Raw genomic sequence first — 68869 nt, forward strand, 5'->3', positions numbered from 1 at the left:
CTAGTACTTGCCAGTGCCCATAAGTCAGGAGCTGGAGTCCTTCCCAGAGACCTAGCAGCACCAGACGGTGCCTGGCGGACAGACGGCCCTTCTTGGTGGCCTGGTGCATGGATGCGGGTGCTGGCCTCACTGTGGAGTGCGGTCCGGAATGGCCTTTGTGTCTCACCTGCCGCAGGGGTCTGACTCTGACCTTCCTCAGGGACCCTACCATTCCAGGGTTCTGTACCCCATGCGGCGACTGTCCAGCCTTGCTTGAGGCCCACCTCTCCCCATATGCTGATGACACCGTCGTCCTGACAATAGCCTGAGAGGCAGGTCCTGTGTGGGTTGTACTCTGTGGATGGGGAGACTGAGGCACAGAGAGGTGAAGAGATTTGCCCGGAGTTGCAGAGCTCACGAGTGGCAGAGCTAGGAATCGGACCGGCTGCCTGGCTCGCATGCTCCTGAGAACTGCTGAGCGACTGTCCCCTCTGATAGCCAAAACCCTGGCTCTAGTCTTGGCTGTTCAGCCTCCTGGTTGCAGCTTCAGTGTCTCCAACTGTACCATGAGTGAATGGGACCCTCTGATGGCTAAGTTCCATCCAGCTCTGAGAGCCTCTGCATTGCCTGTTACTTTTTATTTTTAAAGTGATTTTGTTTTGGCGAGGAGGCTGAGGGAGGGTGAGGCCAGGTGGGTGGGAAAAAACATGAAATCGCTCAGCCCCAGGCCCTCCTAGCAGCTTAGTCCCTACAGATTGACGGAGGCCTTGCACACATTTCCCAGAGGCCGTGCTGGGAAGCCCGCCCAGCCGGATCCCGGCGCTTGGAAAAGCCCACTCTGTGTCTTGGCACTCGGGCCTTACAGCTGCCGGGGACTGGCTGCGTGAGGTCCTGGGGCTGGCGTGGCTGCGGCCGGGTGGGTGGGTGGGGGGGGGGTGTGCCGAGGGGCATGCATCCATCACTGCCAGCAGCTTGCGTGGGCCCTGCCAAGTCGTGGGGGAACCGAGCCCAGGTGCCAACGTGCTTGGTAACTGGCTTGCTATTTGAAAAATTAAAGCGGTGTCAAGAATATCTAACCTTTGCATTCATATCAGGAGTCTGGAGCCGGGCGGGTGGCAGCCAGAGTGGGGCTGTTTGTGCAGGGCGGCCAGTGGGAAGGCACCCTCGGAAGGAGCAGATTACAGCAAAGAACATTATCCACCCAGCACCCAGGAGGAGGCACAGGTGATAACTGGGGAGGGGGAGCAGAAAGCACAGGCGAGCTGACCTCTCTCTAGCTGCTGGGACCCCTGCAGGAAGGCAGCCTGGTGCGCACCTACTGTGTGCCGGGAGAATGTGCCAGGTGCTGGGGTGGATGGAGATGGGGTGGCACCTCCAGGACACACTGCGCCTGGGCCCATGATACTTGCAGGGACCCACAGTGATGTTTTAATGTCTTTTAAAATCAAAAGAAAGAAATGAACTTTTAGGTTGAAGAAATGATGGTTAATAATGTCCCCACATATGACCTAAAGTGATCTACAGATTCAGTGCAATCCCTATCAAAATAGCAATGACATTCTTCACAGAAATAGAAAAAAAACAATCCTGAAAGTCATATGGAACCACAAAACACCCCAATAGCCAAAGCAATCTGGTGCTAAAAGAACAAAACTGGAGGCATCACACTACCTGACTTCAAAATATACTACAAAGCTATAGTAACCAAAACAGCATGGTACTGGCTAAAAACAGACACATAGACACATGGACCACAATAGAGGGTCCAGATGCAAATCCATGCATTAATAGCCACTTGATTTTCAACAAAGGCACCAAGAACATGTGTTGGGGAAAGGACAGTTTCTAATAAATGGTGCTGGAAAAACTGGATATTCACATGCAAAAGAATGAAGTTGGACCCATACCTTACACGATACACACAAAAAGCTCAAAATGGATTAAAGACTTATTATGAAACTACTAGAAGAAAGCATAGGGGAAACACTTCAGGCTATTGGTCTGGGCAAAGATTTTATGGCTGAGATTTCAAAAGCCCTGGCAACAAAAGCATATAAAGAACTTGAACAACTCAACAGCAAAAAATCCAAATAAGATTTAAAAATGGGCAAGTATTCTAAATAGACATTTCTCAAAAGAAGACATACAAAGGGCCAACAAGTATATGAAAAAAATGCTCAACATCACTGATCATCAGAGAAATGTAAATTAAAACCACAATGAGGGCTGGGCGTGGTGGCTTACACCTGTAATCCCAGTACTTTGGGAGGCCGAGGCGAGTGGATCACTTGAGGTCAGGAGTTTGAGACCAGCCTGGCCAACATGGTGAAACCTGTCTCTACTAAAAATACACAAAATAGCTGGGCATTGTCATGCATGCCTGTAATTCCAGCTGAGGTGGAAGGATTGCTTGAACCCAGGAGGTGGAGGTTGCAGTGAGTGGAGATCGTGGCAGTGCACTCCAGCCTGGGTGACAGAGCGAGACTTCATCACAAAAACAAAAACAAAAACAAAAAACAGAAAACAAAACCACAGTGAGATATCTCATCCCACTTAAAATAGAAATAAAATTATCAAAAAGACAAAAACAACCAAACAACAAATGCTGGTGAGGATACAGGGAAAAGTAACTCTTATACACTCTTAGTGGGAATTTAGAATAGTGCAGCCATTATGGACAACAGTATGGAAATTCCTCCAAAAATTAAAAGCAGAACTACCATATGACCCAGCAATTCTGCTAGTGGGTATGTATACAAAGACTAGGAGATCAGCATGTGAAAGAGACATCTGCACCCACATTCTCACTGTAGTGGTAGTCACAATAGCTAAGAGATGGAATCAACCTATGTGCCCATCAATGGATGAATGCATAAAGAAAATGAAGTGCAAATACATAATGGAATACTATACGGCCATAAAAAAGAATGCAATTCTGTCATTTGAGGAAAAGTGGATGAGCCTGGGGACCAGGGAATGGGAAGGGTGACGGGGAGAGGGGAATAGGGAGAGATTGGTAAATGGGTACAAAATTACAGTTGGGCAGAAGGAATGAGCTCTAGTGTTCTATGGCACAGTAGGGGGACTACAGTTAATAATTTATTATATATTTCAAAATAGCTAGAAGAGAAGAATCAGAATGTTCCCAACGTAAAGAAGAGATACATGTTTGCGGCGATGGACATACCAGTCACCTGCTGTGATCGTTACTTGTTGAAATGGGATCATATACATGTATTGAAATATCACATGTGCCCTATGAATATGTACGTTATTATGTGTTAACTAAAAAAAAAATCCCCACAAAATTCACATCCACTTGGAGCCTCAGAATATGACCTTCTTTGGAGATAGGGTCTTTGCAGATGTAGTCAAGTGAAGAGGGGGTAGTTCTGGAGCAGGGTGGGCCCTGACCCCATGGCTGGTATCCTCATAAGAAGAAGAGATCCAGAGACACAGGCCGGGAAGACCATGTGCCGATGGAAGCAGAGGTTGGGGGGATGCGGCCATAAGCCAGGGAACGCCAGGAACCAGCAGAAGCTGGCAGGGGCAAGGAAGGACCCTCCCTGAGAGCCTTCAGCGGACCCAGCCCAGCCGACACCTTGAGTTTGGATTTCTGCCTCCAGAGCTGTGAGAGAATAATTCCCACAATTCTGAGCCACCTGTGGTAATTGGTTATGGCGGGCCCAGGAAATAATACAATGTATAATATTGATCTGTCTCTACTCCGGCATAGTTAGATCAATAGAATTCTTTGCAGGGTGCAGTGGCTTATACCTGCAGTCTCAGCACTTTGGGAGGGCTAGGCAGGTGGATCACATGTGGCCAGGAGTTTGAGACCAGCCTGGGCAGCATAGTGAGACCATCTCTCTACAAAAAATACAAAAATTAGCCAGGTGTGGTGGTGTATGCCTGTGGTCCTGGCTACTAGGGAGGCTGAGATGGGAGAATTGCTTGAACCCTGGGAGGTTCAAGGCCGCAGTGAGCTGAGATTGTGCTGCTGCACTCCAGCCTGGATGACAGAGTAAGACCCTGTCTCAATAATAATAATAATAATAATAAAATAATTTTTTTAAATGGAAGAAGGAATCTAAGTGTTCCTTCAAGGTGATGAACCTTGCCATTCCTGGGTGGGGGCCTTGATGGCGTGATGAGAGTGGGTGTGGGGGTTTGCTAGGTAGGTGGAATCTGCATGTGCAGGGAGGCGGGCCAGGGAAAGAGATGGAGCACTGGAATCAGAATCTTACGTTCCAGTCCTGGCTCTGCCATGTCTGGCTGTGTGGCCTTGAGAGGGAACATGACTTCCATAAGCCTCAGCGGCCGCCTCTGTTAACTCAGGCTCCCCACTGTAGAGGATGCTCCCAGGGAGTCGGGGAGGAAGTGCTATCCGATCCCAGGAAATGCAGCTTGCAGAAGCCCAGGAAATGCAGCTTGCAGAAGCTCAGGAAATGCAGCTTGCAGAAGCCCAGGAAATGCAGCTTGCAGAAGCCCAGGAAATGCAGCTTGCAGAAGCCCAGGAAATGCAGCTTGCAGAAGCTCAGTGGGGGGCCTCGAGGGCTGGCCGGTTCTACTGCCTGCTCAGGGATCGGGGCACCTCATAAATAAGGATATCTGTCTTCTGGAGTTTTCCATCCATGTTTCAAAAGAGCCGAGCCCTCCTTCCTTCAGAGGGTGTCCTCCCCAGCATTGTGTTCCCCTGTGACCGTGTTTCGATGTATTTTATCTATTCCTGACTTTGGAGGCCTGGTGATGTCAGAGGCCTGTTGGCTTGTGGTCCCTGCCGGCTCTTGTCCTGGAGGTCCTCTTAGCATCGTGCTGGTCCTAAACAGAGGCTCAGAAGGCTGTCCCCAACCTCTGCTGTCCCGGAGCCCCTTCCCTCTGGGTGTCTGTGCATCTAGGCCAGGCCTTGCTCGAGGAGGGTGCAGGCAGCCTGGCAGGGGAGCCTCTAGGCATGAGCTGGCCAAGGTCCCTGGCACTGTCCGAGCTGCCCAGGGGTGGCCCGGAAAGGTTCCCAGACTGCGATATCTCGATGGGCCACCGTGTCTTAGCATGGGCCGCCTGGTTTTCCACAGAAGATGTCTGGCCAATCCTAGAGCCACCAAATTTCCAGGCAGTGGGCTGTCCCATGTTCCCAAGAACAACCCTGGGCTGGCTGCCACACGGCTACTAGCTGTGTGTCAGGCCTACGTAGATGTACTTTGCATACACTATCTCCATTAGAGACTGGGGTGTAGATAGGATTGCAATCCACAATTCCCAGATGAGGAAACTGAGGCACAGAGAAGCTGGTAGGTGGCCCAGCCATGATGGGAAGCTAGGGTGGGAAGCGCTGAGGGAGCAGCTCTCCTCCTCAGGTATTCAGACCTGCCTAATGGTGCAAATGCCTCAGCCACATTCCTGCCTCTAGGTGGGGCATCTTGCACGTGTGTTCCCGAGGGCTTTGCCTGCTGGCTGGGAATTCCTGGGCTAAAGAGCTGAGCACTTGCATTTTCTGACTCCCATAACTGTTGGTCAGAACCGAGGTGGGGTGTAGAGGTCCTGAAGCCAGCCCAGAAAGGTCTGGTTTCTGACCCACCCACCAGCTGTTGCCTTTCCCTGCAGACCGGGAAACGCGGTGTGGACTCTCACTGCTTCTCCGGCTTGGAAACGGCGTTCCTGTCTTTGCCTTCTCCCTGGGGCTGGAATCCCTCCTGGACAGGCCTAAGGCATGTCATGGGTCCCCCTCCCTCCCTGCTGTAACCCCAGAGCCCCCATGGGGAACCCGCAGCTTCCATCATCCTCAGGGGCCCAGTGTCCCAGGAGGGGACTGTGGAGAGGTGTTTGTACTCCTGGGTGTGTCTGGGCTGCCACTTGCCCAGGGTCTGGGAGGTGACCTTGTGCCAGATGGGGCTGGAAGCTCCCTGAGGGTAGGGGCGGGGCTTACCCTGGTGCACCTGTGTTGCACGTGGCCTCGGATCTCGTTCCTGTCATGTCTTGGGGTCTTTTCTATTCCCAAGGTTGTCGTAGGAAGGCGTTTGCTGACAAATGAGACCTGGCTCCCTCCAGATTCTGATTCTGTCCCTCTCTTCGTGAGCCTGGATGGGTCGGGCCCCCTGAAGCCTCATGCTTTCCTCCGGAAAACGGGAGGAGGAGGCTGGCTTGCTGATCCCCAAGGTCTCTCTCAGGACAGCCTTAGTGGTTTGGGGGGTGATGCTGCAGTCAGGCCTGGGTGGAAGTCCCAACTCCATTCCAGCCTCCCTGGGTGGCACTGGGTGACCTGGCACCTCCAGACCTCCGTTTACTCATCTGTAAAATGGAGAGAACCCAGGGCCCCCTGGGTACCTGACCACAGGGAATGCAGCTCCTTGGTTGTTCAGCACCATTTCTGCCACGTAAAGAGTGTTGCTCCTCTTCCTTCAATGTCATTACTTTCAATGATGAGGAGAGTGAAGTGATTTTTTTTTTTTTTGGGTGGAGTGTTATTGAGCCATAATTAGCACACAGCAAAAGTGGCTCTTTTTACAGTTTGGTGACTTCTGACAAAGACACAATCGTGCAACGACCACTGTAGTCCAGGCATAGTACAGCGCTGTCTCCCAGAAGTCCCTCAATGCTGCCCCTTGGCCGTCAACGCCTGCCCCCACCCCAGCCCCTAGAAACCAATGACCTGGTTTTTATTCCTGTGGTTTTCCAGCATGTCATAGAAATGGAAGTGTGCATTGTGCAGCTCTCTGCCTGTGACTCTATCACTTGCCATATGCATTTGAGATTCACCCATGTTGTTGTGTGTATCTGTAGATAGTTCCTTTTTACTGTTGAATATTGTGTGACCATTGCACGAAGGCTGGGTTGTATGAATATGCCACAGCTTGCTTTCCCACATACCAGTTAATGGACATTTGAGTTGTTTCCACTTGTGGCTGCTATGAATAAAGCTGCTGCAAACATTTGTATCCGGGTCTTTGGGTGCACATATGTTTTCTTCTGGGCACATGCCAGAAGTGGGATTATCACTGGATTGTATGTTAAGTGTACATTTAACTGTATAAGAAACTGCCAAACTCTTTCCTGACATGGCTGCATCGTGTTACGTTCCCAACAGCAAGGTATGAGAGTTCCAGTTGCTCCACATCTTTGTCAACACTTGGTATTGTCAGTTTTAAATTTTAGCCACTTTAGTAAGTGTATGGTGGTTTTAATTTGCCTTTCCTGACTCTCTAATGTTGTTGAACATCTTTTCAGTTTGCCATCCAGTTGCTTATTTGCTGTCTGTTTTCATCTTTGGTGAAGTGTCAGTTCAAATTTTGTGTATTTAAAAAATAGGCGTTGTTTTTCTTATGACTGAGTTGTAAGAGTTCTTCTATGTTCTAGATGAGAGATATTTATAATGTACACAATTTGGAAATATTGTCTCGTAGCCTGTGGCTTGTCTTTTCATTTTATTAGCAGTGTCTTTTGAGGAGAAATTTCTGTTTTGATGAGGTCTAATTTATGATTTTGTTCTTTTATACTTTGTGCTTTTTGAGTCCTACCTAAGAATTCATGCCTGTCTCAAAGTTGCAGAACTTCTGCTCTGTTTTCTTCCAGGCTTGTAGTTGTAGGTTTTACATTTAGGTCTGTGACCCTTTGGTGTGAATTCACTTTTGTCTACAGTGCCCTGCAGTGCCCACGTCCTGTGGCCACCAGCAGCTGGCCAGGCTTTCCCTGTCACAGTTGCCTTTGTCCACCTGGGCAGCTGGCTTGGCCAAGTCTTCTTTGCCACCTGTGAACAACAGATGTGAAGCTGTTGGGCCACCCTGCGGGTTTTGGTGCTGGTGTCAGCCTTTGCCCAACTGTTTGTCCTCAGAACTGCAGGGTGACTGTATTAGTTCATTTGCACATTGCTATAAGGAAATACCTGAGATTGGGTAATTTATAAAGAAAAGAGGTTTAACTTGCTCACCATTCCACAGGCTGTACAGGAAGCATGGCTGGGGAGGCCTCAGGAAACTTACAATCATGGCAGAAGGCGAAGGGGAAGCAGACATGTCTTACATGGCTGGAGAAAGGGGAAGAGAAAACAGAGGGAAGAGCCACACACTTTTAAACAACTGGATCTCACTCATAGTGAGAACTCACTCACTATGACCAGAAAAGCAAGGAGGAAATCCACCCCCATGACCCAGTCACCTCCCACCAGGCCTTTCTTTTTCTTTTTCTTTCTTTTTTTTTTTTTTTTTTTTTTTTTGAGACAGAGTTTCGCTCTGTTGCCCAGGCTGGAGTGCAGTGGTGCAATCTTGGCTCACTGCAACCTCCGCCTCCTGGGTTCAAGTGATTCTCCTGCCTTAGCCTCTTGAGTAGCTGTGACTACAGGCACGTGCCACCACACCTGGCTAATTTTTTGTACTTTTAGTAGGGATGGGGTTTTGCTGTGTTAGCCAGGATGGCCTCGATCTTCTGACCTCCTGATCTGCCCACCTCAGCCTCCCAAAGTGCTGGGGTTACAGGTGTGAGCCACCACGCCTGGCCTCACCAGGCCTTTCTTTCAGCACTGGGAATTATAATTCAACATGAGATTTGGATGGGAATACAGAGCCAAACCATATCAGTGACCTTGTCTAGGGGACCCCAAGGCTGGATCCTGCCCACTGCTTAGAAAATGCAGTTGCTGGATGAGCCACCACTGCTGTCCTTTCCAGCCCCGGGCAGCTGCTGCTTGCCTGTGACCCAGGAGTTCTCCTCCTCCTCTCTGTCCAGCCTGGAGGCACCTTCCCTATCTGTGTGTGGGCTGAGCCACCCAGCCCAAACACAAACATTTTTATCAGACTCTACCCACTCTCCTCACCCGCCAGCAGGTTCCTGGCCCCATTTCTCAGGGTGGGGGGAGTGAGTTATTTGTCTAAGGTGGAACAGTGTGAGTGGCAGAACTGGGAATCGATCCCTCGATGCCATGTAACTTTCCCAGGTCAGGTCTCACCACGTCAGGCCGCCTAAATCTGCATCCACGCGGGAACCTGGGTGTGATTTAACCAATGTCATTGGCAGGAGCTTATTTCAGGGTGAGGGTGCTGCCGGTCCCCCTCCTGGACAGTGGGTCTCCTCCGGGTTGCAAATTTCTTGTGTTTTGTGTCTCTTCCCTCAGTGACCCAGGAGGCTCTCACGTGGAGTCCCCAGAACAGCATCAACTCCTCACGATGCTCCTGACGGTGGTGGACAGACTCTCCATGCCCCGATGAAGTTGTGAGTCACATACATCCCCGTCCACAGCACCCGGTACTCAGTAGGTGGTCCCATAAATGTTTGTGGCACAAGTGAATGAACTTGGAACCATCCATCTAGTGGAAATTGTAAATTATAACAAAACCCAATGGACCGTGAAAGCCAGGGTCAAGGCTGGGGCCTGCTGAGGCCCTGTCATCGAGGGAGTTTTTGTGCTGGTAAAGATGATGACTGCCCTGGTGCAGGGCCCGTGTAGCCCAACATGTCTAGTCCGTGGCGGGCTCTTACTGGGGATGAGGGGCCTCCAGGAGGAGCAGGCCTGGGCACAGACTTCTGACCTGGGCACAGTTGGGAAGGGTGACAAGGGGTCAGAGCAGGCTCTTGGCCTCAGGTCAAAGGACAGGAGTCCTCCTGACTCTGCTGTGTCTGAAGCCCACAGTGAATGCAATGCAGAAAAAGCAGTGCTTGACCCTTTGTTTTCTCCGGGGTTAGGATCCCTGATATGATTGGGCTGTGTCCCCACCCAAATCTTGCCTTGAATTGTAATGATCCCCACATGTCAGGAGTGGGGCCAGGTGGAGATCATTGAATCACGGGGGTGGTTTCCCCTGTACTGTTCTTGTGGTAGTGAATAAGTCTCATGAGATCTGATGGTTTTATAAAGGGGAGTTCCCCGGCACATGCTCTCTCTTGCCTGCCCCCATGGAAGATGTGTCTTGCTTCTCCTTTGCCTTCTGCCATGATTGTGAGGCCTCCCTGGCCATGTGCAACTGTGAGTCAATTAAACTTCTTTCCTTTAAAAATTACCCAGTCCCAGGTATGTCTTTATTAGCAGCATGAGAACAAACTAATGTGATCTCACAGAGAGCAGCGCTGGTGGTCAGAAGGAAGCTTCTGTGTTTGAGGAGGGACACTCAGGTCCCACCCCAAGCCCATGCCGTGACCTGGGGCTGCAGTTATTTTGATTCCCATTATGTGGGGAACCAAGACCCAGAGAGGGAGGACACTTGCCTGGGACTGCCCAACTTTGGAAGGAAGATCCTGCCCCTCAGTTGGGGAGGCCTGGATGGCACTGGCGGCCGGGGAGGTGCGGCAGGAGCGAGGACTGATGGGTGAGTGCAGGCTGCATGCAGCCTTGCTGGGACCTTGTGGGAGGGGAGACCCTGAGTCCTGATGGGAGTTCGAGAAACCCAGGACCAGCAGAGGTGAGGAACAGGCCTGGCCTGCTTTCCTCCTGTCCGTGAGCTGGCCGTGGGTTCCACCGACACGGCCCTGCCCTGGGACCTTGGTGGACAGGCAGAGAGGCTGTGTATACATCAATGGCCTGGGTTCCTGCAGGGCTCAGGGTCCCCTGGTCTCAGCAAGGGCCTCAAGAATGGCTGGAGAAGGGAACACACCTTTGTCAGGGACTGTCCAGCTGCCAGGCTTGGTGCTGCAGCCTCTCCACCTGCAGCCTCACCAATCCCTCCAAGCTGGGGTTTCTCCACTGTGGTGGCACTATCCACATTTTGGACAGGGTAATTCTTTGTGGAGGCTGTCCTGTATGTTGTAGGATGTTCAGCAGCATCCCTGGCTTCTATCCACCAGATGCCAGTAGCACCCCCCGCAAGCCCTGCCCAGCATGACAGCCAAATATGTCTCCAGACATTGCCAAATGTCCCTCTGTGGGTCCCCTGGGTGAGAGCCACTGCTTGCCATCACTCCGCATTTCGAGAAGGCAAACTGAGGCTCTAGAGAGGCCGAAGACTCACTCACAGGCACCTGACATGTCCAGGGAGAGCTGGGGCTTGGTTAGCTCACAGTCTCTCTCCCAGCAGGGCTGGAAGCCCAGGAGAGCTTGTTGCATTCCCTGCTGCATTTTCAGGGCTTGGCACTGTGCCTGGCACACAGTAGGTGCTCAGGGACTTTGCATGTGAACGGTGAGTGAGTGAATGAGCTGATACAGGAATAGGTTCTGGGTTGGTCTCAGGTTCCCAACTCTGCCCTGCTTCCTCCTTGCGTGGCCTTCCAAGTGGCTTAGGTTCCAGGTGGAGGGTGTGGCTCTTGTCACCGTGTGTTCCCCTGTGACTGTACTTCAATGCATTTGTATCTCTTCCTGGCTTTGGAGGTCTGGTGACATCAGAGGCCTGGGGTGGGGCCAGGTGGGTGTGCTGAGTTTGTGCTGGTAGTGTGAGCCCCCAGCTTTGGTGCACGCGTGTGGGTGCATGGAATGAAGGCCTTTGGAGCATGGGGGCATCAAGGAGCAAGCAGAAGTGGCAGTGCCCAAGACAGGGCAGGCAGGGCTGGGTGGACACTGGAGCCAACAGCTGGTTCCAGTCCTGGGTCAGACATGGCCGAGCTGAGTGACCTGGGGCAATGAGCTGAAGCTGCCTTTGTCGGTGGGATGGGGATGCCAAGGATACCCTCTTGCCCAGGGAGTCAGTGGGATACTTGTCAAGTGTGTACCTTGACCCTGCCTCTGCGTAGCAAGGGCCTGGCAAAAGCAAATTCTCATTCTCTCTAGAGGCAGGAGTTGCTCCAGTCACTCTCCTGCTGAGGAGTCCCAAGTCTGCTCTGCTCTCTGATGCTATCATTAGTATCATCTGCACTCCTGTACCAATGGTCCAGGTTCAGGGGCATGAGGGAGCCAGCAGGGTCTTGTCCTCAGGGGCTCCTGAGGTTATGGGAGTGGACACCGTACCAAAGTGTATGTCAAGTTCACTGTGTGGGGCCCAGGGGAGGGTAAAATTGTGGCCAACCCTCAGAGCAGTCTTCCCAGGAGTGGGAATGGAGGTGGGCTTGACCCTGGCTTCTGAGGAAGGGAAGGACTCTGAAAAACCAAAGAGGTATGTATCAGTTGTTTATTATTGCACAACAAATTTCCCCAGCACTTAATGGGTTAACACAAGAAGAAACATCTATTATCTCACACAGTTTCTGTGGGTCAGGAATTTGGGAGTGGCTTAGCTGGGCAGTCCTGGCTCTGGGTCTCTCATGAGGTTGTGGTCAAGGCGTTGGCTGGGCTGCATCATCAGAAGGCTTGACTGAGGCCAAGGATCTGCTTCCAAATGCAGATTCTCATGTGTTTGGCAAACTGGTGGGAGGCCTCAGCTCCTGGCAACGGAGACCTCTCCACAGCAATGCTTGAGTGTCCTCACAACGTGGTGGCTGATTTTCCCCAGAGCATGTGATCCAAGAAGCCACATCTTTTATCATCTAGCCTGGAAAATCACACCCCATCATTTCTATTGGTTGCAGAGGTCAGTCTTATTAAGTGAGGGAGGGCACTACACAAGGGTGTGGATACCAGTGGGGAGGAATATGGAAGCCATCTTAGAAACTGGCTACAACAAAGAAGGAGATGCATTCCTGGTGGGGCCCCTGAGCCAAACCTTATCAGTTAGGTTCCTACAAGCCTTGGCTACATTTTTGCCAACTGATCAATACGTACCTTTGTTTTATGTGTGTTTCTGTTGGAAGACACCTCATTTTCTATCTGTGGCTGACTCATTAACACTGAACTCATGGCCAGCAGCACCATACCTCATGCCTGAAAGAGGCTCACCTAGCGCAAGTCTATCTCCATTAGGCATGTCACAGCCTTTCCAATTTAGGAACATTAGACGGCACTTTAAGTGGTAGAATCACAAGCAAAATGCACAAACACGTGGATAAAGTGGCATTAAGTACATCGCAGAAATGACACCTGTTTCAGTACAACAGGTTGAGAGCCAAGACAAGAAGGCTGTGTGTCGGCTGGTTCAGCCTCAGCTAGGAACATGGACGTCAAGCAGTGCAGACGCTTTGCCACCTGCACATGTCTATATGTGGCTAGAGGCACTGAGAGTGTTGATTTGAGGCTACACATGCATTTTTAGCGAGTGGGCATAGTCACAAGTGTGGAATCTGCATGTAGCGGGGATGGCCTGCACTAACCAAACAGGACCACACTATGAAAGCAAAGAGATGGGAAGCGAGCTCAGCCAGGGAGGTCAGCAGGGGCCTCTCTGAGAAGGCGGCATGAACTCTGCAACCTGAAGGACGAGGAGCAGGCAGCAGGCGGAAGGTCTTTTCTCTAGGTCAAGTTCAGAGCACTGACCAGGCCTGGGTGGTTGCCATTACGTTCAACATAACTTTGGGGGATTTGTTTCCACTCTTTGAGTTTGCCCCATGGGTAGTCTTTTCTCTCTTTTTGTAGCTTCATTTAGATTGCTTTTGCTTCTTTTTCTTTTTTTTTTTTTTTGAGACAGAGTCTCGCTCTGTTGCCCAGGCTGGAGTGCAGTGGCACGGTCTCAGCTCACTGCAACCTCCACCTCCCGGGTTCAAGTGATTCTCTTGCCTCAGCCTCCTGAGTAGCTGGTATTACAGGTGCTTGCCACCACGCCCAGCTAATTTTTTGCACTTTTAGTAGAGACAGGGTTTCACCACGTTGACCAGGGTGGTCTCGAACTCCTGACCTGTGATCTGCCCGCCTCGGCCTCCCAAAGCGCTGGGATTACAGGTGTGAGCCACTGCGCCTGGCCCAGATTGTTTATTTTTCTTCTCATTTTATTTTCTCCTCCTCCACTACTTTGGAACTTATATATTCAATTTCTGTTCTTATGGTGGTGACCCTAGAAATTTTGGATCAACTGAATAATTTGTCTCTTAGATGAAAAATTTGTCTCTGAATATTTGTACTAAAACATACTAAGACCAAAAGTCAAAACATCATATTAGTTAACAGAAAATTGTTGTGATGTAGGCAATAAAAGGGAATTGAAAGCATTATTATTATTATTATTTGAGAGAAGGTCTTCCTCTGTTACCTGGGCCGGAGTGCAGTGGCGTGATCTCGGTTCACTGCAACCTCTGCGTCCGAGGCTCAAGGAATCCTCCTGCCTTAGCTTCCCTAGTAGCTGGCACTACAGGTGCACACCAACATGCCTGGCCAAATTTTGTATTTTTTGTAGAGATGGGGTTTTGCCATGTTGCCCAGGCTGGTGTTGAACTCCTGGGCTCAAGCGATCCACCCACCTTGGCCTCCCAAAATGCTAGGATTATAGGCATGAGACACTGTGCCCGGCAGAAAGGATTATTTTAAAATCAGTTGTGCCATATACATTTGGCCAAATATGAGGCCAACAAATTGTTACTGAGTGGTGGGCTCACTATCCAATACTATGGCACAGGCTTTTGGAAAAAAGAAAGAGCTTTATTGTGAGTCAATGGCAAGGAGACAGGAGGCAGTGTTCAAATCTGTCTCTCTGATCTGGGGTGGGTGGAGCTTTTATGGCATTTATAACTAGTCCCAGTTGATGCCCACACAGCTGGTCTGCCAGGCTGGCAGCATTAACAGGAGGTTAAAGTGTTTTCTCTTGTGCACGCCTGGGCAATTCCGGCTCTGCATCACCAGTAACAACTTACGCAATGGTTGATCAGTTTGAGCTGGTCTCACGGTTACAATATATTTTAATATCTACATTACCCAAAACCCATATTTCCCTCTCCATAGCATGGCTGCGATGACACTTGATTTTGTGGCTGAAACAGGACTCTTGATTTGCCAGTAATGACCTGGACCACCAAACTCTGTCAGATGCCATTCAAAGTAATGCTTGCATACATCACAACAGAAATTATAGATTTTGACCACACTATGAGCTGAAATTCCAGTAATAGCAGTAGGTGCTTTCTTTGTGACTTCTGTAAATCATAAGAATAGAAGGTGAAGCCATGTTTCCAGGGAAATGTTGGATTTTGTGGAAAAAGCTCCCTTTTCAGAGGCCCATGACAATTGGCAATTTCTCTGAATAGCTATCTTTGCATTGATGTTGTACCACTCACTGTAAGTACTGGCGAAGTGAGGAACATTCAGGGGCCACAGATAACAACTTACCTTGCTTGAAGAGGTCAGTGGCTGGGAGGCTTGAAGCCTTAACAATAATAGGCTGTGGTGTATCATGAAAGAAACATCTACCCATTGGAAGAGGTGAAACGAAAATGCCCTCAAAAATAAAACTGCTAAAAAATAAAATCTGAATTTGACCTTCAGGAGTTAATCATAGTTGAAGAATTTGATCTGCAGGACCTGGCAGGGACAAATTGTTAAATTGATCTGAAATTTTGACCAGGTGTGCTAAACTTGTAAAGGTCGAAGTTAATCAATATTTCATGCTTCTTCCAAATGGTACAAAATCATAGAATCATCTCCTGTCTCTCCTCTTCTGACTTATATGCAATTGTGTTATATCGTTTATGTTATGGTCTGGCTGTGTGCCTTGTAGTTCCCATAATCTCATCTTGTAGTTCCCATAATCCCCACAGGTCATGGGAGGTACCAGGTGGAGATACTTGAATCACGGGGGCGGTTTCCCCCATCTGTTCTTGATACTGAGTGAGTTCTCACAAGATGTGATGTTTTTATAAGGGGCTTCCCTCTTTTGCTCAGCACTTCTCCTTGCTGCTGCCACGTGAAGAAGGATGTGTTTGCTTCCCCTTCCCCATAACAGTAAGTTTCCTGACGCCTCTCCAGCCATGCAGAACTGTGAGTCAATGAAACCTCTTCTCTTTATAAATTACCCAGTCTCGGGTATGTCTTTATTAGCAGCGTGAGAACGGACCTAATACAGTTTACTTCTAATTTTGACTTCGACAAGCAGACCTGACTTTTCTTGTTTTATTTGGTCAGGTTTGCTTAGATTTCCCCAAATGTTCCCCATGCTCTTTGCACACAATCTTTTCTTGCACCTTACATATTCCTTCTGTGGTAATTTCTCTTTGACCTGAAATATATCCTTTGGAATTGTCTTTATTGGCATTAATTAGTGCAAACATCTTAATTTTCATTTGCCTAAAAATACATCGACCAAATTAGTCCATTGTTTTCCTTTAGGATTGGTACTTTTTATGTGTTGTTAAGATGTCCCTGCCCCCGAGGCTCTAAGATGTTACTCTGTATTGTCCTCTAAATGTTTCATAGTTCTGCCTTTGATGTTTAACTGTTAAACCCCTGAAACTGATTTTTGGGTGAGGTATGAGGTAGGAGCCTATGGTGATCATTAGTGTTCTTACCACAGTATTTGCAGCTTTAAATAGTTCAGGCACATGGTAGGATTTCCAATCTCCACCAAATTCTGTATTAGTCATCTATGCTGTATAACAAATTACACAAACTTAGTGGCTTAGAGCAATACCCACTTATTAGCTCACAGTTTTCTAGGGCAAGAAGTCCAGGTTGGCTAGGTTCTCTGCCTGGGTTCTCACAAGGCTGAAATCAAGATGGCGGCTGGGACTGTGGTCCCCAACTGGAGGCTCTGAGGAGGAATATGCTTCCAAGCTCATGGGGTTGTTGACAGAATTCAGTTGCTTTTGGTGTAGAACTGAAGTCCTTGTTTTATTGCTGGCTGTCAGCTGGAGACACTCTCAACTTCTAGAGGTTGCCCTCAGATTCTAACCTGTGGCCTCTTCTCTCACAGTATGGTAGCTCACTTTTTCAAAACCAGCAGAAGAATCTCACTCCACTTGGCTATGATGGAGTCTTATATGGTGTAACCTAATCATGGGACTGACTATCCAATCACATTTGTTAGGCTTGAACACGTGACTTGTTTTGGCCAATGGTGTGCAAGCATAGTGGGGTGTGTCACCTCCTGAGAGAAGCTTTAAGAGCTGTCTGGGACATGCCACATGTCCCTCCCTTGGCTTCTGTAATTGGGGAAGTGTTTGTAGAGATGAAGCCTCAGGTCCTCAAGAGACAGTAATGGGCAGTACTTTCTTCCTGAGTTTCCCACACTGACTTTCTAACTCGAAACCTTGGTAGAGTCTGTTCTTATTTTGAATAACTTGTTTGTAGATTATTTTGGAATTTCAACATAGATAATTGCGTTATCTGTGAATAATGACAGGATTTTGTCTTCTTTTCCAGTCTTTATGAGTTTATTTTTTTTGCCTTATTGTCCCAGTTGGGGCCTTCAGTACAATTGATGAATTTGACCACATTACAATTTAGAGTTTATGTTCATCAAAAAACATGGTAAGGGCCAGGCACGGTGGCTCACGCCTGTAATCCCAGCACTTTGGGGAGGTTAGGCGGGCGGCTCACTTGAGGTGTGGAGTTTGAGACCAGCCTGGCCAACACAGCGAAACCTCATCTCTACTAAAAATACAAAAATTAGCTGGGCATGGTGGCACATGCCTGTAATCCCAGGTACTCGGGAGGCTGAGGCAGGTGAATTGCTTGAACCTGGGAGGTGGAGGTTGCAGTGAGCCAAGATTGTGCCACTGCACTCCAGCCTGGGCGACAGAGCGAGACTGTTTCAAAAACCAACCAACCAACCAACCAACAAAAAACACCATAAGAAGCATGAAAAGACAAACTACAAACTGGGAGAAGATACTGCAATGCTTAGAACTGACAAATAATTTGTATGAAGAAAAATTTTTTTTGTTGTTGCTGTTGTTTTTTTGAGATGGAGTCTCGCTCTGTCACCAGGCTGGAGTGCAGTGCCATGATCTCAGCTCACTGCAATCTCTGCCTCCCGGGTTCAAGTGATTCTCCTGACTCAGCCTGCCAAGTGGCTGAGATTAAAGGCGTGCACCACCACGCCCAGCTAATTTTTGTATTTTTAGTAGAGACGGGGTTTCACCATGTTGGCCATGATGGTCTCGATCTCTTGACCCCGTGATCCACCCACCTTGGCCTCCCAAAGTGCTGGGATTACAGGTGTGAGCCACCACGCCCGGCTGCTATAGGTTTTATTATTATTCAGATATGATGAGGCCAACAGATCAGGAGATAACCATTATTGAAAAGATAGTTTGTTACTCACAGATCTGCAGGGGAGGGGACATGCTGCACCCCGGGGTGGATGGGGGGCACAGGGAAGCAGGGGAGTTGGTCTGGAGGGATAGGGACTAAGGGGAAAGTGTGGGCAAGAGCCTTGATTGTGGTTTCTGTAGGAAAAAACGAGTGAGGCAGGGCAAGTAGGCATAGGATGGGCTAGTTTGAATAATGTTACAGGCTCTGGGGCACAGGGACTGTCCCTGCCTGTCTGGTACCTGGCCCTGGGGTGATTATGGCAGGAGGATGGTAGCCCTGAGTATGAGAACCTGATAGAAGAGGTCGTTGCAAATGTGAGCTCTGGATTAGTTAGTTGGTTTACATTTGAAAGGTGCACTCACAGATGACTTCATTTCTAGAAATTGGCTAATCCTGGGAGGGGCCATCCCTCCAGGGTCAGCACGTTCCCAGATGTCAAAGCATCAGAATACAGGAAAAAGAAGTAATGGTTAATACAATGAAGAATGCCTACAAATTCCTAAGAAAAAGAAACAACCAAAGACTCAACTGGTACTTCACAAGAGAAGAAACCCCAAAGGCAATCAGCATAAGAAAAGTCAATATGAAAATGCAACCCCGAACTATACCGAGACACTATGTCTCACCCACCAGCTTGGCAAGCACTCAAAAGCCCGTGTTGGTGAGGATGAGAAGTGTCAACCTTAAACAGTGAGATTCAGAAACTATGATTAAATGTAGAGATTCTTTGAGCCCAAAGCATGAGGATAGCCACTTGGGCAACACTGACTCCAAACAAATGGGGTCACTGTTTCAAAGTGGAGAAGTTAAGATTTCTCTTACATAGGCAGAGACAGAGAAATTTCAGCAGGATTACAACATTTTTCATACACGATCAGTGCGTACAGTGACTTGATCGGTTACAGATTGCTGCATTCCAAGGAAAATACTTTATTACTCCATGAGGAGGGGTAGAAATTCAAGGGATTCTTATCTCTGAAGTCGTTTGGTCTTCTTAATTATTTATAGGGAAAAAAAAAGGTAGAAGTTGCAGTTGCATTCCATGTGACTCAAGTTGCATAGCCATGTTCCTCTCAAGGCTCTGAATACAGTTCCAACAGCTTTAAGTCTGAATTCTTTAATTTCACAGAAGCAACTGGAAGGAACCCCAACTAAGCTATTGTTGGAAGCGTCCATGAAGCCAGATGCATATTCCCTTCAGCTAAGCGTATATACTCGTAGGTATGTTCCCAAGAGAAACCTCTAGCATGTGTCTTTATTTAAACATTTTTGGTTGAGTATACAATTCTAGGTAGTCACTTCACTCTAGCACCTTAAAAATGTCATTCCACTGTCTTCCGCTCATCCATTGCTGTTGAGAAGTCAGCTGTGGGCCAACCTTGCCTCTCTGGCTGCTTCTAAGCTACACTCCACTGTAATAATCATTCTTGATGTCCTGTAATTTGGTATCTTGAAATCATGAGCCAAACTATAGCCAGGCTTGTTTCTATCCTTACTATCCTTGTGTTTTCATGGGTGCACAAAAATCATATCACAAACCCTCTGGCCACAACCCCCAACATCTGTGTTTTGCCTTCTGCCCCATAGGAGACACCCTCACTTAACTTTCCACCACCAAGGGGAGAGTCTTGACTACTATGGTACTTTATTACTATTATTACTATGTCAATAGTAATAGTAGTGATAGTAAAGTCTCCCCTTGTGTTCCCCTGCTCCCTCTGCCTCCTGACCAACCCTCGTCCTTCCTCATGTAGACTGCATAGCATGGCATGCCCCCTGCTCCTGGGAACTGTAAGTAATAAACTTCTTTTAAGGCAGCTGTCTCCATGTCTGTCATGTTAATGTACCTGATTAAAACAAAATCCCAGGTACATTTAAAAACACCTCTTGGTATTGTATGGTGTCACTATGATGTCCCCAGCTATGGATTGCTTATCACTCATCCTAGGTTGGATTCTTTGGGATGCCCAAATCTGGGGATTGATGTTTTTCATCTGTTCTAAAAACTTCTCAGCCATTTCCCCTTCAGATCTAGCCTTTGCCCTATTCTATTCTCTTCTACTGGAGCTCCTAGGACCATACAGTGTAGCTTTTACTCCACCCCTCATGCCTCTTGGCAGCTCCTTCTTGTCTCCCATTGTCTCTCTGTGCTGTATTCTGGGCCATAGCTCAGATCTGTCTTTCCGTTCACCAACATAATTTTCAGCCATGTCTGACCATCTGTTAGTATCACTTAATATATTTTCATCTCTGGAATTACATTTAGGTCTTTCCAAATCTGCTTGGTCATTTTATAATCTCTTGTTCTTTATGTTTTAAATATTTTCTCTTAATCCTTTAATCATGCTTATTTTATATTATATTCTGATAATTTTGACAGGTCTGGGTCTGATTCTACTTTCTGTTGTTTCTTCTGACAGCAAAAACCTTTTGATAGATTATGTTCATCTAGAGGTTATTCATGCTAACATCTCCAGCTGCACGGTGGAGCTTTATTTTTCTTCTTTTATTTTTGGTTTTCTGTTTTTCTTTCTTTCTTTTCTTTTCTTTTTTTTAAACTCTTAGCATGGTGGAGCTTTATGGCATATTCTGAGCAATGTCCTGGTTTCTATTGCCTTCAGTTGCATTGCCCAATGTGGGACAGGAAATCTCACATACACAACAGCTTCTTGTTTCAGTGCTGCATTGTACTGCAATATTTTTGAAGATTTGATTTAATTTAATTTAATTTTATTTCCCGAGACAGAGTCTTGCTGTGTCACCCAGGGTGGAATGCAGTGGCGCAGTCTCGGCTCATTGCAACCTCCACCTCCTGGGTTCAGACGATTCCCCTGCCTCAGCATCCCGAGTAGCTGAAGTTATTTAAAGTGAAAATTAGGGATTCAAACTTAGGTTATGAGTCAACCACGTGTGGGGACGCAAGGCAAACACCCGGTAGAGGTTGAATAGATTACGGTTTATGCTCAGCTGGGTTCATACAAAAGCAGGGAATGGCAACTTTATTTCTGTCTCCTCCTTTCTGCAGGATCTGAAAATGAGTTTTAATATCTACTAGAAGCTATACTTGATTTCAGAATTATCAAAGTATGAAAAATACATGCCTTAGAACTGAGGACTTATGGGATTCTAAGTGTGCTGTGCCTTGAGGGAACCCCAGTGGCCTTTGATCCCACATGGGCCATCAAATAGCGAGTAATGTCCCTACTTTGAGTGGTCATGTCCATTCTGAAAGGTCCACCAATTCTCAGTATGAGGTCCTCTGAATGTGCTGATGTCTGGTCACACACGGGGGATCAGTCAGGCTGGGCTAAGTCAGTTAGGTGACACATGACCCCATGGCGCAGTAGCTCTCAGCAGCATGGGTGGATTTCTCGGCCATGTTACGCATCCCACCTGGGTCGGCTGAGACTGCTCCATGCACTCTTCACTCCAGGCAGGGCAGCCTCCTTCCTGGAAGGAAAAGGAAGAGGGAAAAGAGAACGTTGCAAACCATGCCCTGGCTTATTTATTTATTTATTTATTTATTTATTTATTTATTTTGAGACAGAGTCTCGCTCTGTCGCCCAGGCTGGAGTGCAGTGGCGTGATCTTGGCTCACTGCTACCTTCTCCTCCCGGGTTCAAGCAATTCTTCTGCCTCAGCCTCCCAAGTAGCTGGGACTACAGGAGCATGTCACCATGCCTGACTAATGGTTTTTGTATTATTAGTTGAGACAGGGTTTCACCCTATTGGCCAGGCTGGTCTCGAACTCCTGACCTCATGATCTGCCTGCCTCAGCCTCCCAAAGTGCTGGGATTACAGGTGTGAGCCACCACACCAGGAAGCGACAGGAGTATTTCCTCCCTTATCTCACTGGCCACTCCTGAGTTCAGTAGGGTGGGGACAGGCAGTCGTCCTGCAGGGCAGGGAAGCCGGGGCATGGGGGAGGAGTGATAGAGCCACCTCCCCTGGCTCAGCATCTTTGCCTGGGGCTCTGCTCAGTGACAGGAGCCTGGGTGTGAACTTTCAAGTCAGGGATCCCAGAGGCAACAGATACGTTCCACCTCTCTGAGCCTCGCATGCTTTACAAGTGCCAGAAATGGACGTTGGATACGGAGGCACCGTGTGAGTTGTCACACCCTCTGTGACTATACAGGTTGTTGGTGTTTTCGTCTTTGTTAATCGCCCAACAGTGCTCACTGCTAAGGAAATGTAACAAAATGTAACGTGACGTTCAGTGTTCAGCGGGACTTGGAAATGTGTTGCACGTGTGTGTGCAAATAGGTTAGAGGTGGGGGCCGGCCACATGTGCTCTGCTTCTCGTCTGCCTTCTTGGAGCGCCCACAGTCATGTGTGTACCTCAGCCCTCAGCGGGTTGGTCAAGCTTGGACTTTGCCTGTGGAACCAATGCAGGGGCTGCTGAGCTCTTCTGATTCTCTCTCGGGAGCCTGGGGCTGGGAGGCCAGCAGCAAAGTGTGGGTGCTGGACTTATTTATGGGTGAGGCTGACAGTGCCTTTAGGCTCAGGCAGAGCAGAGGGAGCCAATGAGCAGAGAGAAAGAGAAGGTGGAAGAAGTCAGGCAGAGAGACCCAGTGCCTTAGAAGGAGAGGTGGCCACTGTGCTTCCTGGTGAGGTTCCAGGGGATGTGCCTGACCTAGCCCCCAGCCGGGGGATGTACCTGGGCTAGCCTCCAGCCACGGGATGGGCCCAAGCTAGCCTCCAACGGGGGTCATGCTGTGTTTGGAATTGGTTTCTTCCGGTGGATTCTTGGTCTCCCTGACTTCAAGAATGAAGCCGCAGACGCTCGCGGTGAGTGTTACAGTTCTTAAAGATAGTGTGTCTGGAGCTTGTTCCTTCAGATGTTCAGATGTGTCCGGAGTTTCTTTCTTCTGGTGGGTTTGTGGTCTTGCTGACTTCAGGAGTGAAGCCACAGATCTTCGCAGTGAGTGTTACAGTTCTTGAAGGTGGCACGTGGGAGTTGGTTGTTCCTCCCAGTGGGTTCATGGTCTCGCTGACTTCAGGAATGAAGCCACAGACCCTCGTGGTGAGTGTTACAGCTCATAAAGGCAGTGTGGACCCAAAGAGTGAGCAGCAGCAAGGTTTATCATGAAGAGCGAAAGAACAAAGCTTCCACAGCATGGAAGGGGACCCGAGTGGGTTGCCGCTGCTGGCTTTGGTGGCCAGCTTTTAGTCCCTTATTTGGCACCCCCACGTCCTGCTGATTGGTCCATTTTACAAAGCACTGATTGGTCCGTTTTTACAGAGTGCTGATTGGTGCAATTACAAACCTTAAGCTAGACACAGAGCACTGATTGGTGCGTTTTTACAGAGTGCTCATTGGTGCATTTACAAACCTTTAGCTAGACACAGAGCGCTGATTGGTGCATTTTTACAGAGTGCTGATTGGTGCATTTACAAACCTTTAGCTAGACAGAAAAGTTCTCCAAGTCCCCACTCGACCCAGGAAGTCCAGCTGGCTTCACCTCTCAATGCCTAGGCTAGCAGCTAGCCACAGGACAAGCCCCAGCTAGTCTGAAGCCAGGGGTCACGCCTGGGCTAGCCTCCAGCCAGAGGATGTGCCAGAGCTAGCCTCCAGCGGGGGTCATGGCTGGGTTAGCCTGAGCAGCCTCCTCTTCCTGGTAAGTGAACACTGTCACCCACTGACAATGGAGTCTCTGGGAGGCTCTGAACACATGTCGCTCAGGGTGGCTGTGAGACCACAGCATTTCTTTCTCTCTCTCTGTTTTTTTTTTTTTTAACTTTTATTTTAAATTCAGGGGTACATGAGCAGGTCTGTTACATAGGTAAACTTGTGTCATGGGGGTTTGTTGTACAGATTATTTCATCACCCAGGTATTAAGCCTAGTACCCATTAGTTATTTTTCCTGATCCTCTCCCTCCTTCCCTCCCATCCTCCAACTTCTAAACGGCCCTAGTGTCTGTTCCCCTCTTTGTGTTCATGTGTTCTCATCATTTAGCTCCCACTTATAAGTGAGAACATGCAGTACTGGGTTTTCTCTTCCTGCATTAGTTTGCTACGGATAATGGCCTATTGCTCCATCCATGTCCCTGCAAGGGATGTGTTGTCATTCCTTTTTATGGCTGTGTAGTATTCCATGATATATATGTGCCACAACTTCTTTCTCCATTGATGGGCATTTAGGTTGATTCCGTGTCTTTGCTATTGTGAATAGTGTTGCAATGAATGTACATGTGCAGGTATCTTTATAATAGAATGATTTATATTCCTTTGAGTATATACCTTGTAATGGGATTGCTGGGTCAAATGGTATTTCTCTCTTTGGTCTTTGAGGAATTGCCACACTGTCTTTCACGATGGTTGAGCTAATTTACACTCACACCAACAGTTTATAAGTGTTCCTTTCTCTCCAGAGCCTCACTAGTATCTGCTGGTTTTTTTTTTTTTTTTTGACTTTTTAATAATAGCCATTCTGATTGGTGTGAGATGGTATCTCATTGTGGTTTTGACTTGCATTTGTCTAATGATCAGTGACGTTCAGCTTTTATTCATATGATTGTTGGCTTCATGTATGTCTTCTTTTGAAAACTGTCTGTTCATGTCCTTTGGCCACTTTTTAATAGGGTTGTTCCTAAGCAAAAAGAAAAAAGCCGGAGGCATCACTCTACTCGGCTTTGAACTATACTACCAGGCTACAGTGACCAAAACAGTATGGTACTGGTACAAAAACAGACACATGGAGCAATGGAACAGAATAGAGAACCCAGAAATAAGACCACACACCTACAATTATCTGATCTTCGACAAAACTGACAAAAAAAGCAATGGGGAAGGATTCTTTATTCAATAAATGGTGCTGGGATAACTGGCTAGCCATATGCAGAACATTAAAACTGGACCCCTTCCTTACACCATATACAAAAATTAACTCAAGAGGGATTAAATACTTAAATGGAAAGCCCCAAACTATAAAAACCCTGGAAGACAACCTAGGCAAGCCTTTCAGGACATAGGCATGGGCAAAGATATCATGATGAAGATGCCAAAAGCAATTGCAACAAAAGCAGAAATTGACAAATGGGATCTACTTAAACTGAAGAGCTTCTGCACAGCAAAAGAAAGTATCAACAGAGTAAACAGACACCCTAGAGAATGGTAGAAAATTTTTGCAAACTATGTATCCGACCAAGGTCTAATATCCAGAATCTATATGGAACTTAAAGGAGACCACAGCCTTTCTAAGGTGACAGGAGATTTTCCTTGTGGCACATACTTGGTGACTACAGGGCACCTCCCAGTAGCTCAGTTCCACTTTCAGAGCCCTGGAGCATCATGGGGTTCTCATGCCCATTGTCCTTGGGCTGGGGTCCTGTTCCAAGGCACACTCCTGCCCACTCTCGCAAAAATCATTTTGTGTGCACATGGCAGGCCTCAAACATGTCTCCCTGTCTTTGTCCCCACTGTTTGCCTTCTTGTTTTATTTAGAAATCAAGAGAGAATCTAGGCTTGGGAAATGGCAGAGATTTCCCCAAGCTTAGCACAATTCTTTTATCTTTTTTTTTTTTAATTTAATACCATTAGGTCATCTCTTTTAAAAGAATTTCTGGGAAAATCTTTATTTTGTGTATTTCTCAAGCATCTTGACATTCCGTCTCAGAGTAATGGCCCAATCACTTCCTCCCAACTCCCCTTCAAATTCCCTGTCGGCTTTATCTCTTGCAAATGGCTCGGTGCTGCAGAGCAAACTCCCCGTCCCCGGCCCCTCCACCCCCCTCTCTGGGGACAAAGAAAGGGCCCCATACTCTCACTGAGGCCTTTGGGCAAACCAGATACATCATCACAGCCTAAGACAAGGAGGAGGCCCGGGACCCTTCAAAGATGCCTGCTCCAGAGTCCGCACACAAACCTCTGCCTATTAACTCTTTCAAAGAACGTTTGTTGGCTGCGAAAGTCGTCTGGGTTCATTGATAAAAAAAAAAAAAAAGATATTGTCTTTAGGGCTGCTGAATATATTAATGAGTTGTCACGGAGGACAGTTAGGATTTGCAAAGGGTGATAGTTACCATTCACCTACTTGTTGCCTTAAAAGATAAAATCATGTGCAAATGAAGACAGAGCTTTCAGGCACCTCCGCCAGAACACACTTCATTTGAGGCGACGGCAGGGATGCTACTAAAACCCCAAAGAGTTAAGCTGAAATGGTTAATATTCCTGTCTCTGCCCGCCTCCTCCTGTATTCTAATGTATGAACCCGCTCATTCAGATGTGAGTGGGACTTGGGGACAGCTTGCCTTCCCTACGCGATTGTGTATGGCCCCCGCTGAAATGTTCCTAAAAACACGATTTTGTAAACGCTTATGCTCCACCAGACATCCAGCGCATCTACTGGATGCCCAGCGTCTACACCAGACGCCCAGCGTCCCGAGTGGGGTTCACTTTGTCTCTTCACACCCAGGGACTCTCAGCCTGAGGTGAGGGAAAGGAAGGGGGGTTATTAAGAATTCTGACAAGGTAGGCTGAATAAATTGTGTTTTCTTTGTGAGCCTTAATCCGGTGTTGTATTGGCTTCTGGACATGGCTAATTTATTTGGAATTTCATTCTGTTCCTGACAGCGTCCTTGACTAGCTGTTTGATCACCCCGAGCAAAGTTACATACCAGCTTTCAACCGTTGGGAGGGCAGCGGCGTCCTTTTTCTCAAGTGCCTTCTCCTGGGTCGGGCTTTATGCCTGCAGCAGGGCGTTTCAAACGGCTGAGGCCATCCCTTGTTAGGGAGAGAAACCTCCCGGGCAGGGGTCTCCCTCAATGAGGAAGCCCTCCACTTCCCCCCACTCGTCCCACTGTTCGTGATTTTAATCTGCTTTTGTGGCGCAGGAAGAAAGAAAATTAATTTTCGCCCGTCTGTGTGTAGGGAGCATTTCAGTGGAAACCCGGTTTGAAATGCATGTTCTGTTGATTTCGGCAGCCTGCGCCGGCTGGGGTTTTGAGATGCAGCATTCTCAGGGGAAGAGGTGATGGGCCACAGGCCTTCGTGGGGTGGGAACTCAGGCTCCCCGTGGGCCCTGGACGGGGTCCTCATGTCCTGTGCTCCGTCTTGGCAGGAGTAAGAGTTGATGATGTTCATGCTCTCCCAACTCACCCATCTCTGCCATGGTTGCTTTTTTTTTTTTTTTTGGTTAAAGCAAGCATATTTTGCTGTTGCAAAAAGAAACAAAGAAAAAAATGATTTTCAACAGGACCCTGACATGTCTGAGAATGTCTCACTGTCAACAAGGCTGTAGGTGGTGGTTTTACAATTTTGGCGGAATCTGTTCTAAGGAAAACACGTGCTTCTTTTAATTTGGCCTCCCAGCTCCAATGCACGTGGCCGTCCTTGCTGAGAGTCTTCTGGGTGCCTGGAACTGTGCTAAGTCCTGGGGGATTCGGCGAGAGCTCGAGTTCTAGAAACACATGGAAGAGTTCAGAGGATGTTGGTGCTATGAAAATAACAAAACCAACCAACACACTGAGGCCCTGGGGGATGTGCCTGGTGGTCCCTGGGGGAGGGCGTTCAGTATTATTCCTGGGTCCTGCATTTGAGTCAGCCAAGTCCAGCTCATCTCGATGACATTTGGGCGGGGATTTCCCCTGCAAAGCACTCTTATCCCCAGCCTTGCTTGCAGAAGCTGGGAAGGGATTATCATCCCCTCACCGTTTTTTTTTTTTTTTTTTTTTTTTGAGATAAGGTGTTGCCCAGGCTGGAGTACAGTAGCTTGATCATGGCTCACTGCAACCTCTGCCTCCCAGGTTCAAGTGATCCTCCTGCCTCAGCCTCCTAGCTAGGTGGGACAACGAGTGTGCACCACCACATCCAGCTAATTTTTGTATTTTTTTTTTTTTTGTAGAGATGGGGTTTTGTCATGTTGCCCAGGTTGGCCTCGAACTCCTGAACCTTCTCACGTCGGCCTCCCAAAGTGCTAGGATTATTTTCCCCTTTTATTGAGGGGAGGAAACTGAGGCCCAGTGATGCTTCAGTGGAGACCAGCTTGCCTGGGGCTCACAGGAAGCTGTTCACAAGGTTCTTGGGGCTCTGTCCCAGGCTGTCACCTGTACTGAGGGCTGGTCCTGGGCGGGGACCAGGCTTTGGGGGCAAGAACTTGCACCTCCTTGTTACTTCCACTCCAGGCCTTCCCCACGGAGCTCACCTGTGGAGAGGTTTCCTCTGCCAAGCATTTCATCAGGAAACAGTGAGTGAGGGTGCGTCACTCACTGCTCTGTCAGCGTTGAACATTTGGGTGCAGGAAGATGCCTTGGCTCTTTGAGGTCCCGATGGCAACTTGCATCCCCAGATCCATCCTCAGAGGCCCGGGGCTGGGAGCATCCCCGGATCCATCCTCAGAGGCCCGGGGCTGGGAGCATCCCCGGATCCATCCTCAGAGGCCCGGGGCTGGGAGCCACCACCGCCCAGCTCCATGCGTTCCCATTGGCGGGGTCTGGGTCTGCGCTGATGAGGCGCTCGTCACTCTTATCCTGGATTATATTCACAGGCGGGTAACTCGGGGGGTGGTGTGATGGGGAGACACAGGAGGGAGGAGCAGGGAGGGCAAGATGAAGGGGAGCAGTCTGGGAAGGGGGCGACTCCAGGCACAGCCGCACGTCCCTGGGATTTTCAGGGGGAGCTCTGGGGGTTCAGAGTGGCCTCTAGTTTGTCCTGGTCCAAAGCAGGGAAGCTGGGCTACGTCCTGCCCAGGTCAGCCTTAGGTTAAGGGCTGCCTGGGGGAGGGAACTTCCTGGGCCTTCGGGTCTCTGTGCACTGGGGTGGCTCCTGTGGCCCAGAATGCCCTGGAGAAGGGTCCTACTGGAAGCGAAGGTGCAGGGCAGCAGGGCCTGAGGCGCAGGAGCTGGTGGAGGCTCCCAGCACAGGTCGCCGCCCCAGTCACATCACTGCTGATGGTGGGGGGACTTGGGGAGTTTCCCCCGAGAATGGGAGGTCTCACAGTCCCCGTGCTGCAATGCTGTCGGTGCACTGTGTCTGCAACGTGCTCATGGTCACTTGCTTTTTCTCTGTGGCCCCGGCCGCTTTATCCAGCAAGTAGCCCCCTCTCCTCTCCGGAGAAGCCGAGCCTGGATGCCGCTGGGAGGAGGTCACTCCCTTCCTGTCTCGAAGGGCATGCCGTCCTCGTCCTTGCTGACTCCCAGAGGCCCAGGGACGTCTGAGGGGGAGGGGCCGGGCCTCCTTGACCCCTGCGTGTGGACACCATGTGACTGGGGTGTGGTTGACTCTCTGTGTCCGATTGGGTGCTTGGCAAACACAGAGAGTTTTGTCCAAGGCCACCTTGGTCCCCACCTGTCCAGGTTGGGAGGTGCCCTGCCTGGTGTGGCCTGAGCTGAGCGCCTCTGGCCGGAGCAGACGGCCCCGGCTCCCCCAGGACATGTCACCTGGAGAGGTGGCCCTTTCAGGTAAGGGACATGCCCATTGGCAGCAGCCTCTGCCCCCTCCCTGCATACACAGCTGCTCCCATCTGGGGACCCTCACCCCACGTGCGGATGGGCTTCCCCAGGAAGTCGGCAGGACTTTCCCTGGCCTTCTGGAAGTCCCCATCAAGCAAATGCTCTATCGATGACTTACTCTATGACGGGGTCCAGAGAGCTAACTCCCCACCCACGTTCGAAGTGATCTTCAAACCGCTGCGCGTGGAAAACAAGCCCAGAGCTCAACGTTCCCTAAGTGAGTGGCCTTTGACAGCAGTGCCAGGCAGCCCAGTGGGTGCAGGGCACACCACAGATGGAGGAAGGGCCAGGCATGCTTCCCAGACAGCCTCTGCCAGTCCAGGCAGGGGCTCCAGGGTGGCTGCGGGAAGGCAGCTTAGGCGGTGCCCGGCCCAAGGTGAGTTGGCATCATGCTCCACTTCCCGTTTGAACGTGTGGTCCCGTTTGAACCTTCTGGAAAGGCTTGGCAGGGAGGACACTCATTTTGTAGACTGGGAAGGAACTGAAGAGCTGGCTTCCGGCGACCAGCGATGGGCCCCAGATCCCTGTGGCCAGGAAGGCCCCCATTGCTGTTCTCTGTAGCTCAGGCTGGACATTTGCTGGTGAGAACTGGCCGGACTCCCAGGACCCAGCCGCCAGAGACCTCTGTTCCTCACGCTCAGCCCCCTAGCTCCAACTGGGGCCCCTTTGCTTTACAGGATGTAGGCTTGGAGTTAGAGGGGGCAGTTCTGGCGGTTTATCTCTCACTCACAGAAACTCGGCTGTGAGAGGCCAGAGCTGGACTTGGGGGGCAGAGCCTGTAGAGGTCAATGTGTCCTTATTGGGTGTGCACACGTGTGAGTCTGTGTGCACACACATGTATACATGTGTATGCGTGTGTGTGTGTGTGTGTGCGCGCGTGTGGCAGTCAGAGAAGGCTGGGCAGACACTGTTATTTCAGAAAAGATGTGGAGGCCTTTCTGAAGGCATCCACTGAGAGGCAGGGGCCAGGATCTCTGTGCCCAGGCGCTGGGCGTGGCCCCTGAGAAGTGCTCTCTCCCCTAATCCTTCAAAGCAGGAGGTATTTGCTTCACTTTCTAAGGCAGGATCTGCGGCTCTGAGAGGTTGCACAACTTGCCCGAGGTCACTCAGCTAGTAGAAGGCAGGACTGGCCTCCGGTCCAGGGTGACTGTGAGGATGTCAGGGGACCCTGCAGGCCTGTGCGCCCCAGCTTAGGGCTACAGGTCCCACCTAAGGCTTCTTGATGGAGGTTGGAGGGGCGAGCTGGAGGGAGGTGCTGCTGGGGGTCCACCGGTCCCCTTCCTGGGGGATGAAGCCGGTTTCCCGCGCTGACCCCCTTGCCATCAGAGGCCCAGAGCGCGGTCCTTGTGCTGCTGAGCTGTGTTTGGGGCCGCCTGTGGGCTGTGGCCGCCTGTCCTCATCTTCTCCCCTTTTCTCCTTGGCTTTTCATCCTCAGGCTCCGTCCTTCTTCCCCGTGGTGGCCCCAGCCTCCCTGCCAAGCTTCCCGGCCCCCGCCCCATCCCGGGCCTGCTGCTGCGGAGACCGTGGGCCGGCGCTGGACGGCGCGGCCTCCAGAAGTGATAGCTAATTGGGGAGAGAAAGGGCCCAATTGTCTGGCGGGGCCGGAAGAGCCGCGTGGGCTGCTGAAAGCGTCGGGAGGAGGTGGCCGCTTCGCCCAGCAGCTGCCGCCGGGGATGTTTGCAGATTACGTCAGCGCTGGCGAGCAGGGGGCGCGGGGACAGCGAGGGGGGCGGGCTCCCGGCGGCCTCCCGCCCCCCAGGCCCCTGGACAATGCTGTCATTGTCAGCACGGAGAGTGGTTAATTCTGGATGAATGGTACACGGGCCTCTTGACCAAGGAGGCTGCTCGTCGTCCCCAGTCTGTCCTCTCACATGCCAGGGAGGCCCCGGGCTGGAGTCTGGCGGGCAGATCTGGCCTGCTTGGTGGCACCAGAGAGAACAGGGCGGTCCCTTGGGGGCGCCGGCTGCAGAGGCCCCAGGCTGGACGGAGCTTCCTGTCCTGGGTCTGCACAGCAGCCACTTGGCAGTGCCGGGCTAGGGTGGCAGGGCCCCACTGCATCTCGGTTCCAGGGCAGAGGCTGCTGCTGCCCTTTGGGGCTGACTTCAGGCATGACCTCCTGGCCAGGTGGCAGCTTTGGCCCTGACCCGCTCCTGGCCCTGCTGGTGGTGATCCTGCTAGCACGCCTCATCCTGTGGTCCTGCCTCGGGACCTACATCGACTACAGACTGGCCCAGCGGCGGCCCCAGAAACCCAAGCAGGACTAAGCCTCTGCAGGCTGCGGCCTCCACGCGCCCTGTCCCGAGACTCAGCCGGCCCTTCCAGTGGTGGTGGGAGGGAGGGGAGCAGGGCAGGCGCATGATCCCCATGTCCCACCCCTGGGGCAGGAGCTCAGAGAGGCCTGAGATGGATCGTGCCTTCCCAGACTGACCAGGGCTGTCCCGTAGAGGCAGCTGGCCATGTGGGGAGATGGAGGGGCCGGCCTTGCAGGTCCATCACCAGGTTCTGGGGTCCCCGGTTGCAGGGAGTGGTCCTGGGGGTGGGTCTTGCTTTAAGACCTTCTCTGCCTCCAATTCCTTATAAATATGCCTGCAGGAAGAGCTGGGTAAGCCAGAGGACTCAGGTGGAGGTGCCACAGAGACAAATGTGACCTCATCACAAGCTGGCCCTGTTACCAAAGGCCACGTCCTGTCTCAGCTCACCACCCTCATAACTAGTCTCCTCCTGCCTCCCAAGGGACGAGATAAGTGCCGATGGCTGTCCTGATTTCTCCAGAGCAGACCCCTGGGAAGGGTCTCAGGACGCACTTGTGAGGCTGAGTTGACAAGCCAGACGCACTTGGCTCTGGTTGACCCTCTGCACACTCTCTAACGGTCTGAACAGTTAGGGCACAATGATCCCTGCCTCCCTCCCTCAGCAGGATATCATGTAGGGGACAATTTAGGGGACAAGCCAAGGCACCCATCAATGCCCTCTGTTCATCTGTTCCTGCAAGTGTGTGGCTGGGAAGTGCCCAGGAAGGCTGACAGGGCAGGGAAGTTGATTTGAGGCCAAGCATCCAGTGCTCCTGCTCCACCTCCGTAGCACGTTAGCCGTGATGCCAGTGACTTAACCCACAGCTTGGGGAAGCTCAAAGGCTCCACATTCGAGCCTCTTGGGGGAAATTCGGCAAACACCCATGTCCAAGTTCCACACTGTATTTCCTGGGATCGTTCCAGCAGATCGTGGATTGCAGCGAGGGCTGCTGACTGCATGCGGAACTGTGAGATGGAAGGGACTGTGGGCGGCAGCTCCAGGGAGGAGCATCGAACCAGATATCGTCTCTGGGAGGCTGGGCCTGGTGATGTGGCAACGTCTTGCTCCCTGAGAGGTGATGGGTATGCTAGGGATGCTCGCTCAGGGAACGTGGGCCAAGTCCTCTGAACACGAAGCTCGCAGAGGGGGTGATTCCTGTGAATTCTGAAAGGACTTGGGGGCGTCCAGCAAGAGCAGGAGCTTAGATGGTGGTTCCAGGGCTGGTGTTGCTGACTGGGACGAGTGGACCCCCAGGGTGGGCATGGAGTGGGGCACTGGCTGGGAGCCTCTGCCTTGCTGTGTCCTGGCTGAATGAACCCAGGTGAGGACCAGAAACGCTGTTATCACTGTTTCTGCGGCACCCGATACACTCACCTATGCCAAGGAAATTTTTTTTTTTTTTTTGGTTTCTACAGGACTTGCTGTGCTCAGATCCTCCATTCAAGAGAGCTACAGACACGGGGGTGCTGGTGAGCAGGAGCCGAGACCATCTGGGGTGGGACCGACCAAGAGTTTGAGGTGTCCAGGGGGTGACGTGAAGATGACCTATTGCAGAGGGTCCCTTCTCATTCACGCTCTGAAGTCTGCACAGGGGCAGGGGCTACCGTGCTCCATTTCAGTTTGGCCTCTGTTGTATCAGCCAGAGGCCAGCAGAACTCTATGGTCACTCCCCCGTGTCACGGACAATTTGCCACCTCCACCGGCAGCCCAGGGCTCTGCCTGAATATTCTCGCCTGATCGTAGGATTGTGGGGAGGGATATTCTCATTGATCTCTAAGGAAAATATTGTTCGCTTTTTAAAAACATGATCTGGTACCATTTCATTGATCTCTTTAAGGAAGAAAAATCACATGGTTGTCATGAGCATGTACCGACAGAGCTAGGAGGGCCAGCTGTTCCGGGTTGCCCAGGGCTGTCTTGTTTTTAAAATGGAAAGTTCGATGTCCTGGAAAACCCCTCAGTCCTGGGCAAACCAGGTCACGCTGGATAGAAGGAGTTAGACATTCATATGATGTGCCGATGTCTTGCCAGTTGTAGAGTTTTGTGTAAACCTGTGTGTGGCCTGCGTGTCCACATGGGTGTGTAGGATGGCACCTACACACATACCTGAGGTCACCTCTTGGTCCAGTGAGCCAGAATCCTGGGACTTCATCATCTTTTTTTTTTTTTTTTTTGAGATGGAATCTCACTCTGTCACCCAGGCTGGAGGGCAGTGGCGCAATCTTGGCTCACTGCAACCTCCGCCTCTGGGGCTCAAGCAATTCTCCTGCCTCAGCCTCCCGAGTAGCTGGGATTATAGGCGTGTGCCACCACGCCCTGCTGATTTTTGTATTTTTTAGTAGAGATGGTGTTTCACTATATTGGCCAGGCTGGTCTTGAACTCCTGACCTCAAGTGATCTGCCTGCCTTGGCCTCCCGAAATGCTGGGGTTACAGGCATGAGCTACCATGCCCGGCCTCAGAATCCTGGGACTTCTGCTGGAGCCAGGGGTCAGAACAGACTCCTCTACTGGGACTGCCTGGCAGGGAGGACAGACGCTCAAGGCGGCCCCATGAGAACACAGCCACCTGGAAAAATGGTGGAAGGGAAGATTCTGCCAACCTCCTCCGACTCCCTATCTCAGTTACACTGGTCCATAATTTCTTTTCTTTTTCTTAAGTCTGTTTCATTGGTTTCTGTTCCTGGAAAATGGACACAATTCTGATGAATTCATGTATTCTGCATCCACGTGTCAGCATCTCCAGCCTTGTGACGCAGTGCCTGGCTCAGAACAGGCAATCAGGCCATGGCATCTGAATGAATGAGAGGGTGTGCCCTGGCCGTATCTCAGGCAGCAGATGCATTCAGCTGCAGGTAACAGACACGTAGACAAACAGTGGCTTAAAAAAGAGAGGCTTTAAAAGTATTTTGTTTTTCTTTCTTCACGTAGCAAGAAGTCTGGCATTTGGCATTCCCAGGCTGTGGCGTGACAGCTTTGTGAAGTTATCAGGGTCTCAGACCCTGACATATTTCTGCTCTGCTACCCTCAGCATGTAGATTTGATCTTCACGGCTACAAGAAACCTGCTGCTACTGCAGGCATCTTACACGAGTTCCAGGCAGGAAGAGAAAGGAAAGGGTGACAGAGACAGAAAGCAATGTCCCCAGATACCCTTAGTTTTCCATCTCATAAGCCAGAATGATGTCACGTGGCATCCCTGGATGCACAGGAGGCTGAGAGATAGTGGCGTTTGTTAGCTGGTCTCCTAGCCATCCTGAATGCCAAGTTTGTTATAAAGAAACAGAGGCAAAATGGCGATCAGGCAGGCAACTGGGTGGTCTCTGCCACGGGCCCCTTGGCCATTCTTTGTAATGATGGTCTTTGTCTTGGACCCTATTTTGGATATTTGGGCACCTTTGTGGTACCCTTATGTGCTGGTTTTGCTGTTGTCTGCCCTTCAGGAATAGCAGCTGAGTCAAGCTGTCCTTGGCTGCTCCAATCTGGAGTCAGAGGTTGGAGATTTCCATGGCTCCCCATGGCTCCTTGGGGCCTCCTAAGAAAATGTTTTAATAAGGAAGTCCAAGGCTGAGACAGACATGCTCCTTCTTAGAGACACATGGGAACATGCCTCTGCTCACAGCTGGTAGCCACAGATGTAAACCGTAGCCCATGGAACGGAGACAGTGAAGAATTGATGGATAAATGAATAATGATGATGGACAGCAGATGTATAAAAGGCATAAAAGGATAGTGTTAGGGCTGGAATGTCTTCCCCCCAATTCATATGTTGAACCTTTAATGCCTAATACTTCAGAAAGAGACTGTGTTTGAAGATATGGTCTTTACAGAGGGAATAAAGTTAAAATAAGGTCATTAGGGTGAGCCCTAATCCAAAGGATGGGTGTCCTAATCAGAGGAGGAGATTAGGACCCAGACACACACACACACACAGAGCCAGGTGAGGACACAGGGAGAAAATGGCCACGTACAAGCCAAGATGAGAGGACTCAGGAAGAACCAGCCGACTCCACCCTTCAAAACTGTGAGAACATAGATGTCTGCTGTTTGAGCCACCCTGTCTGCAAGCAGTCAGCAAGCATTCATTGAGTGCTTGCAGTATTCAAGGCACCACAGATACAATGTTGAATAAGGCAAAGCACCTGCCCTCAGGTAGCTTGCAGTCAGGGAGGTAAGGGTAGTGGGCAGAGAGACCTGGAAACAGATATTAGACCTGCACTAAGCATGTGTGGTTATTGAACAGTAAAAATGCCACCACAAATTGCGATATGATGTAAGTAAAATGCGTACTGGCTATTGAAGACTTGGCACAGAAAAATAATGTAAAATCTCATTAGTAATGGTTTTATATTGATTACGCATTGAAATAATACTATTTTGGACAGATTGGGTTAAATAAAATATTAAATTTGATTTCGCCTGTTTCTTTTATTTTCATTACTTATTGGCCATGATATTTTATTTAACTTTTAACTTTTATTTTAGATTCAGTGGTACATGTGCATGTTTGTTATACAGGTAAACTCATGGGGGTTTGGTGTACAGATTCTTTGTCACCTGAGTACTAAACTTAGTACCCAAGAATTATTTTATCTGATCCTCTCCCTCCTCCCACCTTCCACCCTCAAGTAGGCCCCAGTGTTTGTTGTTCCCCTTTATGTGACCATGTGTTCTCACAAGTGAGAACATGTGGTATTTGGTTGTCTGTTCCTGTGTTAGTTTGCTATGGACAATGGCCTCCAGCTCCACCCATGTTCCTGCAAAGGACATGATCTTATTCTTTTTTATGGCTGAATAGTATCCCATGGTGTATATGTACCACTTTTTCCTTATCCAGTCTACCATTGATGGGCATTTAGGTTGATTCACCTATTCCTTTTAATAGGTCTTAATATGGCTAGTAGGAAATTTAAAATCACATAGGTAGCTTATATTATTTTTGTTATGGACAGTGCTGTGCTGGACCTTCATAATGCAGTAAAAGGGTGGCGGGTGAATGCATGGTGTGTTACAGGAACGCAGGAGGGAGCTTCTTGGAGGAGGTTCTTAGTCCATTTATGCCTGAGGTTGCCGTTTTTTAAATTTTTGCAATCAGACCTTGGTGATGACCTTGAGCAGTAGGATATATAAATAACTCCCACATGCTCAGCATTCCAATAATGGAACACTAGGCATAAATGGGTTGAGTGATAATGTTTGGACTGCAAACCAGAACCTATGAGATGCAGCTAAAGCAATTCTTGAAGGGAAAGTTATAGCCTTAAATATTCATATTAACCAATAGAAAGAATGAAAACATATGGATTAGGCATATGGCTCAATATATTGAACATAATAGAAAAAACTAAGAAAAACAGAAGGAAGAAATAAAGATAAGAGAGGAAATATATGCATTAAGAAGCAATAGAATTAACAAATGTACCCAAGTGCCAGATTTTTCAGGGGCATAAAAAAGGATGCTGTTAGTCAATCCTATCAAGAAAAAAGAAGAAAACATAAATGAAATAAAAGTCTATGGGGAAAACAACCGCAGAGACATAAAATGGCAAATAACCACAGGAAACTGGCACTGGGATACATAAAAGATTTTGAGACTTTGAAAACATAGAAAATATAATTTATTTTAAAAAAGACTCCAAAAGAGATGTAAAGTCTAAACAAATTGATTACCATAGAAGAAATAGAAAGTTGTCAAAGTCGACTTTCCTTAAAAAAAAAAAAAAAAAGCATCAGGCCTAGAATGTTTTATAGGAGGATCCAACCACACCAAAAACGAACAGGTAATTAAACACTATTTAAACTGTTCTAAAGCATAAAAGAAGGAATATTTTTAACTTCTTTTTATGTAACAAGCATATCATTGATGCCAAGATCCATCATAGATGGCATGGAAAGAGAAAACACACACCAGTGTTGTTTGGGAACATTGATGTAAAAATATTAAGTCCCTGAATTAAGCAGCACATTAGGGGAGTAAATCATTGCAACAACTGAGCGGAATGGATTCCAGAAATGCAAGGATGGTTGGGTATTAGAAAAACAATTAGAAAAGAGGAAGAAATCAGAGGTGCAAACACTGGGAAGGAAAATCATTATTTACAGAGAGATGGATGATTTTCTTGGAAAATGGAAGAGAGTCAACCAGAAGCAATTGCAAATGCTAATACCAGAATTCAGTCAAGTGAGTGGGTCTAGATCAATACAGAGAAACCATACACACAGCAATCCACTAGATGAGAAGCATGAAAGACCCCATTTATAAGAGCAACATAAAGAGCAGAAACATGGTTGGCCACTGTGGGTGATCAAGTTAGGGCTCACAGTGATTTCCTTTAGTCTGTTTTCATGTGCAATCGCCATGGGTGCTGTAGACAAGATTTATTATGGACACGAGACCCTGACAGTGTCGAGGCTGGTGGAGAAGCCCACACAAAGCTGGTGTTTGGCCTGGGGGCCCAGGTGACCTGCAGGGGAAGCTGGTGGCTTTGCCATGTTGCTGAGACTAGGAGGCCTAGATAAGCTAGAGGAACAGCCTCGTTGGAGGGGCTGTGGCCGGGGACCACTGTGGGCTGGGGACTCCACTTGGACTGTCAGAGCACAGAAGCTGACTCTCCTTCCCCACGGCTGCCAAGTCCTGTGCTCCTGGACCTGTCACTACCGTGGAGCCAAGAAGACACAGAAAAAAGCCATCACATTTTTTGCGGGTGGCGATGGTGGGTGCCTCCATATAGGGTGAGTACTTGGGGTGGAGGGGTTCCCTGGGCCATGGGACTTTCAACACTAAAATGGGGAGGGTCGTGGCCACATTGGGATGGCTGGTCATCCTGTTTATAGGACAGGATGTAGTAAAGTGTAGTAAAGAATCTGACCCAAAGAGAAGTCTAGTCTTTGTCCTTGGTTCCTGGGAGGGGATCTCCAGGCCCTCGGGATGTCCTGCTTGAGAAGAGCATCTTTGTTTGCCTGTCATGAGGGGACATTTGGGTCACGTGGTCTCCTTTTGACCTCTGGAGGGGCAGAAAACTAAAGGTCAGTCACTTGGGCATCAGTGCATCATGCCCACGTGATCGTGATCAAGCCCCAGTAAAAACTCTGGACACCAAGGCTCCGGGGACATCTGCTTGGCAATACTCGACGCATCTCATCACGCACCATTGCTGGGAGGAATTCATGCGGTCCATAACTCCACTGGGAGAAGGAGATTGGAACTTCCTTGCACTCTGCCCCATGCATGCCTTCCCTTGGCTGATTTTAATCCTTTCACTGTAATAAACCATAACTGTAACCATTACAACTTTCAGTGGGTTGTTGAAATGGAGGATGATGAACTTGAGGACCCCTGAACTTCCAATTGCTGTCAGAAGTGAGGGTGGTCCTGGGGACTGTTTCCTAATTTCTGCATCTTCGTTCTCTGTTTCTCCTTCTCTTTCTCCTCCTCTTCCTTGAAAACTGCAGAAGGATATACCATGAGCAAGGATTCTGCCTACCCCAAGTCATCTCATCTCCCTCCATCAATGCAGCCCGAGCTGCCTGTTTCTTGTGTCTCATCCAGAGATATCCCGTGTGCTTCCAGGCAAATGCAAATGTCTTCTCCCACCAACCTCATTTTCTCCCATAATTAATAGCATGTTGCGCATACCCTATCCTTATTGCCCCATATGAATTTTTTGTGGATTTTCTAGTTTTCCTGTAATGAGCATGCATTTTTTAAAAATGAAGAAACAAGTGGGTTACACAGATTGGAAAGTATAGTGAGCAAGGCTCTAAGAAATGAGTAGTTAAGGGTAGTAGTAGTAAGCTTAGGGAGCTGTTGTTCCCTTACGTTTTGAGACAGGGTCTTGCTCTGTTGCCCAGGCTGAGTGCAGTGGTACAATCATGGCTTACTGCAACCTCTGCCTCCCAGGCTCAAATGATCCTCCTGTCTCAGCCTCCCAAGTAGCTGAGACTATAGATGTGCACCACTGTGCCTGGCCAATTGTTTTTTTTGGTAGAGATAGGGTCTTGCAATGTTGTCCAGGCTGGTCTTGAACTTCTGGGCTAAACAATACACCTGCCTTGGCCTCCCAAAGTGCTGGGATTACAGGAGTGAGCTATCACACCAAGGGGTGAGGTGGACTGAGGCCAGGCAAAGGTGAGCTGTGGGCCCTCGGTCCTGGGCACGGATCTCATCACTAGGAATTCCTCCTCCCCATTCCCCCACCAACGGGGCCACAGCCCCGGGAAAGGGGTGGCTCTTCTGGGTCCCCAGACTGCTCCCAGCTTTTCCTCTGTGGAGGCAGGTATGTGAGAAAGGATGCAGCCAGGCAGGTGCAACACACCTGGGCAGCCCGTGGCTGTGGCCATGGCCATGGCCGGTCTGCATGTGGAGGAAAAGATGGTGAGGTGAGACCCTGAGAAACAACTCTCTGATCTCATCCACCTCTCCCCTCCTAGGCGGGACGAGATGGATGCACCCTCTGCCGCAGCCACCTCTTCTGCAGGTGCCCGGCTTCTCCAGACTTGCTATTTTGGAGGGGCAGGTCAGTGGGAACGACCGACTGCCTTGCATCTCAGCCACTCATGGGCCTCAGAGTGTGGGCAGGGGCAGCTGCAGCCCTCTCGAGCCTCTCACTCCCTGCTTGGCCTCTGTAAGCCTGTCCGGGAGCAGCTCACAGAGCCCCTGTGGTGGAGATGAGTCACTTGTTCTAAAAATAAAAGAAGTGAAGTCATGAAATAGTGTATTTCCTTTTTAAGCCCGATGTGCCTGCAGGGGGATCCCCAGCAGTGTGCTGGCGGCAGGGACCCTGACAAGGTCTGGAGCCTCAGAGCGCACCTGCCCCCACTTACAAGCCCCGGCCTCGGGGATTGGGTGGAGTGTCCCCTGCCTCCAACGGCTCCCAGATGAGTGAGTAAAAGATGGCACGTAGACCAGGAGCGGGGGCTGACACCTGCAATCCCAGCACTTTGGGAGGCTGAGGTGGGAGGATCACTTGAGGCCAGGAGTTTGGGGCCACCCTGGGCAACATGGTGAAACCCTGTCTCTACTAAGAATACAAAAAAATTAACCAGCGTGGTGGCACATGCCTGTGGTCCCAGCTACTGGGGAAGCTGAGGTGGGAGGATTGCTTGAGCCTGGGAGGTCAAGGCTGTAGTGAGCTGAGATTGCACCACTGCACTCCACCTTGGGTGACAGAGTGAGACCCTGTCTCGACAAACAAACAAACAGACAAACAGACCGATGGCATGTAAATAGCACCCACATTGGGCAGACAGTCTTAGGCTGTAAGAGAGGGCAGAGTGCCCTGGAACACACACAAGGGAAGGAGCGCTGCTCTCTCTTGGGGTCTGTGGGAGGCTTTCTGGAGCAGGTGTCCCTAGAGGTAGGACTGGGGGGACTCTGCTAGGCTGGTAGGAAGGGAACAGCATTCCAGGCAGAAGGAACGGTGTGAGCAAAGGCCTGGAGGCTACAGAGCTCCCGGCAAGCTCAGGATATGATCCTCTGTAGGTCTCCCCAGACCACCTGGGGAGCTGGTGACACGTGCAGATTCCCAGGCCCGAAGACCAGCTGGACTCCAAGAGCAGGGCCCAGGAATATGACTAATAATTCCCCTGCCTGATTCCCATACCCTGCAAAATTTGAGACCCTCTGGTTCAGATGCTAGTGCATAGAGGAGGGGATGAAGAGACGTACGATGGCAAGGCAGGTTGGGTCCAAATTGTGAGGGTTTTGAGGGTTGTTTAGGAGTTTGGATTTTGGTGTACAGGCAGGAGGGGGCTATCAAGGGTGTTTAAGTAAGGGAGTGCTGCTCCTGGACCTGCTCCTGAGAATGGCTCCTGGGAGTGATGTAGGTGACTGATTGATGGGGTGGGACGAAGCTGGGCAGAGGCTTGGGTAGCTGGGACTGTAACAGTTATGTGAGAGGAAGCGGGAATCTGAGAGAGTTGCCGGGGCAAAATGTAGGCCCCCAGCCCCTGGTTCAGGGGACAGCCCAGGGATAGTCACCAGGGATCCAGCGATGTGTGTGTGTGGAGTGTGAGCAAAAGAGGGGGAATTACATGCTTGTTACCAGAAGTGGGGTCGGAGATGGGGAGAGAGAGAGCAGTTCTGGGTCCTGGAGCAGCAGGGCAGAGGGGTTCTGGAGATGCCAAGTGCTCAGGGCACAGAATGGGGCCCGGATGCTTGATGGGGGTATGGGGAAGTCCTTAGAGAAAACAGAGCCCAACAGTGGGCTTCAGGCACCCACTGAGGGTCTTGGGTGTGGTGCTGGAGGGGCCGGGAGGGAGGGAGAGGGTAGAGAGGGAGAAGGGATTCTGCACAGACTCACCTGGTAGGGAGGTTGTTTCAGGTATATGTTCAGAGCCAACGATGGCCTGGGCTTGAATCCCATGCCCTCCACCTCTACCTGGGTGGCCTGGGCACATGTGCTGAGCCCAGTCTGAAAGTATGAAATGGAAAATTTCAGAAATAAATAATTCCTCAGTTTTAAGTGGCATGCCATTCTGAGTCGTGTGATGAAATCCCATTCCATCTTGCTCAATCCCCCTTGAAGTGTGAGTGATCCCTTTGTCCAGCACCTCCACGCCTTGATGCTACCTGCCTGCAAGTTACTTGGGAGCCCTCTCAGTGTGGGATCCATTTGCTCCATACTGCAGGGCTTGTGTTTAAGGTACCCTCCTCCTCTTTTACTTAATAATGGCCCCAAAGCACAAGAGTAGTGATGCTGAGGTCGGGCGCGGTGGCTCACGCCTGTAATCCCAGCACTTTGGGAGGCCGTGGCAGGCAGATCACTTGAGGCCAGGAGTTTGAGACCAGCCTGGCCAACACAGCAAGACCCCGTCTCTACTAAAAATACAAAAATTAGCTGGGCGAGGCGGTGGGCACCTGTAGTCCCAGCTACTTGGGAGGCTGAGGCAGGAGAATTGCTTGAACCCAGGAGGTGGAGGTGGCAGTGAGCTGAGATAACACCACTGCACTACAGCCCGGGTGACAGAGGGAGACTCCGTCCCCTTACCACCCCCCCCCAAAAAAAGTAGTGATGTTGACATATTGTTACAATTGTTCTATTTTATTATTGGTTATTGTTAATCTCATTTGGTGTCTATTTTTTAGATAAAACTTTATCATGGTATGCATGTACAGGAGACATGTATATAGGTATGTATGTACATAAAAAGTGTATATGATACTATTCATGCCTTCTGGCTTCCCCTGGGGGTCTTGGAATGTGTTCCCTGTGGATAAGGGAGGACCACTGTACTCATAGAGACTGGGGTGCCAGTTACGGAGTTGTGGAGTGCTAGCCCAGAGCTTTGTGAGCCGGGAATGTGGTGGGGTGAGAGAGGGCTTGGCCAAGCTCGGCTGGGATTGCATGGGACATGGGTCTTGCTGGAAGGCAGTGACTGGTGTCTGCATCTCTCCTTTGAACTCCGGAGGTGGGAAGCTGGCTGGAGCCGTCCCCAGGGCAGAAAGAGGAGAAAGGGCATCAGTGAGCCCCTGTGCTGCCCTGTTAGGGGTGGCTAAGCGTGGCTAAGATTCTGCTTTTCCTGTAGGGAGGAGTTATTGTCTCCATTGTTAAGGATGGCAAAGGGAGAGTCCATGGATTGCAGGTGATGCAGGCAGCAGATGGAGGAGAATGAAGCTATTATCTGTTCTGAGCCTCTTTTGTTACACAGCTTCATCTAGTCCCTGACCCATGCACCCTTCTGGGAAACCTACCTCTAACCTCCTCACTCATAAGACAGACACAGGCTGCCCCACCTCCAAAAGTCTGGAAACACCGAGGACACACGGACAGCCTTTGTGTTGTCTAGAAGGCAGCTCTTTTCCCCAAATGCCTGTCCTCCCTTCCCTGGAATCCTTCTGAGGCTAGGACCCACAATGATGGCCTGGCCCAGCACCCCATCCTCCGCCTCCTCAAAAGCATTTGCTGCCTGTCGGGAACACAAATCCCTGTGACCTTTGGCTGTTCCTGTCATGTCCTCAGAAGGACAGAAATTAGCAGGGGAATCAGGCAGTGAAAAATGGCCACCCTCTCCCCCCACTCCCTCTTCTCACAGTCAACAGCAGGGCAGGACGAGGGCTTGGGCTTGGCTGCTATCAGGCATCTATATGGGGTGTCTTTATGGGTGGGAGGGGGTTTCACAATCCACCTTTTGTAAAGCCTTCTGCTCATGGGAGTTTGAGGTAAGCTGAGGTGGGCTGGAGCTGGCATGGGCAGGGGGCAGGTGATGCCATCTCCCAGGTGCCCTGAGGCCTCAGGCCTGAGTGAGCTGTCCCCAGCAGCCCAGGCCATCCCAGCAGTGATCTTAACATTGGCGGCAGCAGGTTCCTCAAGACGTCCTTCCTGATGTCTTCACCCACATCCCCAGGTCCCCCCTCACCCAGCCCCCAGTGTGATGGTTAATACCGAGTGTCAACTTGATTGGATTGAAGGATACAAAGTATTGATCCTGGGTGTATCTGTGAGGGTGTTGCCAAAGGAGATTAACATTTGAGTCAGTGGGCTGGGAAAGGCAGACCCACCCTTAAACTGGATGGGCACAATCTAATCAGCTGTGCCAGCGAGGCTAGAATATAAACAGGCAGAAAAATGTTAAAGGAGAGACTGGCCTAGCCTCCTAGCCTACATCTTTCTCCTGTGCTGGATCCGTCCTGCCCTCGAACATCGAACTCCAAGTTCTTCAGTTTGGGAACTCAGATTGGTTCTCCTTGCTCCTCAGCCTGCAGACGGCCTATTGTGGGACCCTGTGATTGTGTGAGTTAATACACTCCCATGTAGATATATTCCATCAGTTCTGTCTCTCTAGAGAACCCTGACTAATACACCTGGTATCCGGCGGGTGCTCACTGTGACAGTGTGGACAGCTGCCTGATTGCAGTCTTGAGCACCTGTCTTTCTGATGCCCTTTCTCCTCTTTCTGCCCTGGGGGCGGCTCCAGCCAGCTTCCCACCTCCAGAGTTGGAGTTCAAAAGGAGAGATGCAGCCAGCTCCTTCCCAGCCAGCAGATGGGCCAGGGGCCAGCGGAAGGGGAGGGAAAATCCTCGGACATGTGGCCTGGCATTTTGAACTCCCTGCACTTTGTGGGAAAAACAGGCAGTACAAGAGTAATATTCACCTAGAAGTAGAAAGTCAGGGCCGAGGGAAAAAAGCAGCTACGTTAGGAAGGCGAGTCCAGGGACAGATACGTTACCCACCAGGTCCTTCATGATTGCTGTAGCCAAGCTGCAAGTTCCTGGCGGCCAATGGGAGCGTGGAAAGAAGGAAAGGTTTAAGGTTCTCGTGGCCATTGGAGAAAATACTTTAGCTGCTCAGGAAGAGTAAATCTTTCCCTAGCTCTCATTTGTGAAAGAAATTTTCCTTAAGGGGCTTCACCTACAAGTCATCGGGAGTAACGGTGATTGGATTGGTCAGTGTTCTCAAGAGAAGCTGAACCCACAGGATGTGCTGATATACAGACAGAGATTTGTGATAAGGAATTGGCTTGAACCATGTTGGAACTGGCAAGTCCAAAATCCACAGGATGAGCCAACAGGCTGGAGAGTGAGGAGAACCGATGCCATGGTTCTAGTCTGAAGGCTGTCTGTGGTAGAAGCAGGTGGAGCTGACCTCACAGATGGAGCCTGAAGGCCTTCTGCAGCAGAATTCTCTCTTGCATTTGGGTTCTAATCAGGCCTTCCACTGATTGGGTAAGGCCCACCCACATTAGGGAGGGCACATTGCTTTACTGAACATCCTTCAGTTTAAATGTTCATCTCATCCAAAACACCCTCGCAGAAACACCTGGAATCATGCTTGACCAAATATCTGGGCACCCTGTGTCCCATCCAGGTTGCATTAGTCTATGTTCATGCTGCTAATAAAGACAGTACCCAAGACTGGGTAATGTATAAAGAAAAAGAGGTTTGATGGACTTACAGTTGCACGTGGCTGGAGAGGCCTCATTATCATGGCAGAAGGCAAAGGAGGAGCAAAGTCACATCTTGCATGGCGGCAGGCAAGAGGGAGCATGTGCAGGGGCATTCCCCTTTGTAAAACCATCAGATCTTGTGAGACTTATTCACTATCATGAGACCAACATGGGAAAAGCCTGCCCCCATGATTCAATTACCTCCCACCAGGTCCCTCCCATGACATATGGGGATTATCACAATTGAAGGTGAGATTAAGGTGGGGACACAGAGCCGAACCATATCACATGTTGACACATAAAATTAGCCACGACAGGGATGGGGAGTGTTGCCCCCATCTCTACAGCACACACAGCCCTGGACTGTCCAAATGGGTCCCCCAAATGCACTGGGTGCACCATGGTTCTGATTGGAGGAGAGATGAGTCTACTGCCCATCTCTGGGGCTGGCGTGCATCTCAGGGAGGTCTGAGATTCTTCAACTAGGCTGTTGACCATACAGTCACGTGGTGGCATCATTTTGTTGTGTTTTTTTTGTTTTTTTTTAATGAGATGTCAGGTTTGGAAAAGAAGAAGATGAACACATCAGATGCTTGAGTGATTTTAAGGGCAGACGCTTAGGCAAATGCCTGTTGGGAATCTTTGGCTCCCCCAGTCAGCCAATCAGCTCCTTCTCACTTATGAGCCAATGGAGCAAAGGAAGATGGAGTTGAGGAAAAAGGAGTCCCAAGGTCAGGAAGGAGAGAGAAGTCAGTTGAGGAGAAATGGAACCTTGCTTCACCTTAGAGCATTTGCATCATGGTGGTATTGTGTCCCACACCAACCTGCTGGGGCTGCCACAGGGAGCAGGGAGAGAGGGGAGAAAGTAGCTGAGATTCTGCTTCCTCCCAGCCTCCACTCTTACCCTGGAGCCTCCCATTTGCTGAACGTACCCAGAAGCCAGAGGGCAAAGGACTCTGGGAAATGTAGTTCCCTTTGGCATGTGCACAGGCAGGGCAGGGTTAGCAAACCACTTACATACCCAGATGATGGCTTACTCTTTTCCTTCAAGTGTCTGCCCAAGTGTCATCTGCTGGGAAATGCCTTCCTTGACACCAAACCACCCCCTCAACCCTGCCAACCTGGCCTGGCTCAGCACTCTCTATTCTTCTGCTAGCCTGCCTTTATTTTTCATTATAGAACTTAGTACCAGCTGATGTTGCTTTATGTATCTATTTATTGGATTGTCTGGTTCTATTTTTAATTGGATTATCTAGTTCTATTTTTTATTTATTATATTGTCTGGTTCTATTTTTTATTAATTGGATTGTCTGGTTCTGTTTTTATTTATTGTCTAGAATGCAAGCCCACAAGGGCAGGCCATCTGTCTGTCTTGCTCTCTGTCTTGCTCATTTGAGAACAGTACCTGGAACACAGTAGGTGCTCAACCACCATTTCTGGGTAGATAGAATCTTCTCCCAGGTCTTCTCTTCTTTGGGTACATATCCTTAGTTTCTTCAGCCATTCCCCAGGACATGCTTTCTGGCTGGCCCCTGCACTGGCCGGCTTCTCCTGGCCCAGCCCTCTGGGCAAGGCAGGACTGATGGTGAGGGCAGTCCCAAGGTGCCAGCACATCCTGCCTTGAATCCAGTGGCCAAGTGGCCATCAACAGACACAGGCTTAACTCAGCTTCTCTGCAGCTAGTTGAGCTCTCGGTTCTGTTCCATGTGCAGCTCATTGAGCGCTGGGCTCCAGGCCAGTTACCAGGGAGGAGAATGTGGGCATCACTCTTGAGGGGTTAACAGGTCATTGTAAGAGCCAGACACAGATGCATTCTCTACTTCTGAGGACAGTCCTGGGGCCAAGGCTTATTGAGCGATCCATATGGGCCTGGGGGCCTTTCTAAGAACATTCCATGCATCCCTTCATCTGCTCTTCACAGACATCCTTCAGGAAGGGGCTGTCATCATCCCTGGGCTTCAGAGAGGCAAAGCAACTTGCTCCCACCCTTGAGCTGGTCAATGGGCATCTGGGGTGCAGACCTGGTTGATCTGACTGGGGGGCCCTCATCCCTTCACCCCTAGGCAAGCTGTCTTCTGGGCACTGCCAGGCTGAATAGGCAGATGCCCACTACAGAGGGTCAAAGACCTGTGGGGACATAGGATGGGTGGGGAATTCTGCCCTGGTGACACTGAACTCAGCCTTGAGGCTGCAGAATGTGTTGTGGTGGTGGAAGGTGGGGGGCTTCCATCTGGGGGCAGGGCTGAGGACCTTGTGTAGGGTGGGACTGGGGAGGGTGGGTTTGGAGAGCTGGGCTGCTGGAGGAGGGGGATGCCTGGTTGCTGGATCCTGACTGCTTTCAGGAGAAATGAGCTCTTGCTTGCAAAGAAACATCTGTTTGGAGCGCTGTGTGCCTAGATGTTTTTACGCATGCCACACAGAATGCGGGAGAGCCTGACTCCACATTCTCTACGTATTTATTGCAAAATAACCTTATCCTAAGAATAACAGGAAAAATTTCACCCACATTCCCAGTACCCTGACAAATCAACTGTCTACATTTTTCCCGTTCCCCTCCGGGCCACACGCTTGTGCGGACATGACTTTGAAGCCACAGTCAAAGAGCAATTGTGTTTGTGCATTCATTTGTTCAGCAAAGACATTTCCCAAGTACCTATCTCCTCTGTATCAGGAAACTGGCTCCTAAAACGAATGGCCTATATTTTCCTTTAGAGTTTTACCACCTATGTAAATATCCTTTATTAATCAGGGTATATTAACTGTTTTAACAAGCAACCCACTAATTGTAGCACCCTAATTCAATACATGTGTATCTCTTGTTCATGACAGTGCAGGGCAGGTTGGGTTGGGCTCTGCTCCATGCAGCCATGCAGGGACCCAGGCCTTTTTTTCTGAATGGCTCTGCCATCCCCTACAGCCATGGAGTCCTCCATTTGGTGCACTGCATTGGATCGGCAGAGGAGCAAACAGAGAGAAGGAGCAGACTGGATTGTGTAGGAAGCTTTTTTCGGCAGGCCTGGAGGTAGTAAACATCACTTCCATCACATTCTACTGGATGGAACACAGACATGTACCTGTACCTACCTGCAAGGGAGGCTGGGAAATGCAGTCCAGCTGAGTGCCCAGGAATGGGGGAGGAACAGGTTTGGTGATCATCTGGCCAGCATCTACAAGCTTACAACACATTGTTTAGTTCTAAAAAATTGAAGGAAGCACAAAACAAATTGTGTAAGGAAATGGCAATGTTGTCACCAAGAGTTGAAAGCTCCCAAAAAAATATAAAACACAAAGGCCAGCTGAGTTCTGGCAAACTCAGGGCAGCAAGCCAGGCTCTGCCCCTCTCTGAGAGAATTGAAGGTCAGACTGTCAATGGGCAAAGGCATGAGTGAGCCCTGGGAAACTGAGGTCTCACGATAGCTGGGCTATCTGATGAGGCTGACCTCTGGGATCATGGCAGAAGGATGGCTAAAGAGAGCAGGTTGCTTTGCATCATCTGCTTCTAAGCTCACCGTGGCCAATTCCTGCTCTCAAGAATAGATCAAAGTTCTCAACTGGTGGAGGCAGCCCAGCAGGAGAAAGAGCAGGAACTTTGCCAGCCCCTGGTCAACATAAGCCAAGCGAAGATAAGATCCTCACCCCATACTCTGTCCTCAGGTCAAAAGGGGGCACAGTGGCAGCAGAAATCTTGTCACATGGCTGTCATCTGTAACGGCAGCGTTCTATGTGGAGTGCGTCACGGCCATCAGTGATCTTCTGGGGGACTGCCTTCACCTGCTGCTTCCTGTATGTCGAGTCTTCTCTTTCTTGGTTTACCTTCTCAGTTGGGTGTAGCACATCCTTCAGTAGCTTTCTGAGAAAGTGTGGCTCGTAGGCAAATTTGTTAGAGACCTCGCCAGCTGAAGGGATCTGTATTCCACCTTCACACTTGCTTAATAATGTGGCTGGCATAGAAGGTTGGGTTAGGAAATAATTTCCCTTCAGAAGCTCAAAAGCATTGCTCCATTGTTTTCTTGCTTCCAGTGGGGCTGCTGAGAATTCTGAAGCTGTTTTGATAACCAGCCCTGGGTATGTCATGTGATTTTTCTCTCTGGAAGTTTGTAGAATCTTCTCTTTGTCCCAAGTGTACTAAAGTTCCACAATGATGTGTCCATGGGGTAGGTCTATGTTCACCTCCTATGCTGGGTATTTTGCGGGCCTTTTTTTTAGTGCCAGGGAATTACCCTGAATTATTTCATTGATCATTTCTTCCCTGCAATTTCCTCTCTCGTATACATCTATAGCTCCTGTTATTCCTGTTATTTGGATGTTGGATCTTCTGTACTTATTTTCTAGATTTTCTCTTTTTTTATTTTTTTGAGACAGAGTCTCACCCTGTTACCTGGGCTGGGGTGCAGTGGTGCAATCTCAGCTCACTGCAACCTCCACCTCCCGGGTTCAAGTGATTCTCATGCCTCAGCCTCCCAAATAGCTGGGATTACAGGTGTGCGCCACCTCATATCTGGTTAATTTTTATATTTTTAAGTGGAGATGGGGTTTTGTCATGTTGGCCAGGCTGGTCTGGAACTTCTGACATCAAGTGATCCACCCACCTCGGCCTCCCAAAGTGTTGGGATTACAGGCGTGAGCCACCACAACCATTGTCCTTATTTCTCCTCCTCATTCTTGCCATCCATCCTCTCCTCTTTTCCTTCCTCCCTCTTGCCCCCTCTCTCTTTTCTTCTCTATCTCTTTCTAATCCCCTTTCCCTCTCTTCTTTTTTTTTTTTGGCCGGGTGCAGTGGCTCACGCCTGTAATCCCAGCACTTTGGGAGGCTGAGGCGGGTGGATCACAAGGTCAGGAGTTCAAGACCAGCCTGATCAATATGGTGAAACCCCGTCTTTACTAAAAATACAAAAATTAGCCGGTTGTGGTGGCGGGTGCCTGTAATCCCAGCTACTTGAGAGGCTGAGGCAGGAGAATCGCTTGAACCCAGGAGGCGGAGGTTGCAGTGAGCCAAGATCGCGCCACTGTACTCTAGCCTGGGTGACAGAGTAACTCTGTCTAAAAAAAAAAAGAAACAAAAAAAAAGTGTTTTTTTTTTTTTTTTTTCTGAAAAGTCTGTTTCCACCCAGTTATGTGTTTCTGTTGATGTTTTTGTCTCTGCTTTTCATGTTGGAGGCTGTTCACAGAAGTCTGGTAACCCTTGGCTGTCAGGTTATGACAGGTTTGGAGACCAAAGAGCTCACTGGAAGTTTAAGAATGGAGCTTGGCCACCATACCCTTCGTTGTAGGATGATATGGGATATTTTTTGAGGTTCCCTTGAGTTGTGGGATTTATAAGGGCAACTGCAATGAGTTCCAAGGCCCGGAATTCCAAGTTCTGGGTGCATTCAATGTCAGATGGTCACTAGGCCATGGCACTTAGGAATGCTTCTAGGTTATATCTTTTTTCTTAAAGAGAAAAAAGAAAGGCCTCTCTGCTGGGGCTCCCTCACTGACCTGTACTGTGAATTCTCTGAAGCCTCTGTCTGCACCCCAGTCCTTGCCCCCAACCCTCCCGATGTCCTGCATCCATTCCTGCTGACTCCACTTTAAAGCACCCTGGTTTGTGGCCCAGAGCTCTCCCTGGCTATAGTGGCCTCTTTTTTTTTCACTTAATAGAATTTTAAACCGGAAGTGTAATTTACATATGGTAAAAGACATAAATGCTAAAGTGTATATATCTCAACGTATATATTCATGTAACAATCAAATTAGAGACCAAGTTACAGCATTTTCTAGCATATCAGAGGTCTCTCTTAGGGACTAATTTCACTAACTTCTCTCTCCCCCAGGTACCCACTGTCCTGATTTCCATCACCATAGATGAGTTTGGCCTGTTTTTGAATTTTGTATGAGAGAAACATACAGCATGTTCCTCTTTTCATGTCTGGCTTTGTCTCTTAGCATGGCGCCCATCAGGTCCATCCATGGCTGTGTATATCCACGTCCATTCCTTTTCATGGTGAATGGGCTTCCACTGGGTGGACATGCAAGGTCTACTGTGGACAGACATCTTGGTTGTTTTTGGGTTTTGATGATTTTGAATAAAGCTGCTATGAACATTCATGTACAAGTCTTTTGATGGACACGTATGCTAAGTTTTGTGCTATGGGCTTAGGGTAGATCTGCTGGGTCCTAAGGTAAGTAGCAGCTTATCTTTATCAGAAGTTGTCTTACAGATTTCCAAAATGGCTGCACCTACATACATGCCTGCAAGCGTGCGTGAGTCCCAGTGGCTCCAGACATGGTCAGTGTTATTTATTTATTTATTTATTTTGAGATGGAGTCTCGCTCTGTTGCCCAGGCTGGAATGCAGTGGTGTGATCTCAGCTCACTGCAACCTCCATCTCCCAGGCTCAAGAGATTCTCATGCCTCAGCCTCCCAAGTAGCTGGGACTACAGGTGCATGCCACCACACTCAGCTAATTTTTGTATTTTTAGTGGAGATGGGGTTTTGCCATGATGGCCAGGCTGATCTCGAACTCCTGACCTCAGGCAATACCCCCATTTTGGCCTCCCACAGTGCTGGGATTACAGGTGTGAGCCACTGTGCTGGCTGGTCAGTCTCTTTAATGCTCACCATACTGGTCGTGGTGTGGCTACCTGCTGTGACCAGCATGTGTTTTAACCAATCCTAAAGTGCATATTCAATACCAGTCCCATAAAGAATCCCTTGCCAGGGATTAGCGACATATTATTTCTTCTGGAAGCCTTCCCTGGCCCCAGGCTGGGTTAGGTGACCTCCTTGGGGCCCCCACAGCCCTGTGCACCCGCCCCTGTCACACATCTTGTACTATCATCACCTGCTTGAGTTTTCCTCTGGTCTGTGAGCTCCCTGTGGACTGAAATGGAGTCTTATTGTTAAAATCTTGTTGTATAGCACAGATATGGTACAAAAAAGGCACCCAAATATCTATCTGTTGGAGGGAAAGAAAGAAGGAGGGCGGGGAGGGAGGCAAAGAGGAAGGAGGGAACAAAGGGAGAACAGAAGGAAGAAAGAAGAAAGAGCAGGGAAGGGAGGAGAGAGGGGAAGGGAAGGGAGGAGGGATGGAAGGAACAGAGAAAAAGGAGGTAAGAGAGGAAAGGAAGAAAGGAAAGCAGGGAGGGAGGGCTGGAAGGAGGGAATTTAAAAAAAGAGGGAAGGAGGGGAAGGAAGGAGGGAAGGTGGGCAGAAGAGAAGGAAGGAGGGTAGGTGGGGAGAAGAGAAGGAAGGAGGGAAGGAGGGCTGGATGGGCAGCACCTCGGGGCAGGCCTTGTGTGAGCCTCGGTGCAGCGCTCCTGGCCACCTGTGCACACAGACACACGATCCCATGGGAGCTGGTGCCCAGCACTGCTGTGTGTAAACAGAGCCTGGCCCCTTCTTCCAACGCTGGCCTTTGCCTCCCGGTGGAAACCCAAGCTCCAGCCTGGGACAAGGGTTGGCAGATGTCTGTGAACAGGGCTGTCTGCCTTTGCCGATAAGAGTCCTCAGACAATGGAGTGGCCTGGCTGGGAACTCCCTCCGTGCAGAGACTTTGACAGACCCAGGTCCCTACTCTCCCACCTCTTGGAGCCATCTCTGCGAGCCTGTGCCTTCTGCCTTCCCCTGAGGCCCCAGCACCAGTTCCAGTTCCCCTCCTGTCCAAGCCCATTGCTGATGGGTGATGATCAGGGCCTCCACCTTGCACAGCGTGGGCCAGGAGCTGGCCCGTGTGGTCTCTTTGTTCACGCATGGCCTCATGACAGCCTGGTGTGAGGCTTTCCTCCAAAGCACCCCTGAAAGGTGGAGACACTGAAGCCAAGGAGGTCAAAGAGCAGCCTCAGTCCCTAGTGTCTCTGCCGTGAGGGCAACCGGACCCAGATGTGGCTGCAGTTCTGAGCCCATCAGCATCCCCCTCACTGTGCATGCTCTGAAGGCAGGCGTGGGCACTTGCAGGGCACGTGGCACCTCAGAGAGAGCCCATCCCGACAACTCACTTGCACTTAGTGTCCTTGGATACTGATTCTGTGAGGACCGTCCTCTCTCCTGGAGACCGACCACAGAAGAGAATGCTAACATATTGAGTGCCCTACAGACCAACTTGTCTAATCCTTATCATCACCGTGGCCAGCATCACCTCCAGGGTGTAAGTGAAGGCATCAAGGTGGCTTTCCGAGGTCCAGGCGGCCGCAGTGTGTGGAGATGGGCCTACCTGGTGCTACCCTTCTGGTTTCCTTCCCTCCGTGTCTGGACCTGTGGGAAGTGTCTCTCCCTTGGATAGCAGGAGAGGTGGAAAAGACCCCAGGGATGTCTGTCCTGTTCTCTTCTCAGTGCGCCCGCATAATTGGTCTGCACTTTCCCTGCCAGGCCTCAAATGGGAGAATCAGATCAACAACCGAGAATCCTCTAGCTCGGGCGAGACCCCGTGGCTGCAGCCGTACACACTAGCCGTTCACAAGGCCATCACACTCTAGGTCTTGGTTCAGAGGCTACTTCTTTCAAAGGGGATGCATTCATAAGGGCCCCTTATCTGTGCCCTCCCTGGCTGTGCTCCTTCCCCTTTTCCTTCCTCTAACAGCCACTGTGAAAGCCCAACCACAGGCTCTGGAGCAGATCCACACGGGACTCAAGAAGGAAGCTTGTCTTTCTCTTGCTGGTGCAGTTTTCACCTAGCACCTTTCCCAGAACTCCCCACCCCAACTCCACACAGAGGGGCACCGAGTCTCATGACCAGCAGCATGAATGCACACAAGGCTGGAGGGAAGGCCGGGGGATCTATTTCCAGTGTTGTCACTGAGCCGGTTTTAAAAATGAGGGGGAGATGAAGAGGCTTGTTCTCACTGTGGCCGCAATAACGCTGCATAACACACCATTCTCAAGCTCAGAGGCATGCAGCAATCAGAATTTATGTCCTGTGTGGGTCTGTTTGGCTGAAGTGGCTCAGCTCCAAGGGACAGGTCTGTGGGTTGGTTGGGGTTTGGCTGATCTAGGCTGGGCTTGGTTGGGTTTGGCTCTGGGCCACGGCATGGTCCATGTGTCCCCTCTTCCTGAGACCAGCAGGCTCCCTGGGTGTGATCTTCTCACAGCACTGGTTGAAGTGCAGGGGAGCAAGCCCAGTCCCAAACCCTCTTTCTTTTTTTTCTTTTTTGTTTTTTTTTGAGATGGAGTCTTTCTCTGTCACCCAGGCTGGAGTACAGAGGGGCAATCTTGGCTTACTGCAACCTCTGCCTCCTGAATTTAAGCAATCCATCTGCCTCAGCCTCCTGAGTAACTGGGATTACAGGCACCCACCACCATGCCTGGCTAATTTTTGTATTTTTAGTAGAGTCAGCGTTTCCCCCCATGTTGGCCAGGCTGGTCTCGAGCTCCTGACCTCAAGTGATCCACTGGCCTCGGCCTCCCAAAGTGCTGGGATTACAGGCATGAGCCACCACACCCGGCCACAAAACCCTCTTTCCAACCTTATTTGCCCCTATCAGCAAACTCACCTGGTTCAAGATGAGTCCCATGGCCAAGCCATGCCTGTGGGGAAACTGTAAAGTCATGTGGCAAAGAGTATGGATAAGGGGCAGCCTATAGGATAGGCGCCATGTTGCCATCTGGGGCTTTCCAATGGCTTCGAGCTGAACTCTGCCCTGAGCTGAACTCTGCCCTGATTGAAGTGTGCTTGTTGGTGGAGAGAGGATTGGGTCTATGGATGCTGGAAATGGTGGATTTGGGTTCAAGGCCTGGTCTGGTCACTTCCAAGCTGTGGGAGCCTGGGCGAAGCTTGTCTGAGCCACAGTTTCCCTGTGTGTAAAACGAGGGGCAATGAGTCTGTACCTAAGCTCATGCTGAGAATTGAGCGAGATGGACAGCCCGAAGCAGAGTGCCTGCCCCAAGGGATTCCTGCAAATCATGGGTGCCACAGTGTCCCTAAGGAAAGTGTGTTTTTGTTGGTGAAGTTCTCAGGACATTAGTACCCAGGCAGAGTCGGGGCATCTGGCCTCAAAGTACAAGAGAAGCAAGGAGAAATCACACAGGTAAAGCAGGGCTTACTGGCTGGGCACGGTGGCTCACACCTGTAGTCTCAGCACTTTGGGAGGCCGAGGTGGGCAGATCACAAGGTTAAGAGATCGAGACCATCCTGGCCAACATGGTGAAACCCTGTCTCTACTAAAAATACAAAAATTAGCTGGGTGTGGTGGCCAGCGCCTGTAATCCTAGCTACTCAGGAGGCTGAGGGAGGAGAATCGCTTCAATCCGGTAAGTGGAGGTTGCAGTGAGCCGAGATCACACTACTGCACTTCAGCCTGGGCGATAGAGTGAGATTCCGTCTCAAAAAACAAAAAACAAAAGAAGGGTTACCTTGTGGAAGTTTCAGAACCAAGGGGCCTTTTGAGACCCCTAGTGAGAGACGTCCCAGCTGCTCCAAAACGGATGAGGACAGTCAAATGCCCCATTTCTCCACACCCACCCAGCCCCCTCAGCCCCGGTCTGGCCAAGGCACCTCCTATACAGCCTTGTCAGCATCACACCAGGCTGCCGAAGGAAAGCCTGCTGTGACGCCAGCACTTCCATGGTGTCTAACGCTGGGGTCTCAGGTGTGACTTGGAGGTGGCTGGGATAGCTGACAGGTTCACCCATATCTGTGATCCAGCGTTTCTTTGTCTTTATGGGAAGGCCCCAGTCCCCTTTTGAATCTGATGAAAGCAATTGAACTTTCATCCTCTCACAAAACATCTTTTGGGTATAACTTCAAGCAGCTCGTGTACTCCCTGAAGCCCATTTTCCGGGTGACATGAAGACCTCCCATCTAGGAATGAGTCAGGGGGTCCAGGAGGGCCCTTGCCAGCCAAGGCTGGGAATTTGAGCGTGACAATGACTAGTGTCAGTAATGAAGATAAATCAATGATCAAAGCATGATCAGTGAGTCCACCCTGACCAAGAATGAGTCGATAAATTTATAAATGGCAGGGAAAAGAAAGGCCCCCTCCTTTTATTTATTTATTTATTTATTTATTTTTTGTTGAGACATAGTCTCACTCTGTCGCCCAGGCTGGAGTGCAGTGGCGTGATCTCAGCTCATTGCAACCTCCATCTCCTGGATTCAAGCGATTCTCCTGCCTCAGTCTCCCGAGTAGCTGGGATTACATGTGTGCGCCACCACGCCCAGCTAATTTTTGTATTTATTTATTTATTTATTTATTTATTTATTTATTTATTTATTAGTAGAGATGGGGTTTCACCATGTTGGCCAGGAAGGTCTCAAACTCCTGACCTGCCTCGGCCTCCCAGAGTACTGAGATTACAGGTGTGAGCCACCATGCCCGGCCTCAGTTTTGTCTTGTTTTTCTTAAAGAGCCCCTTGTCAAGTTATTTAAGCTCCAGAAGAACCTGCAACTTTTACACCACCACAGAACTAAGAGGACCTTGACCTGTGTTTTATAACTTATGGGGCTGGTATAAAGGGCTTCTGACGGTTTTATCCTGCTTCCAACAATTTGGTGGGGGTAGAAGAGGTTTCCTCTGGGAAGTGGTTGGGAGTGGGGTACAAGTGCTGCTTCTGCCCCCAGCTCCTCTGAGCTGGCCAGAGGAATCCTTCAGCCTGAAGCTCCAGCTTCATGGCCCCCCACTGCAAGGGCCCAGGAATTCGCTCTCATGGTTGTGCGTATGTCTTTATATTTACCAATGTAAGATGTTTTATTGACAATAGGGAAAGTGTCTGTCTCTCCTTTCTAATTTCCCTCTATTGGGGGAGGGGAGGATCTGGAGGTTCCGGGTGCTGGCAGGGTCTAGGCAAGGGAAGTGGGTTTGCTGGTCATGTTTGTGGAGTTCTGGTGACTTCTGTAGAGAGCTGAGCTGCCGCTGGCCCCAGGCTGGCTTCTAGAGACACACCTGCACCCACTGGGAGGTCACCCTAGCGTGGCCACAGAGCAGTGCTGGAGGGGAAAGCGTCTCACGGCCCAGGCCCTGGGTGTGTGTGGGCAGGGCAAGTGAAGTCTGAAATGAGTGGAGCTGAAGTTAGGCGGGAGAACATTCGACCTATCACCTGATGTGCGAGGTTGTGAGTGGGTGATTCAGTTCCCACAGAAGCTCTGGTCAGAAAGAAAGGTCTTTGCTTTCAGAAATATACTCCACATTGCAGAGGATTTGATCGCAAACACACCACACTACCCTCTGTGCACTTTCCTCTTTCAATGAGAATCATGGCAAAATAAAACTTAGCAGAGTTCCTGGGTTTGCAGAGCACCTGCATAAAAGCACATCTCTCTCTGAATAAAACATGCACACACATCCTAAGGCACTTGATCCCTTTCTTTTTTCTTTTCTTTTCTTTTTTTTGAGATGGAGTCTCGCTCTGTCACCCAGGCTGGAGTGCAATGGTGCAATCTTGGCTCACTGCAACCTCCACCTCCTGGGCTCAAGTGATTCTCCTGCCTTAGCCTCCTGCGTAGCTGGGATTACAGGTGCCCACCACCAAGCCTGGCTAATTTTTGTATTTTTAGTAGATGCAGGGTTTTGCCATGTTGACCAGGCTGGCCTCAAACTCCTGATTTCAGGCAATCTGCCCACCTCAGCCTCCCAAAGTGCTGGGATTACAGGCGTGAGCCGCCGCGCCTGTCCCCGATCCCTTTTAGAGTGTGTGTTGCATCTTGTCTTGACACAATCTGGTAGCTCCAGACAACAGAAAACACAAGACTGCCCCAGTGCAGTGAAACAGTCTGGAGACACGGGGAGAACTTCTATGGTAGATCCATCAGTAACTCAAGGTATTGGGTGGGAGAGAAATTCGATTCCATAACTATGTAGCTCAATCCAGTGTAGTAACAGATGAAAAAATGCATCTGAATGCATCTGTTGCATATTCTTTTGTTTCACATCACTTCTGTGTATAAATGTGTGTGTGTGTATATATATATATATATATATATATATATATATATATATAAATTTTTTTTTAAATGGAGTCTTGCTCTGTCACCAGGCTGGAGTGCAATGGCATGATCTCAGCCCACTGCAACCTCTGCCTCCCGGGTTCAAGTGATTCTCTTGCCTCAGCCTCCTGAGTAGCTGAGATTACAGGCGCGCACCACCATGCCCAGCCTAATTTGTGTATTTTTAGTAGAGATGGGGTTTTATTCTGTTGGCCAGGATGGTCTCGATCTCTTAACCTCATGATCGACCTGCCTCGGCCTCCCAAAGTGCTGGGACTACAGGCGTGAGCCACCGTGCCCGGCTAATTCTGTATATATATGTATATATATTTTTTCAGAATGATTGACTATTCCAGAATTAAATGTGATGAGAAGTATCCTTGTAGAAGCCAAAAGAATAAGCTGAAAGGCGTAAGGCTTTAAAATATCAAAATCCCTCTTCATATATCACGATAGAAACAAAAACTCTGATAGTCAGAATCATGAACGAAACTGTTTTAATCCACCAATAATAATGAATTTCAATTACCCATGTTTTGGAGTAAAATCGAATTATCTTTCTATTCTCTTTACAGGAAAAAATTATAATTATAAAAGTATTGTCATGTTAGGAGGTGGTAAAACAGTATGTAACCCAAAACAGAGAAAAATGGTATTATAGAAATGGGTCAGGTAGTTAAGAAATAAAAACATCAGCACTTTCCTGTGTTTTGTGGTGTTTGCAATATTTGTGAGCTTTGTAACATTCGACTTGTGATTTTTTTCCTTCTCATTCTAGTAAATATTCAGGTTGGTGTCTAGTTTTGTAGTTGCAATTTTGTCTTCTTTTTCTTTTTCTTTTCTTTTCTTTTTCTTTTTCTTTCTTCTTTTTTTTTTTTTTTTGAGAGAGAGTCTCGCTCTGTTACCCAGGCTGGAGTGCAGTGGCGCGATCTCGGCTCACTGCAACCTCCGCCTCCCGGGTTCAAGTAATTCTCCTGCCTCAGTCTCCTAAGTAGCTGGGATTACAGGCGTGTGCCGCCACGTCTGGCTAATTGTTTTTGTATGTTTAGTAGGGACAGGGTTTCACCTTGTTGGTCAGGCTAGTCTCGAACTCCTGACCTCATGATCCACCTGCATCAGCCTCCCAAAGTGCTGGGATTACAGGCATGAGCCACTACACCCGGCCTTATTTTTCTTAAAGAGCCCCTGTCCAGTTGTGTAAGCTCCAGGCTCCTTGGCGCCTGGCTTCACCCCACCCTCTCAGCATCCCCTGCCCAGGGAATCCACTTTACTGGAGTTGGGGGTAGATTCCAACCAGGACGCTTTGCCTCCCTCCCATAGGGTGGGGTGGACCCTGTCCTCCTAACCTTCGTGACCATGCAGAACAGCTGCCCCCATCCTTCAAGGACTGGCACCCACTTTTCACATGCCTCCCCTCATTTAATCCCCTTAATTTCACATCGCTTCTGTATATTTTCAGAATTATTGGTTAAGCCAAAATTGGATTATTGATCATTCCAATATTTCAGAATAATGAACACCACCCAGGTTGCCATAGAGAGATTTGAGGCAGGAGAGGTGAACACACCCCAGCTTCCCAGCCAGTAAGTGGTCGTGCTGGGATGTGAACCCAGGGCTATGGCTCCCCTGCTGGCAGCCCTAGTGCCATTGTATTCTCCACTCTTGGTCACCAGCGATCACAGCAGCCTTGTCAATAGGAACAGAAACCTTTTATGTGCACCCTCCCCTGTGCCCTGTGCCTTGCGTTGGACCACATTTCAGTCTCACAGCAGTGTTTGAAGATGGCTACACTGATTATCCTGTGTTACAGATAAGCAAATTGAGGCTAAGAGTGGCTAAGCAATACATTCACGATGGCACAGCTGATATGTAGTGAGAGTTCAGTTTTGAACTCAGGTCTGAGAGCCCCATTTTCATGACCCTGGCATCCCCAGGGAAGTCATCCCTGCCACCCCTGGATTGGTGCTATCAGCCTTCCTGCGCAGAATGTTCCAGAATGTCATCCCCTGCCCGGGAAAACTGGCCCTTTGAGTGGCTGACCAGCCCCCACTCCCAACCACTCTCCTTGGCTCTATTTGTAAAGTGAATTACTGCATTATGGGAGGAACAAGAAGGTTCTTTATCTCCACTTGGGCAAATCCATTAGGATTAGAGGCCCCTCTGAAGCCCCTCTGAGGGGGTGACGTAAGCCTGTCTTTGGTGATTTGCAGAGTGACAGCATGATAAGGAGTCCGGGCCCGTTTTAGTGGTGACAGGACATCCTCCCCCTGCAGCACCCAAGAATTAGCGGGCCTATCTCTCCATTTATCAAAGCCCTTTGGGGGATGAGGCAATCGGGCGGAGGAGTATTGCAGCCTCTCTGTCTCGGAGTCTGTGGAGCTGTCGCTTCCCGCCAGCTTGCCCAGGTCATACAGCTGCCCAGGATCTGCGGGGTCTTCGTGACTTCCCACAGTGAGAACCAACAGAAGGGTCTCCAACTGCCAGGCTTCGTGGCCCAGGTCCCTCCAGTGTCTGACCTGCATGGCCTGCCACCCTCTAGACAATGCCCAGACTTTTGCCCTGAAATACCATGAGGATGGGGATGCCATTATCTAGCAAGGGGACCGCCATGTCTGGGGAAAAATTCAAGGGTTCTGCCTGGCTCAGGCTCAGTCTGAGGTGCTAGGGAAGATGGCAGGTCCCAAAGATGATGCCCCCTGTATATCTCCCATTCCACCTGCTCTTCTTACAAAGTAAGGTCGACACTCTCCCTTTGAGAGGAAGAGTGACCCTGTCCCTGAGCTTGTGCAGACCTGTACGCTGACAGAGTATATGGCAGGAGTGACGCCCTGTGGCTCCTGAGTTGAGGGCTGAAAAGGCAATATGGCTTTCATTTGACTCTCTCTTTCTTGGAATTCATCCTCCATGTTGTGAGGAAGCCCAAGCCACATGGAGAGGCCATGTGTGGTTCTGGCCAGCAGCCCTTGCCAGGCCCGCAGCTGACATCAGCCTCAACTGGCAGACATGAAGGTGAATGAGCCTTCAGGTGGTTCTGTCTCTAGCCTCTGAGCCACCCCAGCTGAGGCCCCAGATGTCACTGGGTGGAGAGAAACCATCCCCGCTGTGCCTGCTTGACCGGCAGAAGCCATGAGAGATAACAAATGATGATTGTTGTTTTGAGTGACTCCATCTTGGGGCAGTGTTATTCAAACAGAATAACCAGAACACATGCTGCTAATAAAGACGTATCTGAGACTGAGTGATTTATGAAGGAAAGAGGTTTAATTGGCTCACAGTCCCACATGGCTGGGGAGGCCTCACAATCATGGCTGAAGGTGAACAAGGAGCAAAATCACGTCTTACATGGCAGTAGGCAAGACAGCATGTGTAGGGGAACTCCCCTTTATAAAACCATCAGATCTCAGGAGACTTATTCACAGTCACGAGAACAGCATGGGAAAGACCCACCCGTATGATTCAATTACCTCCCACCAGATCCCTCCCATGATAAGTGGGAATTATGGAAGCTACAGGAATTATGGGAATTACAATTCAAGATGAGATTTGGGTGGACATACAGTCAAACCATATCACCGTTTGTGTGTGGAAGGCAGAATAGTGGCCCCCAAAAATGTCTTCATCCTAATCCCTGAAATTTGTGAACATGTTAGGTTACAGGACAAAGGGGAATTAAAGTCACAGATGGAATTAAGGCTAATAATCAGCAGGCCTCAAGATAGGGAGACCATCCTGAATCATCCAGCTTGGCCCAGTGTCATCACAGGGTCCTTAAAAGTGGAAGAGAGGGAGTAAGAGGAGAATCAGAGGGAGTTGTGATGGTGGAGGCAAGGCACAGAAAGATGCAGTGTTGCTGGCTTGGAACATGGAGAAGGGGCACGAGCCAGGAAATGCTGGTGGCCTCCAGAAGCTGGAAAAGGCAAGGAAATGATTTGCACCCGCAGGCTCCAGAAGGAACCTGGATTCAAGCCCTGTGAGACCTGTCCTGACCTCTGGGACTGTAGAGTGATAAGTGTCTGTTACTTTACGCTACCAAGTTTGTGGTGTTTTGTTGTAGCAGCAATAACAACTGACACAGCCTCTATGTGCTCTTGGGAATGAGAGAAGGAGATAATATCAAAGAAAAAGAGGGCCTAGCTGCAGGAGAAAGGTCTTGCATAGGTGAGAGGGAATGGGGGCCAGGACCCCAGTCATAGCCATTTAATAGTAATGCCATCAGCATCATTGTTATCAGCATCATCACCACCATTGTCATCATCATTGTCACCATCATTACCACCATCATCATCATCACCATCATCATCATAATCACCATCATCATCATTGTCGTCATAATCACCATTATCATCATTGTCATCATCACCATTATCATCGTCATCATCATCATCACCACCACCACCACCACCACCATCACCACCATCATCATCATTGTCATCATAATCACCATTATCATTATCATCATTACCACCACCACCACTACCATCATCATCATTATCATCATCATCACCACCACCATCATCGTCATCACTGTCATTATTATCATTGTCATTGTCACCATTGTTGTCATCTTCATTGTCATCATCATTATGAAGACTGTTCAGCAAAGACCCCAGGAGGTAGGGCCCCATCAGGAGACAGCATTTTCCCTGCAGGGATAGGTGGCCTCTAGCACTTAGTTCAACTCTTTCCTTTTCTGGGGATGGGGGTGCAGGAGGGAAAACCTAGGATCCCATCCAAACCCTCCACATTTTATCTCTTGCTTCATTTGCCTCTTTCTCTCCTGCCTTATTTGAGAGCTGATGTCCCTCCGACCTCTTTTGGAACACTGTTGACAGACAGCACAGGGCTGTAGGAACCCACTGGCCCTGGAGCCGACTGCCTGTGCTTGAATCCTGTCTCTAGCACCAATATTTGGGTAACCTTGGGTTATTTAACCTCTCTGTCCCTCAGTGTTCCCACCTCTAGAAGGAGATGAATGCTTCTGCCTCATAGGGGAGTTGTGACTTATACCTGGAATGAACTTTGGCCTATAATGGGTGTGTGACAAGTCTCCTCAGCATTGGACAGCTTCACTGCTCTGCGCCCAAGACTGCCCTCGTCAGTGCTGGATGAATGAGGCCAGGAGGCGGGGGAAAGAATGGAGGCAGGTGCCCAAGCTTGGGTTTGGGGCAACATCGAGCTAAAGAGCCAGAAGGCAGGGCTGCATGATCCCAAACTCTACCAGAGGCTTCCTCTCCCTGACTCCAAAGTCCTTTAGCCCTGGGCAGGTAGAAAGAAGGCGGGGGCCGGAGATGGAGATTCCCGGTGGACAGTAATGGTGCCTGGCCGCTACCATGGCTGAAGTTTGCCCCTCTGGCCTTGCCTGGGGACTGGCAGTCTCAAGACAGTGGAGAGAGGCTAAACTCCATCCTGCCCCTGGTAGAACCTGACACTGGACATCAGAGGCATCTTGGAAGGTGGTGTCTTCCCGGCCTGTTCCAGGGCAGGCATGTGAGACAACTTTGCCCAAGAATGCAAGCACCTTCCTGGGTCCCTACCATGAGGGCTCATGTTGTTTACCATAGTAGTTTGCAGACATAAACAAAATAATAATAAAATTGATGTATTAAAGAAACTTTTCATTGAATGGAGTTTTTAATAGAAAACTTAGTTTGAAAAAAACAGACAGGCTGAGTGTGGTGGCTCACACCTGTAATCCCAGCAATTTGGGAGGCTGAGATGGGAGGATTGCTTGAGGCCAGGAGTTCAAGACCTGCCTGGACAACATAGCAAGACTTCATCTCTACAAAAAAATTAAAAATTAACCTGGTATGGTGGCATACGCCTGTGGTCCCAGCTACTCGAGAGGCTGAGGTGGGAGGATTGCTTGAGCCTGGCAGTTCGAGGCTGCAGTGAGCTATGATCGCACTGCTGCCCTCCAGCCTGGGAGACTGAGTGAGACCCTGTCTCTAAATAAATAAGTAAATAAATAAATGGTCCTCCCAGTGGACACAGCCCTGGCTGGAAGGTGGGTTCTTGGCTGAGTTTCAACCCCGTTCAACCACGTGATGTTGGGAAGATGGTGAGATCTTTCTGAATCTCAGTGTCTCCATCTGCAGAGACAGAGGCGCAAAATGGCACCACTACACAGCACTGCTCCCTGGGCCGTCAGGGGCAGGGTTCCTGGGTGGCGCCAGCCATGTGGGCTCATGTCCCCTGGCAATCTTGTGACGTCGTCTCCCATTTCCACCTGGACATTGCCCATCGGTCCCTCCATGGGTGGAAGCTTCCCTGTGATGCTGGGGGTGCAGAGCGCTCCTCCATGGTTCTGCCTGTGCCTGTGGGTGATGCCCTTGCTCGGCTGGGCTGGAAGTGGCCACTTGGCCGTACAAAGCACTCTCCATCTGTGATAGGATGACTTCACAGCCGCAGCTGGGTCTCCTGGGCCTCTCGGACCCTTCCTCAGAAGGCTCTCAGGGCTCTGCAGCTGGGCAGAGCCTGCATGATTCGTGGCACTGTCCCTTTCTCCCTTGATTTCTCTGCACCTCAGTCTTCCCATCTGTAAAGTGGGGATGCTGACAGCCCATGCGGTAGGGTGTTAGGAAAAGCAGGCAGAGAATGCCCGGGGAAGACCTGGCTGGCGGTTGACCTGCAGTGAGTAGTGGTGAGGGGCAGTGTTGCCACTTGAGGAATAGCGCTGAGAGAGACCAGGCAGAGGTGAGGTTTTGAGACCAGGGAGATGTTCAGGGTGACTGGGGTGGTGGGTAGTGAGAAGGGGAGACTACAGCGTTGTTAGGGGCTTGGAAGTCTGAGCTAAAGAGCTTAGACTTCATGTTGTAGCATGGAAGAGCTGGTTGTAGGGCTGAAGAGACAGAAACAGAGAAGGCAAGCAACGTAGCCAATGTCACATGGCCCATTTTTTTTTTTTTTGAGATGGAGTTTAGCTCTTGTTGCCGAGACTGGAGTGCAATGGCATGATCTCGGCTAGCTGCAACCTCCGCGTCCTGGGTTCAAGCAATTCTCCTGTCTCAGCCTCCCGAGTAGCTGGGATTACAGGCATGCGCTATCACGGCTGGCTAATTTTGTATTTCTAGTAGAGACGGGGTTTCTCCATGTTGGTCAGGCTGGTCTCAAACTCCTGATCTCAAGTGATCCTCCCACCTCGGCCTCCCAAAGTGCTGGGATTACAGGCATGAGCCACCATGCCCAGCCCACACTGCACTTTAGTGGCAAACTGGGATGAGGATGGGCATCCTGTTTCTCTACCTCTCAACAGTGTCTGAGCCTTGGGTGCAGCCTTGCAGGTGAAACCCTGGGCTGAGAGTAGAGGCTGTAGCGCCCTTGACCTTGAGTGCAGGTGACATTTCCAAGCTGTCTTTAATTTGCCTTGAAATCAGGCACAAATCCTTTGCAAAACAGGAAACTCTCTCTTTGGGACTGACATGAAATAGTATTGCTATTGAATTAAAGAGTTAGAGCTGTCTCAAAGGAGTGGCATATTGAAATAGCCGGTGGGGTCAGCCCAGCCTGGCTAAGCCTTTGATAGCACAGCTGATAATAGACCCCGGCCTATAAATACCGGGAATCAATCACGGGCTGGAGCTGCTGACAGCCTGCATGTTCACATATCATGGCAGATGGGCGGGAGGCAGGGGCGGCGATTTGTCTTGCCTTTCAGATGGATTTCCTGTTTTCTAGGGAGTGGGAAAGGACCCATCTGGTAATCAGATCGTGGCCAAGATCACCTCCTCTGGGTCACTGGCCCCTGCTCCATGTGTCCCCTCGGCCACGTGGCCCCAGCATTGCGGCGGTCAGGCGGCCGGGCCTCTGAAAATGAGAGCCACACCAGGAGGCCTCTCGCCCCGTGGAAGCTTCCGGAGGCTGGGGAGGCGGGGACTCCTGCCTTTCATCTTCCTTTCTGCTTCTTTTCTTGGCACCTGGCTTTGCTCATAGGCATTTCGTTATTATTTTTTTCTTCAAAGGCTCGTCTCAACTTGCACATGTATGTGCAAACTTCCACAAACACATGCACATGTGTGTGTGCACACATGGGGTCCACAGCCTCCTTTGCAGGCCCTCCTGGGCTTCCCTGTCAACCCACAGCTCCTCCTAGATGCGTCCTGATGCCTTAGCCAGGTAGAGTTCTCTGTAATATTATTTGTTCTGATCATTGCATTTTCACTGCTCCTGACTCTCAGTTTACAACATAGCCCAAGGCCAGCTACGGCTCTGAGCCACCTTTTTGTCTTGGGCAAGGTGTCCCAGAGCTGAAGGGTCCACACTCTCCTTGGCTCCGCCAGGAGTCTCTGTCCCTCCTCCCCTCTTACTTCCCCCAATCCCCAGGCATTCACAGAGTGGGTCCTTTGTGTGAGACCTTGGGCTGGTGGACACATGGGGCTCTTTCTTCCTGAGGAGCTGGTCGGGGGATGCGTCTATCCTGATCATATCTCAGGTGTCTTCTCTCCCCTGGCTCATGAAATCTCCTGTCTCCCAAATTATGTCCAGACAGGGGTGGTAGCAGGCATCTCTCTCTTCCAGCCCAGAGGCCCACCCACCAGCCAAATGGGGCATTTAATTGGAAAGGGAGGCTGGCAGGCTGCCTGGAAATCCTGCAGAAAGGATCGGAGTGGCCTGCTTTGAAAACTTTGCCACATACCTTCCCCGCAGATTTCTGTTTCAAATATTTGAAGGGGTTCTTGGGACCATTTGAGAATTACACCCGGAGCCATGCAATGACAGATCCCTCCAAACCCTGGTGGGGCCTGTGTGGTGGTGCCGCCCAATCACTTGGTATAAATGGGAAACGGAGGCAGATCAGAGGTGGAGAAAGAATTGAATTCAATTTGGTTCAGCACTCCAAATGTTGGTTGAAGGCTCTTTCTGTGAGAGACACACAAAATACTTACCTGAAAGCCCCTCCCCGCCAAATCCTGAAGTCACAGCTTCCTTAGGGACTTCAGCCAGAACTCTCCCCAATATTTCAGTCCTGCTGGATGATTCCTGAGCCTGCAGATTCCTGTTGGTGTGAGTCAGCAGGGTGGAGGGATGGGTGAAGGAAGGAGTGAGGGTCGGTGAGGGAGATTCATCCTAGAGGCCTCATGGGTTTATCTGCCAAGCAGATAAAGCCCCTCCTTTCAGAGCCAAAATCAGGGTTCATCAGGGCTGGAGTGAGGCCATGGAAGGCAGGATCAGCTGTGTGTGCAAGACAGACTGAGAGCAAGAGAAGAACTGGGGTGTGGAGGGGTGGCTGGGGGCAGCTGTCAGAAGGTCCAGGCCCTGAAGCCCCGGGTGGTCAGCTGCTCCTCTTCACAGAGACCACGGTGCTGGCATCTCATCATCAGGGGGCATGTGGCCAGTGGAAGCCATGCAACTTGGTAACCATGGGTGAGTAGCTGGACCTCCTCTAGCCCTGGTTTCTTCCTTGGCAGAGCAGGAATGACCAGAGTTGCTTTGCCAGGTACCTTGAGATGAAATGAGGTGTGAGGGCAGAGGGCCGCCCTGTGCTGCTCAGAGCTGGTCCATCAGTCCACAGGCTGTTTCCAGGGCCATATTCCAGCTCTGGCCTTTTTGAGTCATGGTGCTCTAGGAAAGTTTCTAAGCCTAGAGCCCCATGGGATACTAATGGGATAGTAACAGTCCTACCTCACAGGGCTGGGGCATGAAATTGGTTAATCCATATAGATAACCTGGAATAGTCCCTGACTGGTACACAAAGGGGGTTAAATTGAACTGGTGCTGTGATGGTGGTGGTGGTAGTGATAATGATGATGATGGTATGAGGAGAATGGTGGTGTTGATGGTGATAGTGTTGATGGTGGTGATAATGATGGTGGTAAACGTGGTGATGATGATGATGATGGTCATGATGATGATGATGATGGTGATGGTGATGGTGATGATGGTAGTGGTGGCAGTGGTGATGATGATGGTGATACTGGTGATGGTGATGGTGGTGATGGTGATGATGATGGTGGTGGCCAGTGGTGATGATGATGGTGATACTGGTGATGGTGATGGTGGTGATGGTGATGATGATTATGGTAGGCGGCAGTGGTGGTGATGACAGTGATACTGGTGATGGTGATGATGGTGATGATGATGGTGATACTGGTGATGGTGATGGTGATGGTGATGATGATGATGATGATGGTGGTGGCAGTGGTGGTGATGATGGCGATACTGCTCATGATGATGATGGTGATGATGATCCGTGATGGTGATGATGATGCTATCGGCAGTCGTGATGATGATGGTGATGGTGATGGTGGTGATGGTGATGATGGTGATGATGATGATGGTGATGGTGGTGATGGTGATGATGGTGGTGGCAGTGGTGATGATGATGGTGATGATGATGATGATGGGGTAGTGGTGGTGGTAGTGATTGTGATGACGATGGTGATGATGATGATATGGCAATAGTGGTGATGGTGATGGTGG

At 49.8% G+C, this 68869-nt stretch overlaps 1 protein-coding gene and 2 long non-coding RNA genes across 6 annotated transcripts, besides 7 other annotated features; 2 read left to right on the forward strand and 1 right to left on the reverse strand.

Moving 5' to 3' along the window:
* Window positions 9716-9765: an enhancer, noted in NCBI's record as "active region_5153". NCBI's record gives its function as "activates an Ori minimal core promoter by ATAC-STARR-seq in GM12878 lymphoblastoid cells {active_cell/tissue: GM12878}" and the evidence as "EXISTENCE:reporter gene assay evidence [ECO:0000049][PMID:35858748]".
* Window positions 18548-18607: a silencer, noted in NCBI's record as "silent region_3691". NCBI's record gives its function as "represses an Ori minimal core promoter by ATAC-STARR-seq in GM12878 lymphoblastoid cells {active_cell/tissue: GM12878}" and the evidence as "EXISTENCE:reporter gene assay evidence [ECO:0000049][PMID:35858748]".
* Window positions 20873-45207, reverse strand: LOC338694 (uncharacterized). The gene is made up of 3 exons (NR_104161.1): window positions 44844-45207; window positions 41974-42084; window positions 20873-21385 (listed from the first exon to the last, which is right to left on the reverse strand). It is a non-coding gene; the product is annotated as an uncharacterized LOC338694 (long non-coding RNA).
* Window positions 22356-22855: an enhancer, noted in NCBI's record as "H3K4me1 hESC enhancer chr11:68916179-68916678 (GRCh37/hg19 assembly coordinates)". NCBI's record gives its function as "activates a minimal SCP1, AML or CMV promoter by ChIP-STARR-seq in primed H9 embryonic stem cells {active_cell/tissue: H9 hESC(primed)}" and the evidence as "EXISTENCE:reporter gene assay evidence [ECO:0000049][PMID:30033119]".
* Window positions 27406-27700: a silencer, noted in NCBI's record as "tiled region #4947; HepG2 Repressive non-DNase unmatched - State 10:DNaseD, and K562 Repressive DNase matched - State 8:EnhW". NCBI's record gives its function as "represses a minimal TATA promoter and a strong SV40 promoter by Sharpr-MPRA in HepG2 and K562 cells {active_cell/tissue: HepG2 | K562}" and the evidence as "EXISTENCE:reporter gene assay evidence [ECO:0000049][PMID:27701403]".
* Window positions 29134-30061: an enhancer, noted in NCBI's record as "H3K4me1 hESC enhancer chr11:68922957-68923884 (GRCh37/hg19 assembly coordinates)". NCBI's record gives its function as "activates a minimal SCP1, AML or CMV promoter by ChIP-STARR-seq in primed H9 embryonic stem cells {active_cell/tissue: H9 hESC(primed)}" and the evidence as "EXISTENCE:reporter gene assay evidence [ECO:0000049][PMID:30033119]".
* Window positions 29218-36085, forward strand: SMIM38 (small integral membrane protein 38). 3 transcript variants are annotated; one of them, NM_001394169.1, is made up of 3 exons: window positions 29218-29332; window positions 30819-32996; window positions 33091-36085. In NM_001394169.1, exon 2 carries the CDS (start codon window positions 31492-31494, stop codon window positions 31645-31647), a length of 156 nt encoding a protein of 51 aa, NP_001381098.1. In that variant the 5' UTR covers window positions 29218-29332; window positions 30819-31491; the 3' UTR covers window positions 31648-32996; window positions 33091-36085. The 3 variants fall into 3 exon arrangements, 2 of the variants coding, with proteins under 2 accessions (NP_001381098.1, NP_001356130.1); NM_001369201.2 differs by lacking the exon at window positions 29218-29332 and adding an exon at window positions 29580-29759; NR_161183.1 differs by lacking the exons at window positions 29218-29332; window positions 30819-32996 and adding an exon at window positions 29580-29759.
* Window positions 30946-31305: a silencer, noted in NCBI's record as "silent region_3692". NCBI's record gives its function as "represses an Ori minimal core promoter by ATAC-STARR-seq in GM12878 lymphoblastoid cells {active_cell/tissue: GM12878}" and the evidence as "EXISTENCE:reporter gene assay evidence [ECO:0000049][PMID:35858748]".
* Window positions 40226-40520: an enhancer, noted in NCBI's record as "tiled region #1080; HepG2 Activating DNase unmatched - State 13:Ctcf, and K562 Activating DNase unmatched - State 8:EnhW". NCBI's record gives its function as "activates a minimal TATA promoter and a strong SV40 promoter by Sharpr-MPRA in HepG2 and K562 cells {active_cell/tissue: HepG2 | K562}" and the evidence as "EXISTENCE:reporter gene assay evidence [ECO:0000049][PMID:27701403]".
* On the forward strand, window positions 40446-51643 carry LOC105369366 (uncharacterized). Of its 2 annotated transcripts, XR_950255.3 has the most exons (4): window positions 40446-40553; window positions 42759-42803; window positions 49211-49339; window positions 51370-51643. It is a non-coding gene; the product is annotated as an uncharacterized LOC105369366 (long non-coding RNA). The 2 variants fall into 2 exon arrangements; XR_950256.3 differs by lacking the exon at window positions 42759-42803.
* Window positions 51644-68869: the final 17226 nt, after the last annotated feature.

The sequence above is a fragment of the Homo sapiens genome, chromosome 11 (genome assembly GCF_000001405.40).
Source record: "Homo sapiens chromosome 11, GRCh38.p14 Primary Assembly".
In the NCBI taxonomy this organism is placed as follows: Eukaryota; Metazoa; Chordata; class Mammalia; order Primates; family Hominidae; genus Homo; species Homo sapiens.

Coding starts and splice junctions, on each gene's coding strand:
- SMIM38 (NM_001394169.1), top strand. CDS start 31,492: ATGACCTCCTGGCCAGGTGGCAGCTTTGGCCCTGACCCGCTCCTGGCC.